The sequence below is a fragment of the Apaloderma vittatum genome, unplaced genomic scaffold, assembly GCF_000703405.1.
Source record: "Apaloderma vittatum isolate BGI_N311 unplaced genomic scaffold, ASM70340v1 scaffold4173, whole genome shotgun sequence".
Classification (NCBI taxonomy): Eukaryota; Metazoa; Chordata; class Aves; order Trogoniformes; family Trogonidae; genus Apaloderma; species Apaloderma vittatum.
Genome location: NW_009709648.1, coordinates 1 through 70512, shown reverse-complemented (window position 1 = coordinate 70512; position 70512 = coordinate 1). Strand labels below are relative to the sequence as shown.

Here is a 70512-nt window from a genome sequence, read left to right as displayed (position 1 = left end):
CCTGCATGTGCTGCATAATGGAACTTGGGATAATTTCCTCCATCAGCTTCCCTGGCACTGAAGTCAAACTGACAGGCCTGTAATTTCCCAGGTCATCCTTTCTTCCCTTCTTATAGATGGGTGTTATACTGGCTGACTTCCAATCAGCTAGGACCTCCCCAGTCATCCAGGACTGCTGATAAATGATGGAGAGCCATCTAGCGAGAATCCCTGCCAGTTCACCTAGTACTCCAGGGTGTATCCCGTCTGGCCCCATATATTTATGGACGTCGACACATAGTAGGAGGTCCTTGACCATCTCCTCGTGAATTGTGGGGTGGACATTTTCTCCCGGTCCCATTCTCTTGGCTTGGGGAACTGGGTTCCCTCAGTACAGATATTACTATTGCTGAAGACTGAGGCAAAGAAGACATTAATCACCTCAGCCTTATCCTTGCCTTTTGTTACTATATTTCCTTCTGGGTCTAGCGAGGGATGGAGGCTGTCTCTTCTTTCTTTTGTTATTAATGTATTTGTCAAAACTTTTCTTACAGTCCTTTATTTTCAAAGCCAGATTAATTTCCAGCTTGGCTGTGGACCTTCTCGTAATTGCCCTACATAACCTAACGTGATCTTTATACTCACTATGAGTGGCCTGCCCTCTTCCATAAATTCTCTTTTTTCCTCTGATCTTTAGCAATATGTAGCCAGAGTGGTCTTCTATGCCACTGGCTTGTCTTAAGGCACGTAGGGATGGCCTGCTCCTGTGCCTTCAAGATTTCCTCCCTAAGTAGTGTCCAGCCTTCCTGGACTCCTGTACCCTTCAAAACTGATTCCCAAGGGATTTTATTGAGTAACTCCCCAAACAGATCAAAGTCTGCCCTGCGGAAGTCCCAAGTGGCAGTTTTACTGTCACTCTTCCTAATGTTTCCAAGAATAGAGAACTTGATAATTTCATGATCACTGGTCCTTAGATGGCCTCCAGCTGCCACATCCTCCACTAGACCTTGTCTGTTCACAAACAGGAGGCCCAGCAGGGCAACTTCCCTCTTATTTCACATTTTGAACATTTTCATTTAAAAACTCAGCATTTACGAATGTAGTTGCAATAGTAATAATCCCGGAGTAGCAATGATAAAGAAGATCTGGGAAATAATGCTGTTGTGGACCATTGCATAGTACAATTTCATATTACAATTATCCAACTGTTGACATCAGTGAAATGTAGATACTTAGTTTAGCTGATGTCATAACACAGTTACAGGTGCTTAGTTTTCTGTTTCTATGATCTTGTATATCTGGGAAAAAACAGCACTGGAATTTTTGGCAAATGTGTTGTCACCTCTTCAACTACCAAATAAAAATGGGTTTGTTGTCATTATGCAGAGGCAGCTTGAGAATTAGAAAGATTCTCGTCAAGATGAGTCTTTGGAATGTATGCTTTACTACTTTTTTGGGTTTTTTACCTTTTCAGATGTGTGTAAAATGTATGCTGCTGGTTGCCAAAACTTCTGGCTGTGGGAGAGGAGGCCAGCTGTTTGTTCCTTTTTAATGGTACTTTATATCAGTTAACATTTTATGTTACATTTTACATTAACATCATCACAGTGGAACCATTTGTACATTTTTAAGAAGGCTGACTGCCACTGTCATAGGTACACAGTGCTACAAGTTAGAAGAGCCTGTTGCCATCAGTTTTGTAAGATCCACAAGGTGTTTTGTCCAGGGAGAGCAGGAAATTGTATTAGGGTGTGGTACACAGCAACACATGTCAGGAAAAGTTTTATATTTCTGCTGAATTGACACTTAAGCTAGTTTTTAAACTAATTTTCACAAGGAAAATCAAAAAGTAGCCCTGTAGTTACCAGGTGATATTTTGCTCCTGTAATATGCCAGTTTCAGAAATGGAGAGGAGTTTAAAAGAAGATGGACAGCAGCTGATGTGACTTTTAAATTAAAAAGAGTCCTTTTATTGCTCATATATTAGAGGTAGCATGGAATGAAATCATTTTCAAGTTACCATTGATCTTTGTAAGTGGTATGATAAGAGCAGCTCTATGTGCTACGGTGATACAATTGGAATACAATCCATTTTTCATCAGATAGATTTATGACTTTATTATACCACAGAGAATAAACATAATAGTATACAGCATATATATTTTTTTAAAAATAAAACATTGTGTAAAAAATTATGATCCAAAAGTGTGTAAATCACTTGAATGCTCATTTATTGCCTTCCAACTGAATAGCTTTTATAAAATTGTGTGACACGACAAATCAGATATGCTTTCCAGCAGTTGAATTACCTTCAGTATTTTTGTATTGTACCAATTCTATTTGGTGCTGTAACAAAAAAAATAAAAAAAATAAAAAAAATAAAAAAATAAAAAAAATAAAAAAGGCCATCTGTGCAAAATTGTTCTATTTTTAGGCTTTAAAGGAGTAAGTGGTTCATTCATTCACTATTACATAGCAGAGCTCATTACCCTTGAATGTTAACTTTACTTTTACAACAGTTTGTAGAAGCAGGTGAACATGAACTCTCAAAACTTGTCAGTAGGCACACAGCGCTATTGTCAGTTTTGTCAAATCTTGAGTTATTTTAAATCATGAAGTTATATTCATGATTTCATCAGGGTAGCCATTTGTCTTCAGTCTTTCCCCTCACATTTATTTTGACTTTTGCCCATTAATCAAACCAAACAAACAAAACCTTAGGACTGAAGGATTAAGAATTAGTAAGACTTAATTTCTGAGCAATCAACAGAACTGAACTTCTAGCAGAAAAGAAGCTACAGAGCTTGTAACCAAGCTTATAGTGCATAACTGGAAAGTGATTGTAAGCATGAAGTCTCTTCAGCAGTTGATTTTTATGCCTCTCTGGGCAGCCTGTGCCAGTGCTCTGTCACCCTCACAGTGAAGAAGTATTTCCTTATGTTTATGTTGAACCTCCTGTTTTTCAGTTTGTGACCATTGCCCCTTGTCCTGTCATTGGATTTCCCTGAGAAGAGTCCGGCCTCATCCTCCTGTCACTCACCCTTTAGATACTTATAAGCATTGAGGACATCCACCCTCAGCCTCCTCATCTTCAGGCTAAACAGCCCCAGCTCTCTCAGCCTTTCTTCATATGGGAGATGCCATCATCTTAGCCATGAGCTGGACTCTCTCCAGCAGTCCCTGTCCTTCTGGAACTGAGGGGCCCAGAACTGGACACAAGATTCCAGATGTGGCCTCACCAGGGCAGAGCAGAGGGGCAGGAGGACCTCTCTCGACCTACCAGCCAACCCCCCTTCTAATCCACCCCAGGATGCCGTTGGCCTTCTTGGCCACGAGGGCACACTGCTGGCTCATGGCCATCCTGCTGCCCACCAGAACCCCCAGGTCCCTTTCCCCTGCGCTGCTCTCCGGCGGGTCAGTCCCCAACCTGTGCTGTTACTTGGGGTTGTTCTTTCCCAGATGTAACACTCTACACTTGCTCTTACTGGATTTCCGTAAGTTTTAGATGGCACCACAGCCTCCTGTCCCTTCATTCCAGGTCATCGATAAATGTATTGAGTAGGGCAGGACCCAGTACCAGCTGGGAGACACCACCAGCCACAGACCCCCAGATAGACTCTGGCCCACTGACTACAACTCTGTGACCCCTGTCCTTCAGCTAGTTCCCAATCCATCTCACTGCCTGCTCATCCAATCCACAGTTCTTAAGCGTAGCTGTGACAGCACTGTGCGAGACGGCATCAAAAGGCTTGCTGAAGTCAAGGTAGAAAACATCCACTGCCCTCCCCTCATCCATCTGTCTAGCAATGCCATCATAAAAGGCAAAAGATTGGTCAGTTCAGTCATCTGGGTTTTGATTAGTCTTTTTTTGAAGGGCTTCAGTGAGGCCGGTACTAATAAGTGCTTATAGCATTGCATCTTGTCGAAGAACTGTTCAATATAAATTGTAATCGTTATCTGAGCAACTAATAAGATCCTTAACTTGCGGATAATGGGACCACCTGAAAAGTCCCTGAGTGAGGATGTTAGGATGAACCTTTCCAGTTGTTGAAATACTTCCCACTGTTGATACCTTTTAGCACAAGAATGGAGGAGTTTCAAATGTGGTATTAAACACTGCTGCCTCATTCCATTTATCCATATCAGAACTCAAGCGTGCAAGGGCTCATGTATTTTTTAACTGAGATGTGCTGCAAGAGTTGTCTTTCTTTCTTCTTTTGAAGAAAATCTTGGCTTATTCCTCTGGAATTTTCAGAAAGCAGCTGCACCTTACTTTCCTGTTATTCAAGAAAATTAGAAAAATCTTCACATCTCCATCCAGAATCACAGTGGTTGAATGTCTGGGAGTATTTCAAATTAGGGCTAATGTTAGAGAAATAAAATTAATAATTTTATCACTTTTACTTGGACCTAATACTTATCACAGTTCTCAAAGAATCAGATGTTTCTGTGTGAATGTAGCTTGCTGTACAAATGCATCACTGTAGTATCTAGTTAGAGAATTTAGTACCTCTGAAGATATTAGAATAATGTTACTAAAATCTTTGATAAAACAGTCATTTTCTACTCACTGCCCTCGACTAATTTGTAGGAATAAGTCATTAAACTGAGAAAGGAATGCAATTTCATTCCTATTCAGCCAGTGTTGTCTGATCACTGAGTTTTCAGGATCATTGTTTCTTATCACCTTGCAAGCTGGACAGCACAGAGTGTCTGAGACATACACTATTTTAGTAGGCACACAGTTTCTTTACTGCAGTAGGCTGAAAGGCACAAACTCAGCTCTCGAGAGAAGCAAAGACAAAATTTGTTAGCAAGAAGCAGTATTTATGGGTTACAAACAGGAGACCAGACTATGCAGCCGGGGTTGTTATTAGCTCACGTTCTCCTTCAGTCACTCTCTTATCACACAGGGAGAACAGACTTTCCCAGGTCTGTTTTGATCACACTCCCATTCACTCCCATGCACATCTTGTGTACAAGAAGCCTCTTATCTGTCCATTCTCACAGGCAAACTCCCAACATGAGCTCTACTCTGCTGGTCACGGTCTCTTTGTTATTAGCAAGCAAGAGTTATGTACTTGTTTAGAAAAGAGCTCACGGATGAAAGTCTTTAATTTTTGCAACGTAGCACTGCCGGCACAGCTAGCTGTAAAATGTAGGGTACCCACACTTTACTCCAGTGTGCAGTAATTATAATTGTGTCAATAGCTTAGGTGGTTAGTTAGCTGTAACCAGATCTTTCACTGCACTGCAAAATATCCCCATTAATTTCATAGGAAAATATGCAAGACAATGATTTTTTTAGCTGTTATTTATCACTATCATGTTTTGGCCAATACAGTTAAAAGATTTGTATGTTCCACTGCCAGTCTCCTGAAATAAGTTATCAAGGCAAAGCTTACCTCTTCTGGATTGAAGTATTTCATGTCTTTAAAATAGGTCTGGACATTAAAGGTAGGCAGTCATTAGTGGTAGGCAGTTAGAACTGACAGTTCTCATGTGGTTAAGCTGTTGAGTTAGAGTCTCACGTCTGAAGTGTAGCAAAGTCATAACCATTCTGTCTGATTTCAGTGGTATAGTGGCTTCACAGTTTGCTGCTTGCAAAATAATGTTTAACTTCATTCTTTTTGGTCTTGTTTTATTTTGATTAGAACTTAAGATACAGAACATGAATGAGGAAATAATATAGTCAAAGAGTGAAAAAATAAGTCATACATGCAAATATGAGGTGATTAAAAAACCCCATACATGCAAATATGAGGTGATAACAAAACGTACATTATTAGCAGTAGCAGCTTTACTTCCTGGCTTTCTTCTTTGCTATTGAGGTCACCATTGTCTGTTTATGCATTTGGGATAATGAAAGTAAGAAAATGGACATGCCAATGGAATAAGCTAATGGTCCCATAAATTGGAATGGAACTGCATAAACAGTACAGGCCTGGGACTATAATAATCTAATTCTTCTCCAGGAGTTTAGAAATGCTAAGAGGTACATTGTACTGTATTACTGTGATTATCAAAACTCTTACAGGAACGTGTTAGATGAGAAATAGCCAAAGTTTTGGTAAAACCTTGTGTTTCTATTCAAGATAAGGTTACCAGGACAGTGAGCTAATTGGTTATGTCAAGATCGGAGGCAGCTTGGGCCCTAGTGATCACACACTGGAGGAGTTCACAGTTCTGAAGGGTACGGGTCAGGCAAAGAGTAAAGTCAGGACCCTGATTTTTAGGAAAGCAAACTTCCAGCTCTTCAAGGAATCAATCAGTAGGACCCCCTGGGAAACATCCTCAGGGACAAGGGAGTAGAACAGAGCTAGCAAATCTTTAAGGACACTCTCCTTAGAGCGCAAGAGATCTCCATCCCCAGGTGTAAGAAATTGGGCAATAAAGGGAAGAGAGCAGCCTGGCTGAGTCGAGACCTGCTGGTCACACTAAGAGGCAAGAAGGAACTGCAAAGACAGTGGGAGCAGGGACAGGTATCCTGGGAAGACTATAGGGACACTGCCCAGGTGTGTAGGGATGAGGTCAGGAAGACTAAGGAGCTGAACTTGGCAAGGGATGCAAAGAATAACAGGAAGGCCATCTACAGGTATGTCAGCCAGAAAAGAAGTGTCAAAGAAAGTGTAACCCACGTGATGACCAAGACAGGCAAGCTTGGTAACAAGCAAGTAACAATAGACAAGGAGAAGGCTGAGGTTCTCGACTTTTTGCCTCAGTCTTCACTGGCAACCTCTCTCCTTGCACCTCTCAAGTAGATGAACTGCGAGGTGCCACCCACTGGCAGTGAAGACAAGGTTTGTGACCATCTGAGGAAAATGAACAAGTTCCACAAGTCTGTGGAACCTATAGAGATGTGATCCAAAATCCTGAGGGAATTGGCTCATGTAGTTGCCAAGCCACTCATTCTCCAGAATATCTGAAAGTCCTGGCAGTCAGGTGAAGTCTCTGGTGACTGGAAGAAGGAAAACATTACACCCATTTTTAAAGAGGGTAGAAAAGATGATCCCAGGAACTACAAACCTCTGAGCCTCACCTCTGTGCCTGAGATCATGGAACAGATCCTCCTAGAACCTCTACTGAGTCACATGAAGGAGGTGATTTGAGACAGCCAGCATGGCTTCACCAGTGCAAATCCTGTGTCACCAACCTAGTGGCTTTCTATCATGGAGTGACTGCATCAGAGGACAAGGGAAGAGCTATGATGTCATCTCTCTGGAGAACATACTCTCTGGAGAACACACTTCTCTCCAAATTGGAGACGTATGGATGTGTTGGGTAGACCGTTCAATGGATAAAGAATTGGATGGATGGTCACATCAGAGGTTAGTGGTCAATAGCTTGAATTCCAGATGGAAATCAGTGACAAGTGGTGTCCTCAGGGCTCCATACTGGGACCACTGCTGTTCTCTATCTTTGTCAGTGACATAGACAGTGGGATTGAGCGCCCACTCATCAAGTTTGAAGATGACACCAAGCTGAAGGATGGGATGCCATCCAGAGGGACCTGGACAAGCTTAAGAACTAGGCCAGTGTGAACCTCATGATGTTCAACAAGGCCAAGTGCAAGCTCCTGCACCTGGATCGGGGCAACCTCTGGTATCAGTACAGGCTGGGGGATACTGTGATAGAGAGCAGCCCTGCAGAGAGGGACTTGAGGGCACTGGTGGATGAAAAGCTGGGATCCTCACCACAGGAAAGACACAGACCTGTTGGAGCAGATCCACAGGAGGGCACAAAAGTGCTTAAGGGGTTGGAGTACCTCTCCTATGAGGACAGGCTTAGATAGTTGGGATTGTTTAACCTGGATATGTTATGGTGGCCTCCCAGTACCTGAAGGGGCTACAGGAAAGCTGAGGAGGGACTGTTTGCAAGAGTATGTAGCAATAGGAAGAGGGTAATGGTTTCAACCTGAAAGAGGGCAGATTTAGGTTAGATATTGGGAAGAAGTTCTTCCTTGTGAGGGAGGTGAGACCCTGGCAGAGGTTGCCCAGAGCAGCTGTGGCAGCCCCTCCCTGGCAGTGCCCAAGGCCGGATTGGACGGGGCTTGGAGCAACCTGCTCTGCTGGGAGGGGTCCCTGGCCGGGGCACGGGGCTTGGGCCTTTAAAGGTCCCTTCCAACCAAAAGATTATATGGTTCTGTGATTTTTGCTTGAATATTTATGTGCTGGGTTTTGGTGGTTTTTTGTTTGTTTGTTTGTTTTTCAGTAGAAGTCACTAGAAAATAAGTTATTTTTGGTTTAAATGCTGTTTATTGAGACACGGTAGTGCTGAGGCATCAGCAATGAGCTGATAAAATTGTCTGTTGATCATGGGAAATTCTTTTGTTTCCTTTTTAGTACTTCAGCTTTCATGAAATAAACCAAAATGTTTATTTCATCATAGGAGAAAGTGTAACAATGAAAATAACTGTAAATTATACTGGTAAATGTCTTTTTCAAAAACTTCTTATTACAAAGTGTTTAGCAGGTCCTCTTTCACAGGGGTTTCCAAGTGATACACTGGATTTTATGCAAAATGCCCTGTACCTTTAACAGTCAAGCTTTTTAATGAACATACATGACAATAACATAGTAGTAGTATGTTAGTGCTTCTGTCTTCCAGAAGCAGTGGAAACCATTATTTCATTATTTTAAAAACAAACTCTCTGTGAACTGATTCTAAAAGCAGATCTCATGAATATGAGGTTCTTAAGCAAAAGTAACATGAGATTTAAAGATAATTTCACTTTATAGCTTAGCAGTTTAATCTAACCAATCTCACTGTCATTTTATGGCTGTTCCATGTGCTATATGAAATAAATTGAAACAGTGCTTGTTAGGAACTGAAAGGAGTTAGAAGATCATCCTCCAGCTTACTCATAGTAATCTTAAGCAATGGAAAATAATAGATGGAGGCAGCAACCCTCATTTTGACACTGCTTTTCAAAATAATGTTGTTATCAATATGACAGTGCTTACACTATCCAGTCCATTAGAGTACTTGGTTTGTAACTGTTTGTCCATTGATTCAGCCACTTAAAAAGGAGTGTCTCCCCATGGTTAGGTCATTCCTAAAAACTGTCATTAACTTATTAGAGAAGAGTACTTAGGAGTTCTCAAACTGAGACTGTCTCTCTGTGATGGGAGGACTTACCAAATGGTATTGACATGCTACTCCAGAAGAGCGTTCCAGTGTGGACACAGGTAACGTAACAGAACTTTGCTTAGTTTATAAAACAATCACAACACCTCACCTGTAAAAAGGAGGAGATATTTCCACGAAATCTTTTTCACTGTCATAATGGTATAGCAACAATACAAACTGCAAGCACTGATGCGCTCGCAAAGGCTCAAGATACTTCTTTTGTGGGACTACAGATTTCTTTCTTGAAAAATCAGTCAATTTCACAGAAGTCCATATGAACATAATTATTTGATTTCTTTGCTGCAGAGAAAGATGTGGGTTTTTTTCGCTGAGCTTTTGTATTACATTCCTTGCTTAATAGTGTGGTGGTTCTTTTCTCTTTAAGCCTGAACAGTTCCACAGATTCAAAGAAAGGTGAAATCATGTGTGGAAGAAAGATTAACTGAGGGATGTTAAATGCTAGGACACTATCTGATTTACATGCTTGTGTCACAAGCTGCTAGAGGTGATGAAGATGTTCTAGGAAATCTTAATGTGGTTTTTTTTCTCAAGAATTTTTGTTCTCTTTGACTTCTTCTACTGACCACTGTCAGAGATCTGGAGAGCTTCCAGCTGACCAGGAACAGCTATGCTAATATAGTTCCAATAGGCTAATTTCCGAAAGAAGGATTAAGCACCTGCTAGTTCAGTTCAGCACTGTCTCAGCATTGGTACCTGAGCACTTAAATCGTGAATTGCATGTCTTGCCTTACCATTAAGATTTAGTATATCAAAACCATACATATGGAGCATCAAACTAATTAACAGAAGTAAACAGGGAAAAAGCATTAAATGCTGAACTATGTCTGACTTCCCTGTTGTACTCCAAATCCTATATTCCTCATTTATCTAGGTAGTGTTGCACACAGGTGGGGTTGTATTTTTCCGTTGACTACATGATTTTAAGACAATTTATGCTCCCATCATATCTGCATAGTGACAGTTGACATTCTCTAGGTTGAAGTTTCAATTTCTTCAGAACAGGAGCTCATTTACTGAACTTAATAAAATATATCTGCAAGCGTATTTGTGCAAAAAAATGTGTTATTAGGACCAAAAAAAAGGATTTTCGCACATTTTATTCTTGTAATTGCATCTTTATGAATAAAATTAATTACATAGATGAAACACATTTTTCACATCACAATTATATGGTTTGTTTCTGGCTTTTAAAACTTCAGTAAATTCACTTTGTAATAAAGGAAGTCAATGTCTCATTGTCCTTGCACTGATATGAAATTATAAAATCTTAAGTACTAGCCTACATATTGAGAATAGTTTCAATCCTATTTGGCAGAATTCTTTTATTTAAAATGATCGGCTTCTAAACTGAGATTATAACCTTTTTTTTTCCCCTAGAGGTAAACAAATTCCTAAATATTTAATTTAATTATGTAATTCATGTACAGGAATAAATACCTATAATTGACGAAGTCTTTGTAATACTGAGTGTTGACGAAAGTCTTAAAAAGCAACAGCAATATTTTTGAAACCATATTTACCTACAGTATGCTGTAAGTAAACAGGATGAAAATATTTTTATTTGATCAAAAACAGTTTTACTACTAATTCAGTGTTTACTTTATTGGGATAAAAGGAATAAATAAAATGAACAGAGTTATGATTTGTACCTACAGGGAGGGCTACTGAAATGTATCCACGTAATCCGCTTGTCAGTGCTGGGACAAGTTACAAAAATAACTAGTCCTGAGAAGGCTGTAGCCCATTCGCACCTTGTAGTTTATTGGCTTGCACAGAGCTTCTCATGCCATAGACGAGTGTAAAACGTGGTTTGTAACTGGAGCAGGTTGGCACAGACTGACTGCAGTAGCCCGTTTGACAATGCACAGCTACAGTCTGTTGGGTGACTTCGAACGAGACACCTCAGCATGCCACAATAAAAGCCTTTGATGGTGTCCCAGAAGTCAAGGTGTATGAAGAAGGCACTGAGTTTCATAGTCCTGAGAACAGGTTTCGCAAGTTAAAAAGATACATGCCAATCTTTGTCCAGTTTAGAGCTGGGCCATCTCATCAGGAACTTGAGTGAGTGGCAGGCAGAGGCTCAGTTGTTTTTCATGGAGCTCCTGAAAAGGTCCTTTGATGATGGGAGGGTACTTGTTTCAGTGCACTTCCCACTGAACTCCGTAGTGCTCAGAAATCTCTTAATTTTGCATCAATTTTATAGAAGTATTTTACAGGCCACTCATGTATCCATAAGTTTCAAATGTTTATATTTTAGTGTTGGTTGTAGCTACTGAATTTAGTTTCTCCAGATAACACATCTGTAAAATGTGGCGACTTCATTTTTATAGACTAGGTACATGTTGAATGGTTTTCCTCATGTCTTCTAAGCATAAAACAAATATAATTCTTACTGAATCCAGTTAAATACAGGAAAATAAGCTGTTCAAAATGACTACTTATTGTGATGAAATTTTTTTAGAAGTTGTGTGATAGTTTTAGAAACAATTTATGTGGGGTTTTTTTCCTGACATTCAAAATGCTGTGCTTTTTCTGCACTTACATTCTTATGATCATCCTTGCATTCAGTAATTGTAGTTGATGCAGTTTTCATATTCCACATGTTATTTTTTAGTGCCGTATTGTAAAGAAACAAAAGGCACAAAGAGAAACCCATCATAAATAATATGTCTTGATGGCATTCTCAGAAAAAGTATACTTCTTTGTTTTGTGCTTGTTGAAGGTAACTTAAAAATAAAAAGAATCTCTGAACTTAATTTAGTGTGATTGTTTGCTTTTTTTTTTTCCCATACAGTGGGTTTTTTTAAATGTCAATTCAGACTTACAGACTCAATTCTGAAAGGTGTGGATGACACTGATCAACTTCATTGCTGTTGGACAGAATGAGACAGGTCATAGAAATTTAGGGTATATTGCATAATATCTGTAACAGAATAAAAAGCAAATTACTCAATAAAGGAGAAAATCCAATATGAAATGAAATTAATTCTTCTTCCACATCCTGAAAACAGTACAGCAGGCAGAACTAAATGACAAAGTACAGTCAGTGGGTGATGTGCAGAATGGACTTCCATCAGTGATTTCTTGTTAGTAATTGATATGAATAAGTAGTATTTAAGTTTGGGGGTTTATAATCCATATTCAAAGCTGATTACATTTTTAATAAACTTATTTACCTCCCAGAAGATGACACTTCATTGAAAATTAATCTTTCCATACACAAAAGTTAGGAAGAAAAAAATTAAAAAATGTATTCAAGATTACTAATTAAAAAAGCTTTCTTTTCTTTTTTTAAAAAAGATAATTGATTTCATATTTTTTTCACAGCTTGTAATACATTGAATGATTTGGTTTGTTTTCTAGTTTCTTTTCTTTCCTCTCCTTTCGTTCTGCTTTTCTCCACCCCTGTCCTCTTTTCTAATTTGTCTTGCCAAAACTAGTCAAGTTTGAAAATGTTAGAGAGCAATTGAAGAAAAACAGCCATACTTCATCTGTATAAAATGGAGAGGCAAGTGGCACTTTAGTAGGCAGGTTTGTTGTTTAGTTGGTGTCATGAAAATAGAAAGTAATATGATCAAAAGTATCTGACACTGAAATACCTGTAAAGAGCTCAGTCTCATCTAATCTCGTAGCTCTACAGAGATAGAACTAAATTTTAATTTGTGTTAAACCTTACATCCCTTATCTTCTCTAAGAACATAAATGGAATAACTAATATACTCCAAAATAAAATTCAAATAGTAGTGAGAATCACTTTGCACTTCAATAAACTGAAACTGGCATCAGTCTTATTCTTGACTCCATTTGCATTAAACCTAGATCTGCCTAGATCTAGTCAATACATTTTTTTTCTGACTGTAACTGTATAAAATATTAAGCATTTCATTTTTAAAAAAAATAGTTCTGAAATACTGAAAAGATTTTTTTTTGAAGGAAATTATGTAGAGCTTTTTTTTTCTTTTTTTTTTTGGTTTGTTTTCCTTTATGTGTCCACACAAACAGAAACAAAATCATTCTGGATATTCAGTTGTTCTTGTGATTTTTGCAGCTGAAATCCCTGTAATAACCATGGCAATCACACCTGATTTCAGATTCTAGATGAATGTTAAAGAGTGGATCAGCTCCTTGAAAGTGAACTGTTTTCTTTCAAGTATTCTAATGACAAAAACAAGAAATGCTTTCCCTGCACAACTGAATCTAACATTCTTTTGAGCATTTTCTGTGATGTCAGTGAGTCTTTAAGAAATTGTTACTATATGTTATGTATTCTAAAACAGCTGCTGGTTGCTAAAGGAGCAAAATGACACATTCACCTTTGAATATGGTAGTTGATTCAGTTTATGTTCTCTACTTTAGCTAATTAAGCACCAAGAACCCTATCTTGGGTTGGGTGATGTTGTTGGCTGACTATGTTGGTAAAAAGTACAGGATTGTTTGAGAATTGAGGCAGTACTTACCCTTACTGAGGACTGTACAGCCTGGCCTGAAAGAAATTATTTTAGCTCAAGCTTGACTGTATTTAAAAATGTCAATCCTGCGAATTCAGGCCTCATTTTGTGGGAGCAATCTATGAAGAAGAAGGACTACTGTTACATTAATTTGAAGGGGGTTTTTAAAAATATGTGGTGTATAAAATGGTTTTATCTTCAAGTCATGAAAAAATATGATTTTTTTTTGTTTGTTTGGTTTTTTTTAGCATAGAACAGTGCCTTAAAGACCTGCAGTCTGAAGTAAATGAAATATGTACTGATGAAATACTGCAAAGCACAACTGACTGTCTTCAGTGGCTAAACAACTGCAATTTTAGTTCTCTCAAATCCTCTTCTACACACCATGGAGAGCTGATAGAGTTCCTTAGGACCCTGGTAAAAATTGTTTCCTAAAGACTTTCGTATTTATAAAAGTTAGTTATGTGATGTTGGAGGGGAGGGGGGGGGTTAAGGTTAATTAATTTTCTTTTTTCAATATTCACTGTTGTGATGATACTTTAGGAATTTTATTGTAAGGCTTAGCATTGTTTTTATGTCTGCAGCAGAGGGTTATGTTTCCTTTTGATCGTGCCTGGAATAGACAAGCTTGGGTCAAAATCTTTTCACTGATGCTACCACATGTTCAGCACCATTTTATAAACACATGTTGATAAATAGTATCTGAAATTACTGTCTACTCTGAGGCTGTTACTGCTTGTCTGTCATTTGTGTCAGTGTGTATTTAACTCATGTAATACACATTATTGTCCTCTATGCATTCTTTACACGTTAACTTCCTATATGCTTTTTCTAATTAGAAAAGTGGGAGCTACATGCATTACCCTGCCCAGCTGTACAGCTAGATGTAACCAGAAGTCAAATTTCACTTCAGTGAAAAAATCGTCATTTTATATGATGTTTTTATCCAAAATTTTTATTAAAAGTTAAACTTAGAATTTATATGTGGATATGGAAGTGTGGAAAATTGAATTGGCTAGATGAGTGAAGGACGTACCTCAGTCAGTGACTGCCTGCAAGTATACATATAGAGTATGTATGTCTGTGTTTTATGATGTATGCATGTATGAGGGTCAAAACAAACAAACAGTATCCAGTGGATGTTTTATTTGTAGAACATGAACACCTTTAGACTAAGTTTGGCCATGGAAAACTGCTATGGAGAGGTGGACTATTTTCTCGTCTGGGACTATTCCCGGGGTAGAACTCAAGCTTCATCAAATCACCTCTTGCCTTTTAACTCTTAAAACTGGTTGTTGATCTTTCAGTCACCCTTGAATCCGGTGGATATTAATCTGTGTCATGTGAGGATGTCCTCTCTAGAAACACCAGGTCTTTAATGTTCACGTGGTGAAGAAGTGATTTTGTCCCCTTCTAACACAGGTGATCAATATGAATGTTGCTGTTAATAATCACCACGCTCAAGGGTGTCAGAGACTGCTACATGTCGTATTTGATGTACACAAAATGAGATAATTGGAGAAAAGGCTGTCTGATGAGGTCTTTTGTTATTCCTTTTAGTCCAGTTAGATCCTTACTTAGGTCCCTTCAGAAGAGAGCATGGCCGTGATGATTTGTGTCCATTCCCCGCTTTCCTCTTTCTCCGAGGTCTCTCCAGGCCATATGCCTGAACACCAGGTGGCGGCATTTGTTTGGGAAACACCAGAATGTCCCCATCTCTAGAATGGGTCCGATATATCTTACAGAAAATGTGCTTTCCAGCTCTTCAGCTTCCCAGGAGCACACTGACTGCAAGTGTAGAATCCAGTTAGGCCTTGAGAATGGCTCTGTGGCAGACTGCGAAACAGACAGCAAAGTGTGAGAAGGCTTAAAGTCTCAATTCTGCACAGCTGATCAGGAAAACATCTGCTGAGCTGAGGAATGGGACATCGCTGTCTCCAGGCTCATGGCTTCTCACATAGTCCATCCTGTTGTGTAGATGAGACTGCAGAGGAAAAATGTGTATGTATTAGCACAGACAGTCCATCTGCAAGAAGTTGTACTTACGGAAGATAACCTTTAGTGCCATACACAGATCTTCAGTAAACTATTTTCAATATTATTCAGCATTAATGCAGTTACTACAATCCAGCCTTTCTTAAATGTATCCCCATCCATTGAACTAATTACTCAGCTGACTTAATTTCTCACTGTCAAGCTTTTGACTAAGTACCATATAATACATCTTGAATAACAGTAGCCTTCCCTCTACTTCAGTAAAATACCCCTACTCATGGTTATTTATTTGGTTAGGGATTTTGTTTATCTTTTAAGCTGCTGCAACAATTAAAAATAATGCAAAGCACTGTATGTACTTTGGCTTAGATGCTTTGTTTAGGTTTATTGTTAGCATGGTATTTTCATGCATTTGTGAACTCTCGTAGAAATAGTGAGAGGCTCTTCACAAAGCCTGAAAATGTTAATTCTGTGAAATCTTGCCATTCTCTGTGCTGCTTTGTAATTCTAAATATTTAAGAGCCAAATATGCACATCAATACGCCTTCATTAAATTCTGTTCCTGCTAAACTAGTAACAAAATCTTTCTCTTATTCAAGTTGTTTATTGGTATGTTGTAGTGTGTAGTAGGTAGCAGTCCAGTTCACAGACTACAAGTGTTTTCCTGGATATTGTCGTCACTAACTTCCTTTGCTTGTAGAACTTTTCATGCTTCTCTGAGACCTTTCGATACTAATTTGGATGTTTTTCTCTTGAATAGTTTTGGCATCATCTTTTGAAGTATTTTCACAGATTAATTTTCAAATGGAAAAGTCTGTGTCAATATAGGCAATGTTCAAAGAGATTTGATGACACTGTGTTTTCAGAGCTTCAAAGTTCACTTCAGGGGCTCTTTTCCTGAGTAACACTAAGTCTAAGATGGCATCTGTAAGCTACCTAATTTTAATGCTTTAAGTTGCAAAAGGCTTGAAACAATACTTAGCTTCTTGCTGGCTTTCATGAATAAAAATGTTTCTACTTAACCTTAAAAAACAGCAGTAGGGATTTGCTTGGAAGACATTTTGGATTCATCATCCAAAGGCATCACTTACACTCACTCTGTCAGTTTCTCTTGCTTCATTCATTTCAAAATACAGTATTTGAGTGTGATTAATTAAAAAATAAAATAACTTCTAAACTCCAGAAGTCTACCTGTAGAGACTTGACTTTTCAACGCAGTGGTTAGTGTTTAAGGTTTCAGTTTGCATGCTGAGGCGCATTCTCTTTGGGGACACAAAACTTCAGTAGGTAATAAACGAAAATCAAATCAGTCTTATGTATATGCATATTGATATGCATGATTTAAGATTTTAACTAGTTATACATATTTCCGTCACATGCACATGCTTTACTGATAATTCCTTTAATTCAGTCTTCCACATGTGTTTCCTCCTTGTAAATAAAAAAAAAATATTATAGGAAGCATTCTGAAATAAAAATGTAAAAGGGAAGAAAAATAGCTAGTCTGTTATTTTTAAGATTTTCCTTTATGGGAGGCAGCCATGCTCTCTGCCTTTTGTTCAGAATTACCTACTGTGGTGCAAGTATCTTATTTTTCATTTTTCGTCATGGAGCACTCCAGAGTAAAGGGCAATAGGAAGGTTAAAGTCTTGTTTTCTCCTGTAAGGGTTCAACAGCTTTGAATCATCCAGAAAAAAAAGAGTTCTGATAATGAAAATTTTTGTGCATGAGGGAAAAAAACCCCACTCCACGGAATTTTTTGTTCTGAATTTTGTCTTTTTTCATTTATTTTTATAAATTATGTACTGATAAAAGCCTGCTACAGTGGAGAAATAAAACATTTTGTGTTGGAAATTATTATCTTGAGGCAATACATTCTCAGATTTGATTTCTCTTTCTTTCAAAAAGGGAAAAGAAAGAAAACTAGTCATTTCGTCAAATACTTCAGGTTAAATTGTTCAGTAGTCTGAAGGTGGAAGGTTGCCTACAGTTTCTTTACCAGCCTTGCTTTATGGGATGGAGTATGGCTGGGAGACCAGGTGAAGGACATAGAAAGGGCTATCGTTATGCCATTTGCCACAGTTCATTTCTCTGCTGGAGAGAAGGAATAGAAGCTGAGGGAACAAGTGAGAGGGGTTCTAAGTCTTGGTTCACCTAAGCTTGCCTGCTTGGTTCCTGAAGCCCAGAAAATCAAGAGTACAACCAGTTTCTATTTTCTTCTGGCTGTGATAGAAAAATCTGTAGTGAGCACGATTGCAGCTGGAGGACTGAGAGCAGGTCTTTACAGATAAAAACTTCAGAGCCAACCTGCAGCAGGATAAAAGGGTGAGGATATGGGAAATGGATGTGTAACAGACAAGTTTTTTTGCTGAGAAAGGAAGAAGATTTTGGTGGCCAGTGACCATGGAACTGCGAAGTTGTCTTCTGCTTACAAGTTGAACACAGCTTGTTCATGCAAATGATTGCCTTGTACATATTAAGGAAAGCCAGAAAGTGCTGTTTAAATTTGTGTCGTTCTGTAGAAAGCATTGAGCTGTGACAAGAGGAACTGCTATATGCTCTGTGGCCTCTTGAACTGGAAGCAGCTCTGAAGTCAGAGATCCTGGCCCTGGACCAAGAGGGAACTCTTCAGGCTCAGCTGAAGTAGGAACAGCACATGCGCCCGTGTGGTTTCACCCACCTGACTGACTGGCTTCCTTCTTCTCCAACCCATTTAGCTGAGATGTATTTTCGTTAATGTATCAGTCTGCATCATGGTTTGACAGGATACACAGCTTCTTATTCTTCTGCCCTGTGTGATCTAAGCCTGCTCAATTTTTAACAAGTTTTCAATTTTAGTTCTTTAAGGGGGTCCTGGGAAGATTATTTTATCCTTACAATGGCCTTTTTGATGGTTGCCTGCTGAGCTGTTTCATTCTATAAATTCCTGTCTTGGTTTTATGAGAAAAACCTGTCATTATCTGTGTAAATCTTGAGTAATTTTTCATATCATTTTCTTTGAAAGATGTGTGCGTGCACTGCAACAAACAGGCTGCCAAAGCTTAGCAAATGAGCTTTCTAAAGATTTCCCTTAAATTGTGCGTTAGAATTGATTGAGAAAAGAGGTTGAGAATGTAATAAAAGATGAGAAGTGAGTTATTTGGGCAGGTAGACAAGATGGATTAGCATGTAATTCCATGGGAAAACAGGCTTTGTTATTTCTTTTCTTTATATAGCAATTTGTTGGAGTTTCTTATTTGCTGTTAAGATAATTAACATTGGAAACAATTGGTACTCTAGCATGAAGCTGTTCGTTTTATGAGCCAGAACTAACAAAACATTTCTAAAATACTGTCTGATTTGCTTTTGTTAGCAAAGCTTGCTGAAGAACGAGCAAAATCAAGAAGAAATGATACTTCACTTCCTTTTGGATCTCTCTAGTCAGTGTGGTGTCTCATTTCCCTGTACTCCAAGTGGGACGTCTTTTGAATTAACATCCTCCCTTCATGCCATTGAGGATGATTCATCTATGGATGTGAAATCTCTCTGGGATGATGTGAGATTGCATCTTCGTCGATTCTTAGTGAATAGACTGCAAAGTCAAGAAGAAACAAATACTAATGCTTTACAACAGCAAATGGAGTTCAAAACGCAGTGCATACAGCAACTTTTATTCCTTTATCCTGAATCAGATGTTTTAACAAAGTATCAAAATATGCAGAATAAACTGGTCAGTGACCTTCTACAGAACTGTGTTTTGTCTAGTAGTGGTGAAACGAGTTTTGATAAGGTAGTTCATGGTTACCAAAGTTCTGTACCCACATTGTCCACAATGATAAAAGAGGATTTGTATATACTAACTGGAACTATTGATCTTTCATCATCATTGAAGTTTATTAATGAAACTTATCTGGATACCATCACTGAAGAAATGACAGTTCTTCTTGAAAGACTTTGTGAGCTGCAATTCAAAGAAAATGCTCTACATATAGTTAAGGCAAACAAGATTTCAAAGAAGCATAGAGGAACAGTTCATGCTGCGGGTTAGTAGCCTTATTTTATGTTCATTGTAGTTAGATATTATTTTAATTCTTTTTTTTTTCCAGTATATTTGATTATTTCCTATGAAGAGGGAGGCCTGAGATTATGAATTATAGCTTTATTTTTTAACTATATTACTGCAGTAGACTTAGAATCTGTGGTGTAGCTGTGATGAAAAAGGTTCTAAAGGATGTAACTTATGTTTATATATATAGAAACCCCTTTAGGATTCACTGGGTAACGTTGTTATGTCATAGTCATTTTTTTTCAGTCTAACATTCCAACTGCCAAAATATACTGTAGAATAAGAACTATCCAATCCAGATTTAAAAACATGCAAGCTCTTCAGTCTTCTACCCGCACTATTTTCTAATAGTCAGAAGTTTAAAGGATGTTATAGGACAGTCTGTACAGTAATGTGAACATGAAATAGACACAGATTCATACATCAGAGCTGAATCAAAATTTTACTAGGCAGATTGTAATTCTTAAAAAGGTACATAAAAAGTCATTTAAGTTTTACATTTTCTAGTCTTGTGAAAATATGGTAAGTGAAAATATGGTAAGCGCGAGTTGATGCTACCTGGGCATTTGGTGTAAGGAACTTACGTTGTAAGGTGTATGTGGTATTTCTGTATTTTCTTTTTACAGTTGGTGACTCTGACATTCTAATTTCCAAACGGAGGAATCAGAGCTTTAGAAAAAAGATCATGCAGAGTGGAAACTTTTGTATCATAATTGCATGATTGCATGTAATTGCCTTTTCAGTGCAGAATTTTGAGCACTCCTTTGTGCAAGAGCTGTTTGTTTAAAACATAGCTTTCCATAAAGGTGAAGTAGTTTGCAGACAGAAAATATTAAAAGTTTAGAATAATGGAGAGTACAGAAACAGAACATAGATCTCTGAGTTGTGCAACATGCACAAAAGATGAGGTTATGATTTGCCAGACCTATGCAAATGAAAATTATACTCTTGTGAGTTTTAAATTCAATATACATGTTAATGTAAGTCAACTGGAAATTCCACTGGAATACATGCTGGAATAATTTTTCAACAGAAGCTGAAATACAGAGGAATATGTGGAACATAGGAAAGATGAAGTAAGGGAAAAGGTGTGCAGAGAAATAATGTGAAAGGATGAGAAGTTCAATTTAAAGTTGATATATTAGTGGAATGGAATGTTGGTGGGAAACTAGGAGAAATAATGTCAAGAGTATGCTGAATTATGAAATAAATGACAGAAATGTATCTCTGAGTTACGTAAGGAGATGGGTGTCAGTGAAAGGATTCACTGACAGAAAATGACTGGTACAGAACTGGAAGTTTGTAACTTAATCTTTTTTTCAATCTCAAAACATTTGACAAAGATGGGGAGGTTCAGTTATCTCCATTTTATATCTAACACATGGAGATTAAAATGACCATAAGGGTGGCTCTTTAAAAACCCCACACATTAACTGCTTCTATACCACAAGAAGGAACAGAACAATCCTTCAGACTATGAAGATAGTAATTCCTTTGCTTAAATTTTGTTTGCCAGTATATGTAGCTTTCTGTGATTTTGGGCCAGTACATCTATCAGGACAGATTTCCAGTGCACAGTTCTATTGTATATTCAAAAGAAACAGGAATATAGAAATATGCAAATTAAATATTGAGACCTGATTGCAACTTTTAAAATGTTTGCTGCAATTAATTAAAAAAAAAGTAGAAATTTCTGTATATTATAAATCCCACAGAACTTTTTATTTTGATTCAAAATGTTTCAAAGGTCAGATTTGCAGGCTGAGTAACTGTCCCTTTAGCACCCACAAAATGTGTTTGGGAGTGGTGTTTGTTAATATCACTTAATCCTCAAAATTAGTTTCTTCACACTAGCTGTGATACTCATGTCTTCATCTTATTTTACTTCAAGAAGCTGCTGTGAGAAGCAAACATTGATGCATCTGCACTCTCTCTTACTAGTTTTCTGCAGAATCAGACAGTTCCAGATGATCTGTGGTTATAGACTGCAGGCAGCCAAACAATAAAGGGACAATAGTGAAGTCAGCAGGCAAGAGCAAAATTGGGAGTCAGAGTTGGGAAGTCACATGGGAGGTCTTTATTAATTTTGTGGACATGTCATAACCTATTATTTGGGATTATTAACCAAGTCAAGCAAAATTTATACATATGTTATTGCCAAAACCAATTATTATTGAATAGTTTATTGCATACGAGCTTATATGTGAAGTGTTTTCTAGAAAGAGAATTCTCTTTTCTAAATGTTTGAATATACTATTTATACCATTAAGTCACAAAAAGGCACTTTTCCTTCGGAATTAGGGTGTTCACAAGGCAGTTTGTGCTGAAATGGCTATTCAGGAAAAAATTCTTCAGAATAACTATTTTGGGAGGTTTATAATGGTAGACAAGTTTTTAATGTCAAATGGCTTTTTGTGCTTGAAACTCTTATTAAATTCTGATACCTTTGGTGCCCTGCCACAACTGAGAGTGGAAGCTTGTATTTAAACACAGGTTAAATAAAAGACAGCTTTAATAGCTTGCCTTAACAGTGATACCCAGTTTGCTGACTGTTAAAAAAAATATAAAGCATGCTGCAGTGTGGAGGGAAGGGGAGAATGGAAGGAGATATTTTTTCTTAGTTTACTTAGTACGCCTTCAGGGAAATGGGGTTGTCAGTTTGCTGTTGGGTTGGGTTTTTTCATAACAACTGCTGTAGTCCGTCCTACTATATAGGAGAAGAAAATAACGGAAAATAGTGAAACAATGCTAGAACTTCAGAAAACTTTATATAGATGGCCTACTTCTGTCCAGAAAATAAAAGCGGTCTATAACAAGCTTTAAGAGAGTTATAAATCTTTAAAATATTTCATATATCTATTTGTGAAGTAAATAATTAACATTTTTGTTTTCATGCTGTATTGGAACAGTTGTTTGTCAAATAGTGTAATGGGATTGTATCCATTTATCAGGATTGAAAATGAGCATGGTTTTAGAGAGAAGCTGGCAAAATAGTATGTGAAGAGACAAATTCTCTGGAACTTGGCATCTTTGATTGCCAGCTCTAGTGGAGGCAGGTGGTTTTATGTTATAACTTGATCCAGGCAGCTGCTTTTCAGCTTCTCTCTTGAGATTTTTTGCTTCAATTTCCAATGTGATATTTCTCAGAAATTATTTGCAATACGTCTATTAAATGTGGATTGTACTTTTACCTTTGGAGCCTTTTTCGTTTTAATTTACAAAAACAGTTAAGCTAGTTTAATCAGGCATTACTAACCTATCTTAATCCCTGATCTCTCTTAGATGAAGAAACAGCTACTCTTGTAATAGATAAGACATGAGCCAAAGAAACTTAAACCCCATGAAATTATACATATTTTATGTATTAGTGGAAAGCTTTCTTTGGTTTTATTTATATACATATACACAGATATATAAATGCCTATATATATACAGACTGTGTATATGTCTGTATATATATATATATACAGAGAGAATGTAAATACACCTGTAGACTAATTAGTCAATTTTTAAATTTCCCATAGTTAAGACCAACCAGAGGTTAGAGCTTTGAAGGGTGGGTTTTTTGTGACATATTCAAATTCATTGGCTTAATATTTTAATTTAGACACATACTTGCTAGTGACCCTAGGCTTTCAAACCTAATGACATTTGTGAATAAAAAATATTTTTAGTATATTTATATAATTAATAATTTTTTTAAAATCTTAGATTAAATTTGTTTTTTTAAATATGAGGCAGTGCGTAGTGCATGAAGATCAGAAGTTCCAGCCCAACACATTCTATGATTCTATGATTTTATGATTCTATGATTTTGTGATTCTAAGATTATCCTAAAGAAAACATTTCTGCAAAGTGAAGGTAAACTGAAGTGATGCAGGTTTGACTAAGTGCCTTTTCAGCTAAAAAGTAATTAAATAACCTTCACTGATATATTTTAATATTCATCTTTTCCACTTTTTTCCCCAGTGTACCATCCTCTTACTTATGTGTCCAGCAAGCTTCTATTCTGTTTTCTTTCTCCAGAATATGACCAACTTCCATTCTGTTCTAAAGATATATTCAAATGCAAAGTGTGATTTAAGTTATATTTTTAATTTATTATCTTTAAACATTTCTGAGTTCCTACAGAATATATAGTGTTTCTATAGTGTTCATGGAACACCTAATGTGAATATGGCATGTATCTAAACTTGAATAGAAGGGCTAAATATTGTTTAAAGGAGCTGAATTTGTGCAGTGCAGTTGAGAGCAGGAAGAGAAACAGGCTTTGGAGTAGCTTGTTGAAATGAAGGTGACTTTCAGACGTTAAATAAAAGTACTTGATAAGGCAAAAGTATTTTGAGGTCACGTGTACTTACCTATTCCCAGCAATTTTCTGTCCACCTAAGTTGAAATACAAGTTTTGAGTTTTGGACGTTTGACTTAAATTTGATTTCTCTTCTGCATTCATGTGCACATGGCTTTATTGCCCCTAGTTTATCATTTCCTCCCTTTGAAATAAAGAACCTTAGTTTCAGACTTGCTTTTATCCTTCCATTTAATTTAAATTCATTCAGTTTTGTGATCTCTTGAGCCACGATTATTGCCTACAACCAATCTTCTATGATCTTCGTTTTATCTATCAAAAATATGCCTAAAATAGCATTGATACCTGCTGGTTTAGTGACTGCATTTAGTTATTCATGTCTGGGAATAATTAGGACTCAATAACTTTAGTGTAATTTATTCTCCCATTTCTATGTGGAAATTAAAGAATTCCAGACTTGGTTTCATGTAATTAATATTTATATTTTTGCACCTTTTTTGAGATTTATGTCCAGATTACAGTCTGTAGCAGGTAATTTACAATATTTATGTTGTTGTGATGATTTTTTTTCCTTCGGGTTTTCTTATCTGTAATCCATTGTTAGATCTCTCTTTTTAGAAGTATTAGGAAGAATGGGGAAGGTATCTCAGTCACTTGGCTTACTGCTGTTCTAGAAACTCCTGTAGTATCTCTCTGAAGTGCCGGTGAGGTATGCTGATATAGAGTAGCCTGTGCGGATTACAGATTATAATATCCACTATCACATCCCATGCATAAAGACAAGCACATTTTTGTTGCTAAGGGACAAACATCTTAGAAATGTACAACGTTAAAAATTAGTTATGGAGGCTTATTTAAATTTGAGGTGGCTTTTTTTTTTGTTAATTTAAGCTTTAAAACATTTCACAACCTATCACAATGACTTTTAGATCTTATAAAAACAAAAATAACGACAACAGAAACTGGAACTTCACCTTCCTTGCATATCCTCTTTCTGTTTTAATTTCTCCAGCGGGCCCACAATAACCCGCTCATCCCTCCTGATGGACATGCTGGGTTTGTTTCTGCTTCTGTACAGCAGCGAGAGCTGAGGTGCTTCCAGTGTATTTCTGTCTGCCTGGCAAAGTCTTCTGTTTCTGCTCTCCGTCACTCCACAGAGAGGCTGGTAACAGAGCTCTTACAGGAATGGGGCTTTAGGGACATGGTTAAAGCAAGACAAGGAGCAGTTGCTGGAGTGAACAGTACCTGCGCACAGTAAGGCTCTGCAGCTCATGACTCCTTGAGCTGCACTGGCCTGGTGATGCATGTCGCAGTCTTCGCCATATGTTATATGGGTGGAGTGGAAAATCGTAGTTTCCATCTGTGAAAGGTGGGGAGGTAACACGTATCGAGTAAAACCGTATCACTTCTCCCTTATGCATGTATATATCCTTCACAGAGGACACAAGGACATTGGCAAAAACAACACTGGAGCTACATATGGATCGAGTAAAAATGCAGATGTCGTCAATAGATTTTTTTACTTTATAAATAGCAGAGATTTCTAATTGAGTATAATGGGCCAATCAATACTGAGATATTCAGTAGGTTTAATTGTGACTTATTTAAAATAATGGAGCAGACGGTGTTGGTGGGAATTTATAATAGGAAGTTAAAATGGAAAACCAGTGGACATACAGATATGAGGCAGATTTCTGCAGTTGTCTTTCTTGCTTGGGAAACCTATAAAATCTTGACAGCCAAAACAAGATCCTATTACTCAGGGGAAACAAAATAAATGTCTTTGCATTTAATATAGGAAATAATGTGTTTCATAGCCTCTTTGTCACATTTTATTTATTTCTTATCCTTGCAAGTATTGTATTTGATTTCTACTGCACAATTATATTAAATGGAAATATGAGTCGTACTGGGGAGAAAATAAAACCATCTGTTTGAACACATAGAGTTGAAGTTTTAATAAACAAGAGGTACTCTTTTAAAGGCCATATGATCGTAATACCCTAGGACCACAAATGTGTTTCTAGTGGGAGAATGACATTTTCATAAAGATTGCAAAAGCATTAAGCTTGTTACTTTTTAAGCTTATAGTAGGGGGTAAGATAACAGTATCTAAGTTACTGAAATGTCAGTTGAACTGACAGAATTTCAAAGCTGATGGCATGCCTGAATACCTTCCTTCTTTTAAGAGCAGTTGCTTGATATTACTTCTTAAGCCCAGAATTTGAAGACAGGCAGTGAAATCTCGTTATTGACTCTTTCTCATGTTGAAAAGATGCCTATTTCCAGAATATTATTATGTCCTTTATTTAGTAAGATAAGTAAACACTAATTTTACTTTTCAATTTATTTATATATTTTAAACACAAAATTATTGGTGCTCTTTTGTGTTACGTTTTTTTTAGTCTGTTGTGTCCTAATGAAGTTCTTCCACTCCATCTTTTTCAACAGAATTCAAACCTGTTTTCTGCATTTTGAAGTTCCATTCTTGGTTTGTGGGTTCTTTTTGCTTTCAAACTGTTCAGAATTAGCAAGCACCAACTAATTATTTTCCTTTTTGTTCTCTCAGCACACCTGCATGGTCTTCCTCAGCGTGAAGAGAGCATTTAACTCCCTATGCCCTCTAATTATTGCATTCCTCTCCCAAGTTTAAGAGATTAAAGTGATTTACTCTCCAGTCTCATACTTTGTGAGTGGTCAGAGGTCAGTCTGAAATTTACACTGTAGTATTCTGTTTAAAAATAAAAAGTGACAAAATTGGAGAGAGAATTGCTAAGCTAAGCTATCATTTACTTCAGAATATAGGCCTGTGTAAAGAAAAGTGTGTAAAAGTTCTGGCAAATAAGATGAGACCTCAAAAATGTCTTTTAAAGAAGCTCCTGAAATACTGATTGAAAAGAACTTTGGTACAAGAATCTTTTCAATATATGCATCTACCATCATATAGTCACAAGTTATTTAGATTGCCCTGGCTGTAATTTTGGTCAAGACAGAGAATGTCTTCTATCGCAAAATCTGTATTCAGAGAGCAAATTTGACTTTAAAAGGGCAAAATGTTTTTCATCACTATTGTTCGTTTTGCAAAAAAACTATATGTGTTTAAATTGGGGGTGTGTCACACCCGTAAGATGGATGTTACATGCTGAGTTGCAACCTGAATCTCCTTTTCACTGTGCCATAGGCTTAGAAATTTTAAAAACCCCTCCATCTTCAATCAAGATGATCTGCTGTATCAACTGAGTTTTTTGAAAAACAAAGCTTTCAGTTATTTTACAATACTTTCCACTAAATTTGCTGAATATAGCAAGGCAGTGGATGTATTCCTATCTGACTGAGATAGAAAAGAAGTGGTTATAACAAAGTCCAAATTCTTAGAAATTTAGTAGTTAGTGCTCTTGAGATTGCAGATGGTCTGGAATTGGATCAGTTACTGGTCTCAGACTTTCGAGAAGAGTTTCCTTCTCCTCAGCAGCTTCATGCACTGATCATCATCTGGCTAAGATCAAATCTTTGTATTTAAATGCGTATCAGGTTACTGATATGCTGTTCATATACTAGAAAAGTCCAGCAACTTCAGTAACACAAAAATAAGGTGTTCTGCTACATGCAGTGCTATCAGCTCATATATAAAGACGTATTTTAAGAGTAGTCTGAGTTCAGTGAGTAGGAACCTGTGTGTGTACATTCATGCTGACGTAGGACTAATGACTAATCCTTCATTGTACTCATTTGTCTACAAAATGTTTGTTAAAAGGTTATGAATTTCGATACTAATTTCTCTAGACGTTTTTAAATTGCAGTGTCTGCCCTTTTTTCTGTACGCCTAGATTTGTTCCTGATTTTTATTTTTCTTGTAAAAGTAATCAAGAGAACTTCGTGGTGACTTTGCCTAACTAGGGTTTTAAAATATAAAAAGGTAGGAAGCAGAAATGTGAGTACTGACTCTAGCTTTATGAGTATTTTTTTGAGTGTCTTCTCTTGTTAGAACAAAAGCTGTCACTATCTGCCTCTGCTATATCTTGAAAATTCCAAGGAGTAAGAGAAGCAAAAGTGACAGAGGCACTTTAATCTATTATTTAAGGAAATACATAAAATTGTGCGTAGACTACACAAAGGGATGATGAACACTTAATAGAAATTCCTGATTGGTTGAAAGTTCCTAACGATCTAATTTCAATAGAGTAGTTCTGATGTAGTGAACCAATCTCTGAGACATCCAGGCATTCCACTGTGAATGTAAATACAGAGGATAGAAATGAAGCTAGATTACATTTTTGTATTTGCAGACGTTAGAGAAATTAAAATCGGATTAAGACAAATATGTTAATTACTGTGTTACCAAATACAAATTACAATTATCTTTCATCAGCTAAGTTTTTTAAATGGTTTATAGGGAAACATCTGCATGTCCTATCGAAGTTAGAATTCGTGAGAAAGTTTGACAAATGTGACAGTACTAAATTTCTATTTTGGCAAAGACCAAAGAGGAAGATCGACTTCTTAGAGTTTTCCAAGGACTCCTCTGTTTCAGAATAGCTGCTATCTGCGGTTTGCTACAGTCTCCCTCAGTTTTTATGCTTTCGTCAGAGACGCTCCTTTGGTGTTTTCTGTGCATGTATTGGAAGAGTTCAGGGGATGCTATGACTCTCTCAGCCCACAGCATAGGCAAGACAATCTAAAAGGTGTATGTTTAACCAGTGTCTGTCATTGGTAAAGCCAGAATATGGATTCAGTTCTGCTGAGAAATATTATGAAGAGTAGCATTTTGTTTAGGAGTCCCAAAGAGAACTGTTTGCTTATAGTCACTTCAGAAGGAATTGTCGCCTACAGATTAGCACCTAAAAAGACCCCATAAATGCTATAAACAACTGCAAATATAGTAGATCTACAAGTTTTACAACTATTTTAAGTAAAAGAAAGTTTAAACAATATCAGCTATTTCATTATGGTAATACTTACCAGGTATGATTGGGCACTGACTGCTAAATTCCTTAAATGGACCCATCATTAATTAGTTTTAATTCAGAGACTGATTAATTTGTTTACATTTGAATTCTTTAAAATGTATAGCAGAAATTGCAATGTATGATCAGAATATCTTGCAATTTATTAGAGTATGCATGTGGGTCTGAAAATAAAGGAGCATGTTGAGTCTCTGGTTTCAGAGCAAGCCGCAGTAGGTGTCTGTGTATAAAGCAGTTTTATTAAACATTATTACAGGGCACTTCATCCTCAGAGCACTTGAGAAAGTCTCTGTAATTCGTTCAACAGTTACAAAGTAGCTGTGTGCTGTCACAGAGTCAGATTGGTGAGATGATTTGCTCAAAATTACTACATAAATTTGGTGTCAGAGCATGATCAGATGTTCTTGCTTTCCGACTGGTGTTTTTCCGGCCCTGGTCTTTGATCAGTTGGCCGGTGAACATGATTTGAAGTAAAGATTTCATTCTGACAGACCTGTACACTCAGTATTGACAAAGGACTTAAGCATTTAGTAGCAAACATCTAGCAACCTGATAGGGAACCAGCCTTCATGATGAGGTGAAAACTGCTCTCGTTTAACTGGGAAGATATTATGGAACAGATTTGATTAAAATTTCATGTATAGTGAATCTCTTTCAAAACACTAATGTAGTCTTCACTGAGGTTGTTTAATAGCTGGCAGTGACATATCTCTTTCTATGACAGACACACTGTCTTGATTAAATATATGCAAATTTATACATGCTTTTCATGTTTATACATAAGTTGAGATCCCTTACTTCACTACATGTTTTTGACACATGCACAGTATGGATGTATAGCATAAGCACTTACAAAAGTCACAAGCTAATGGTGATGTCTAATAAGAAAATGTTTGCTGTCCTTAGATCTCTGACCGTTTATTTTATTTTTTTTAAGGGACAAAAATAAGCCAAACACGTAGTTTGTTTGTGTGAGCTGCTTTATCAGATTCTCCTGATGCTGCTGGGTTTCACTGGAACTAACAGGGAGCTGCAAAGCAAGACAGGTGTTTAAAAAAACTTAAACACTCGGATAACAGTTTGCATCCACACAGTTTCCTTTGCTGCACTGATAGTTCTTTATAGGTCTGTCAGTTTCAATCAGCGGAGAGCACGTGTGATCAGTATATCTGATAAACTTGTCAATGCCTTTTTAAAGCAGGATTCCCCAACCTATTCTATTCAACTCTCCTCCCCCCTTTCCTTTTTCATCATTTCAAGTAGAATCTTGATAAGACAGAGATATGTCACAGGCAGCTGTGTATAGCTAGCTCAGGCTACAACTAATTTGTGCAGGAAAAAATTAAATCAGGAGGTAAATTATTTCATGATTGCTCATTCCCAGCAGAGTTGGGCATCATTCTGAGGAAAATATCAAATAATTGGTTTCAGGCCATGTCAGACACATGCAATTCCCTTCACTAATGGCTATGTGAGGTAGCACTAGGCCTCAGGGGTCACCGAAGAACTGAAAATAGCTTAGTGCCAGGCACAGCAATAGAGAGACAGAGCACATAGGAAATGAAGTGGCAATAAGTGCAATCTATAGGGGAAATGTGCTTCGCTTGGAGTTTAATATATTGGCTTAGAATCTGGCAGTAAGCCACGCAACAATTGTTTACCTTTTTGTCAGCATCTGCATCTGTTCTGTTTTGTAAACGGCACTTAACTTTCAGTCAGTAAATGCTGGAATCAATAACAACTGTTAAGGGATTTCCTTTTTTTTTTCATATTCCGTAACAAATGCATGCTATAAACAATGTTTACCTTAGATTAACAAGGAACAGACATTAACAGGGTCAAAGGGATTTGGTTGGGAACATTTAATATCTTCTTGGGTTTGCAGTAATTGTATCTGTGTGATTTGAATGTATCTTGTAACCTATCCAAATTAAACTGTTAAAAAAATGCTAGCATGCGGTAATGAAGATGATTTTTATTAATTATCTTAAGTACCGTGTATAGAAAAGTGCTGGCACTGTTTGTAATAATTTAGTTCTGTGTAATATTGTGTATTACATCTGCTATGCAGAAATATTAAGTTGCCTCTTACAGTATGAGGAAATTAGTGATTATATCCAGCAATACTAATTATTTAAACCTAGCAGTTACATTAAAAAATATACACCAAAATGCAGTTTGAGAAAAGCATAAGCAGATGTCCACAAAAAAGGAATATATCATTACTAAACACAAGGGAGAGAATACTACAGTTTATATACAAGCTCTGTTTAGGAGATAGTGTGCAGATGAGCGCTGTCATAAATGCAAGATTGTTATAATAGTTATAGCATCACTTAAAAGTTAATATCACTGAGAGCTGAGGAACACATTATTGTTAATGGAATTTATGTATGTAACTCCCTGTGCACTGCTTTAAAAATTTACCCCATGAAATATCCCTAAACACGGTGACTGTCAGCAGATGAGTTTTTATTGCTTTGTTAGGCTATTGCTTTTCAGATTTTAAGAAAATGTTAGTTCCATTTTTGAAAAGGCTCTATTTTTTGTATGCAGGTTGCAGTTAGATTTTAAGTTCAATATTACCCCTTTTCTTCTCCCGTTTTCTTCCTCACATAGCTTTATTGCGTGGAATCCCTGACACCACTTTCTTGTGTACCTTTGTAGAACAATATTTCAGATCTATCTTATTAAGCCTTATAAATGGGGGCAAGGGAATGATATTTAATGTATTGGGAAGGTGTTTTACAGTAAAATTGATTAAAAGGGTTTTAAGCCCTTGGTTTTTTTTTGCTGAGGGAGAATTCCCCACTGTAATCACTGAAGAAGACAGTCATCAGGTTGCCTTCCAAGGATTCCATCATGAGTCTCAGAAGCAGTTTAGCTGTGTGGCTCTGTACACTGAGTCGTAAGGCTAATTAATCTGAGGACAATGCTGTCGGAGTGTAGCTCTTCTTGAACATCCACAGCCAGGTCACCTTTAATGCAGGGATTTCTGCACCACACTTTACTGTGTCACAGCCCTGGATGGGTTGATATGATCGGGATAATCCATTCGTTTTTCTGAGATGTTGTGAATGCCATTTTGTTTAAAATGTGTAAGGTACCATGCTCGTTAGAAAAAAAAAAAAAACAAATAAAAAGTCAGAAAAGTCATGTTAAAGTTATGAGATTCATTCATATGCATGCTTTCTAATGCCTTTTGAGATTTAAATGCTTCCAGGCTATAACCAAGGAAATTGGGAACACTTTATTTAGTGATTTCAAGAGCTACAGCTTTGAGGAAAGGGCCACTTTTGAAACTGGATGTAAAATCACAAGTTAGCAGGTGTACACAGGTCATTTAGACCTAGCACAGCCTTTTTTCTCATAATGCTTCATTTCTATAAAGATGAGGGCAAATCTTTTTTAAATGGTAAGATAAGGGCAGATACCTTGCTACTGGATATAAGCATTAAGGAGAAGATCAGGTACTGTGATCAAGTGCTTTACTGAATGTCTTTCACTCTGTGTTGCTGGAAAAATGCTTAACTTAGTAGCTGGCTTACAATTCATATGGGCACTTCTCAGCTTCATTGCTGTAAAGTGAAATTCTCTAATACCAACTTTTTTTATTCCTAAGAGCTCCCAAGTGGTCACATTATTTTGCAGAAAATACCTCTATATACAAGTACACGTCAGAGAAGGCTGAGATTCAGTGTTTGAGACATACCACATCCACACTGAATTTAACCTTGATGTTTGAATGACACGCTGATTTTTTGTTGGAATTAATGTTGAGTAGAGATAGCTCTACAATGTATTTATCTTGTTAGAGGGTGAGGTATTAATTTAACTGTTAGTATTGTGAAGTAGTCCCTGACTTCATTAGTAATCCCTTTTTAAAGTATTCACAGTTTCTCTAGACTATATCCTATGTATGCATATTTTTTAGTTGTTGATGTAGAAAAAAGTGTAAAAGGCTTAGGGAAGGGCAACAAGTTGATAAAAAGTATAGAACAGCTTCCATACAAGGAGAAATAAGCAAGCTACAATTCTTGAGTCTGAAAATAAAATTAAGACGATAGGATACAATGTCTATAAAATGAAGGGAGGCACTGGAAAAATAAAGAAGTATTGATAGTTGACTGACTCTTAAAACTATCTGGCATCAGGAGGAGCTTGAAGATGAAATATTCAGGCACACGAAATTGTATATTTGTTAACCCAGAGTGTAGGTAAAGTTTTGTTTGAACTTCTTTCCAAAAAACATTATGGATGATAGAAAAGGTGAAGGGGTAACGAGAGAAACTGTTGAAATGGAAACCCACTAGACTATTCTTGTGTGCTGCATCTGTCTGTGGAAGCTGCCCAACTGCAAGAGCCAGGTAAGCTCTGAGGAATAATAGTGTGTATGGTTCTCTTGTTCTATTTTTATTTAGTTTTCCTCTTTCAGTCACTGACAAGCTGAGGATGCTAGGATAAAGTCTCTGTAGCTGAACTCAGTGTAGCTACTCTTAGGGTATTACGTTCTTATTTTTGTGATACATAGAGATGCTAATTTCTTAGCCACTCCTGTTTTAGGTGCTTATAATTTTTCAAACTAGATATATTTTGCACTAACATTTTTTATAATTAGTCTACGTGAAAAACATTATATTATTCTCTGTTCTGAGGATTTCACATTAAAAGTTTCAGTAAAGTTACTGCGTGCTTGTTTGGAGCATCATTTTTTTCATATTCTAGGAAAAGTGTTGAGTCATGCATTTTTATTACTTGTTGGTAGAAGGAGTGGTTTTCTAACTAATTAAATTAAAATTGTTTTCAGCCTAGCATTTCAAGCCTAAGATAAAAGAATAAAGATTTAAGGCAGCATGCTTCTCTGCCATTTAAAAGTCCTGAAGCCTTAGAGTGCTATCAGAAGTCCAGATATAAAGCTATCTGAACTTTCTGTGTTTAGCTTCATCTGCACAAAACAAATGCCATTTTTGCTGTTTTCTAGTTATTGTTTTTGTGTGTCACTAAACTGTATTGTAGAAAATGGTAATGGGAGTGCTTACATTTTTGTAGGATGTGTTTGTAGTGCATGCTCATCTTGAATTATCAACATCTAAATCTAAATATTTACTGTTAACCAAGAGCCATCGTTTGTGCAATGAAACAGCAAAACCCTGTGTATGTTACTGATTCTTGACTGTTTCAGCAGAAGTTTGTTTCTAAGTTTTACCTATGCTCTTTCTGTCTAGATTCTGTCATAATTTTTCTGCGTAGCTCCTCCAATTCCAGGAGAGTTTTCCAGTCTGAGAAACTAGGGAGAAAAGCAAGAAACTGTGGGATGACCATTGCAAGAATTTCGGGTTTTACATGATTCAGGAAGTTAGCATAGGGGATGAGGATTTTCTGTTCTAAATTATACAACAGCTTAGTAAATTTGTTTAGGTTTAGAACATATGAAAATGCAACTGAAGAGTTTTTCCTCATGGATGATAGAACAGTTTTGTCTTAAATTTACCTAAGAACCTGAATTGACTGTATGTTAAAGCATGCATGGCCTATGGAATTTGTGCTGAGGTGTTAAAACACCTTTGCCAGAATTTTGAGAACTGGATTAGTATTTACGTTGCATGATAACCAACGATGGGACAGAAGTTTAGATTTTTTGAAAGGCTGTATAAAAAAAAGTAGATCAAACTTGGTTTGTGTTTTATTATTGATGTATGTTTATCATGAATTAACACTACCTTAATCTGGGCTGTGTGGAACCTGGACTATTCTGCTTGTTTCGTGTATTTTTAAATTTCTTAATACAAGGCTTGTTTTTAATGTATTTTTTCCTCAAAGAATAGCTTTAATTAGTTATTGTTGTGACACTGATGCCTTCACTTAGGGCTTCTCAGGTATGTAATATTTGCAGTGAACATACTTCGTTCTTAGACTTGCTAGCATTTGAGGTTTTCCTGCTGCTTTGGAAAGGACTATGCATTTACCTTTTTTTTTTTTAATGTTGTGGTGCTTGGATGAGATCTGAACAGAAACTTGAGATCTGGTGAAGTCTGTCTCTAGCCCTAATTTAACAGAGCAGTCAGAGTGCTTATTCCTACCTCCTGAAGACTACTAGTGTGCTCCTGCCCAGATACAACCATCCAGATTGTCTCTGGTAAAACGGACTGCTTCATTCTTCAGCAAGTGTGGTATGTCCTTCAGATCTTAGGAAAATGTCTTCAGTTTCAATCTATTCTGCTAAAGTGAAAGGCCAAACTGGAAAACAAATGCTCCCAGTTTCTCTGATGCTATATGACTGCATCAGCTGCCTTGGCACCAGTGCATTCTGGCACACATTGTGCAATTTGGTAGACTTCCGATATTAGCTTTGTTTGTTTGGGCCTTCTTTTTCTATAAGCCAAGCTCTCCAAGAGTCACCTGGTTTGGGATGGCAGACTTCTGCTAGCTGTCATTAGGTGATTGGGGTAGTAAATCGGAGGAAATGAAGTACCCTTGATAACCCCTTTGCCTTTGTGTGATAGGAAGTCAAGAGTGCAGATTATCTAAATATTAAGATATTAAGATATTAAAAGGATTAAAAGTTTGAGCTTATTCCTTTGCATCCTTCCAGTTTCGTATAGTGAACCATCAATGTTTATTTACTTGTTACACATAAATTCAATACAGGTTCAAACTAATTCAAATAAATTTGTTGTCTTTTCCACCTCCTCTTCCCTTTACCCCAAGAAAGGACCACAGTTTAGATAGAAGAAGCCTGAAGTACTTTGTCTTCTTTCCTCTTAGGAAAATAATTATGCTGTCCTTCATGAAGCAGAAAGACAGTTTTCCAGAAATTACCCATTATTCTGTGATTTTAGTCTGAAAACTGAAGCTTCCTAAGGGCCATGCAACAAAGCCCTGAGTACACTGGGCCTTAATGTCTCTCACCATCCTCTTCTGTTGTCTCTACCACAGCCTGCCCAAAGACTCATTTCAGATGGAATCTTGGTCTTCGGTTCTCACCTGAAGTACATCACAGGTCTCCTGATGTCCAAGAGACCTGTGGCTGGTCATGGACCACATCGATTCAGATTTTCTGGCTTGAGCTTGAGTCTGCTTTATGACCATGGACCTACCTAATTATTGCTGAACTGTGCCTGACTCTTGGCTCCCATCACCAGACCTGATCCCGACTCCAAGCTGTGAATTAACTTCCTGGCTTAACTTCAGATTTGCATCATCATTATCAACTTGGCTGATGATCTGGACTGTTGTTTGAAACCTGACTGTCGTTTCTGGGTCTGACTTGCTTACCTTGCTTAGGGAGTGCAGCACAGGTCCCTAGCTGCTGAGGAACCTGTCCTGATGGCCATATCATCATGCTCTGTCCCTCAGGGAGCAGCCAGCCTTTGGTGGTCCCTGACATTGTACTTGGTTTGGATCTTTTTTTGTTGGGCTAAAGATAGTTCATAGTACTGGCTTAGGATTTTTCTGCTGGCAGATACAGCCTCCAGAGCAGTTCAGAAATCATCAGTATAGGGAGTAGTTTTGTCCAGCACTATTTTTCTGCTTCTTTTTCTGCACAGGAGGAAGCCTGAGGCTATGTTCAGATGCTCAGAACCTTTTCTTACTCCTCTGTGTTTATTTAGGTCCTGACCTCACCTCTATTTAGAGCAATATTTGCAAAATTGGCTCATTAGAACATTGACAATGGCTGTATGATCCACTTTGGCTCCCTGTGGTGTCTCTACCGGCCTCTCTGTCCCTTTTCAGAAGTTCTTCTCACATGGTAGTGCTTTAACAGACATCACCATGCTCTGTTGTTAGGAGACACCGCAGAGGTGCTGTTGATGTATGCCTGCAGCTGAAGTTTCTGGTGCAGCTATTTCCTTGTGCGAAGACCATATGAATGCAGAAAAAGGAAGTTTAGAAGACTGATAGCAGCAAACTGCAGTTGATTCAGGAAGTTTGTTTGTATTGTGTAACTTGTGACATGCTTCCTTCCACTCTGAAGTTAGACTGAAATGCGATTGCTAACAAATTTGTGGGTGGCTGAGATCACCTTCATGTGCTTCAAGTCACTCTGTGCAGGGTCTTCTGTGATTGTGTAGGGTGCCCTCAGCAGCTTTACATCTTGCTGGGTAAATGAGTTATGTTAGTTCTCTGGCCTAGCATCATAAGTCATGATTCATTCACTATTTTTTTCATATTAATTGTACACCAGTCTGCATCATGAACCTCCAGACAAGTTCATAACACCAAGATTTGGTTGAACATGTATCACAGTGTATCATCTGTCCACATGGAGGCCTCTACTCTTCATGGCAATCTTCTACAAGACTTACAAACCTGTTTGCACATTTTCTGTATGCCATCGTTTTGGCTGATTAACTGTTGGCTGTTAGAGAGTTCTTGCATGTTTCTGTCCTGTGGTTGTTCAATCAGCTCAGTGTCTGAAGAGACATACTTTTTCATTCCCCTCTGCTAAAAAATGGGCTGTGATATGCTTATTCATCAGCCTGGTCAGTGGTCTTCAAGGTTGAAGTCAGTATTTTGAAACAGTCAGATGTCTGTGATGTATATAAGGTCTTCCAATCAAGCTTTGAGTACTCAGGTGCGTGCATACTATTTGGTCCTTAGGCAGTAAATAAATGAGTTGTAATTTCGGTGAGGCAATAAAACCGTGGACATGGAAGATACTCTGTGAAAGGACATCCACTTTTGGTGGTTCCTCCCATCCAGCTCTTTCAAGCTGCTGCGGATGAACCAAGCTGAGTTGAGGTTCAAGCTAACTTCTTCCTAAAGTTAGACTGTCCAGTAATGTGCTCTTGTGATATAAGCCCATGAGAAATAGCAGCAGTCTTAAATGAGAATTAGTCTGTGTCTGTGTTTCTGCATAGCTTGTGCTTCAGCAGCTGTAGAGCCTGCAAACTATAGTAAGACCCACAGTTTTTGTGTGAGTAAAATGAGATGCAACAGTGCCTTGCAGTGATAGCTTTGGATAGTACAGGTGAGTTGTTCAAAAATTGCTGCCCTGAGTCGAGAGCCTCAAAACCTGTGAGCTGCGCAGAATAACACGTAACTTTACATGAGCTGTGTGGGCCAGCAACTGAGAGGTGTTACTGGACCTTTCAAACACGCACTGCATTATTACCATCAATTTTGGGCCACAGCCTGTTTAAATGATACATTGGCATGATTTGTGCTGATTGCTAGTGTGAGAGCACATGCCTTTACCCATCTATAGTGTTGTGACAAAAAGCTTTTGTAGACAATGCAGGGATCTTTATCACCTCCAGATATTTGGTATACTTACACATTAAATGTAAGTTGCATTACATTTTCTTTATCATACCAAAACGTAACAGGGGACAAAAAGAAATTTAAGAATGAGTTACCCTGTAGTATATGGAGCTGTCCATAAATTCGATCGATATATGTATTTGGTTGGTTGGTTGGTTCGTCCATTTTTCTTCTTCCAGAGTCTTGGGATCTGGCTTTTGCCTTGCCTCCCATCTTAAAAATTCTCCGCCTGATGTCTATAGTGCAAGATGATTGTTTAGCCTTCTTCCTCTCTTCTGGGAGAATATTATTTGTTACATGGTGGCCCGATTTTCCTTTCTGTTTTCTAATGCCTTTATCTTGACCATCCCACAGAGGTTTGCACATCACTTTATGTTGAATTGGATCACCAAGTTCTCACTGCTTGCAGGTTTCTGATGAATTTGAGAACTGATTCAAGCAATTTCAACTTCATGCTTGAGGCCTTCAGGAGTGCACTTAACATTGTTGTTTCATCTCCTTTCCTCTCATTTGTGAGGGTTGACTGCTTATCAGATGGCAGCGCCTATGTTCGTGCCTTTTTATCAGAGACAGAATTTCCTCTATGCTTACCTCCATGTTTTTCTTAATTTTGTACCAAAGTTTTGTCAGCCACGAAATTAAATGCGTATTCTTCACTACCTTCAGGTGTCTAGAAGTTTGTCTGTACTTTGCAACCTAGAAATCTGAAGGGCTTTTCTAGATGTTGGTAGAACTTATGTAGTATTAAATAGTGAGCCTTTGCTCTGATGGTTATGTAAGTGTTTATTTACATATACTGTAATGTGCTTTGTCCTACATTAAAGCATTCTCTCAGCTTCTTAACAGCATGAAAAAAGAGGGATCTTTGAACTCAGTATCTTGAGCTTCCAGCTGAAATATACTTTGAATGGTCATGGAAAGTAAAAATTAAAGTTCTTACTTTTTTCTGAGTTTGATAATATATTCTAAAATTAAAATTACTGTATCATAACTTTGGCTTTCAGTCTAATGAGAACAATGTCACTTGGGGCAATCAAACAATTAGAAGGTTTCTTTGTTCCGCAAGAGAGGGAGCAGGAGCATCACAAAGGTTTCAAATTATAGGAGACAGAACTGACATTCCATTGATTTTTATGATGTGATTTGTGGTTCTTACATCTTGGATATGTTATTTCTGGCTGTCAGCAGACTTGGGCAGTCATTTTATGTCAGTTAAACTCCGTTTATATTATCTAATTTTCAGGTAAAGAAGAAAAATTCTCTGAATAGCGGAATGTCTTTCTTTTTTAAGTTTAAGACTTAAAATTGGAAATCCAGTGATACAGATATTATTTACTTTTTATTCAGAGAGGAGAGGCACTAACAGAAGCAATTATTCATAAGACTTTCTTTTGCCTTTCTTAGAAATGCAAGGGACTAGCAAGAATACATCTGTTTGGAATTTTGAGGAAATTCAGATGTGAATGCAAAACTAGCAGTTCAATCTCTAAGGCTGCTAAACTGGAATAGCAAATTAGGGAATTTGTATTCAGAGCTCAGATCTGCTACTTAGATCTATGTCTATTTAAAAGTGATTTGTGAGTACCTAAAAAAAATATCTAGGAACTTTGAGGAAAAAGGGAGGTACTGAGTACTTCAAAATTGCATAGGTAAGAGAGATTTGACACATAAAAGTACATTTCAATCAATTTCTATTTGTTTTCGTCTTCAGAGCTTCCCTTTCAAACTACTCTGGCTCTCACTCTGACACTTTCTACATAAACTGTTCTGCTGATGTTACATCTGCAACAGAACTGCATAGGAACATGGTATCAGCTCACCGCAGTTTACATAGAATTGGAAATTTGTTACATTTAAAGATGTTATAAAATTAAAGTACTTAAAGCCATGTGGTTTGGTAATACTGAATTGGAAACAGCTCACAGTCTTTTATAATCTGACTCAAATCCATGCTCACATCAGAGTTCCCTGGTTGATGTGACATGATTATATGTTATGATTACAAGTGTTAACCTTTCAAAATAAAATGTTCTTTTTCTTCTTTTAAATACCAAATGCTTACAGGTATAATACTTGCTGATATTTGTTCACTGACAGTCTCACTTGTTTTCAAACCCCACATATTTAAAGTTGTGGAGTGTTAGATTGATGTTTCTTTTCACTCAAATGTCATATTCATCAACTGTATTGTGCTAGCAGATTGTTAAACAGACAAGGTGACTTGCAGAGTGACAGTGTAGTGATGTGATGTCCCAAACCATTAAAATACAGTAATGACGTGGGTTTTTCCCTTTTGTTCAATCAGTTTTTGCAACAGAGTTTTGTCTGTAAAACACAGGTGAGAAGGTTTCTGAGTAGATCTGTTGCTTGGCAAAAATCCTGGTTAAGGAATAACAAAATATCTGAAATTCAGTTGTAACTTCCCAGATAGCTGAGAAATACCAAAGACTTAGGATAAACTAATGTAAGAGTATTTTATAATAAGAAAAATATACATTATGCTCTGACAAAGTTTAAAATATTTGATATATTATGCTTTCTTACATAGTCAGTTTTGCAAAATCATTTTTTTAAGCTATAGTAAATGGTATTTTATGATTTTACTTGAACAGCCTCCCAAGAATACCATAAAAAAGGAAGAAACTTCTGCTTAACGTTGTATCAACTCAAATGTCTTTCTCAACTTATCAAACTCTTTTTATTACTGGAAGAAAAAATCGAAGAGCTGTCTGCAGAAATTCTATTGGTGCCCTCATTTACGGAGAGGAGTAAGAATGTTCAAGGTAATGAATGCTTTTCCTTATTTATTGATTCTGCTTTGTGCAAAAGGATAATATAGAGGATTTTCAACATTAATTACCTAATTCATGTCATCATATTTTATAAACATATGTATTACCATATCCACTGAAAATCTTTTATGAAATATGCAGATTTGCATTTGAGCACAATGACTTGTGGAAGAGAACTGGTATTTGTGCATAAAGATGTAATGTATAGTAGTTATTGATGGAGAATCCTAGCTAATAACTATCGAACACTGTAATGTAGTATCTCCTGTTGAATTATGAAGTCCTGTATTTCATGTATGGCAAAACAATATCAGGAGTCTGAATTCTTTGAAACTTTGACTGATCCTGAAGTTGTCCTTGAAAGCTGCCTTTTTTAGGAGAGAAAAACACTGACTTGAACATCATTTTAAATCATTGTAGTATACATACAACTAAATGTTTTAGTATATAGTCCTTTTTTAATCTATAACTTCCACCAACACTTATTAATATGTCATATGTTTACTATCATGCATATCCTACTGGCTTCAGTGTTTTTTTTATAGAAGTAGACTTTTCATCTGAACGTAAACTGCTTCACAGCCAAGGATCATGTTTGCATTTGCTTTTAGATTGCAAGCTCACTCTCTTTTCCATCTAATTGCATTCATGTCATAAGAGGACAACCTGAAACCCTAAAAATTCAGGTGAATAACACCTTCCAGGGCACAGTATGCTCGTAAATGTTCTGCTGCTTCTGCCAGTAGAGAGACTCCAGGTCACCAGAGAGCAAGTGGTTTCAAGAGCTTCGATTATATTGCAGGAAAGGATCACACCAGAAATGAGGCCAGGCTGCTTAGGGACAGAGGGTAGGTGGAGTCCAATATTTGATATCTCTGTAGCCGAGCTGCAGGCTGAGAAGAAAGGTGTTTTGGGAATGTGGTCTTAGAATACAAAATTGATTAAAAATAAAAAGCTAAGATTATATAGGAAGAGTTCTGATGCACACATTTTGTTAATGGACTGTTCATCTAAAATATTGACACTCTGAAATAAAGAAATAGAGGTTAACCTATGTGGTTTTAGAATGTACATCAGAGCTCAAATAAAATCTGCATTCAAGTTTCATTTTTACTGTTGGTGTCATCGTATTTCTGCCTCCTTTAATCTCTCTGTTTTACTAAATCTTAAGAAATGTCAAGCTATTATACACTGTGTTTTACATTTGATGGCCTTGACCCCACAAAATCTTAGAATCATAGAATCCTAGAATGGCCTAGGCTGGAAGGGACCTTAGAGATCATTTAATCCAACCTCCCTGTCATGGGCAGGGACGCCTCTCAACTAGATCAGGCAACACATGGGGACTGAACCGGGATCGAACCATTGACCTTGGTGTTATGAGCACCACGCTCTAACCGACTGAGCTAACCAGCCCCCAAAGAGGTGTTACAGTACATTTCTCATAGAGTAATATGGAGGATAGGGTATAAACTCACTAAGGATAATTTCAATTTGTATATTATGTGATAAAGTAAAAGAAAAATTGAAGAAATCTTGAATGTGAAATTTATTTGACATATTTGACTAATTACACTCTAAGACATGTGATCTCAAATAATTCAGAGAACTTAATGATTTCAACATTAACAAAAAATATTTTTCTTTCCAGGAAGTCTGTTTAGGACTTTATCCTGCAGGCATTTCTCCAAGCTTAATTACATTCAGAACTATTCCTCAAAAGTGTGTTAAGCCTTCTTCATTGAGAAATATTCTTTTAGAGTACTCATATCTATAGGAGGTTGGTTCATAAATGGTAACTCCACTTAATCAAGTCTGAATGGGAAATATTACTAGATTTTTTTTTTTGTAGGAGACAGTCTTCTGGGTAGAAGGCCTCTTCTGAAGAAAACATAAACTTACTTTTGCCCTGAAACACAGGGGAAGGTAAATCTTTTAGGCGAAGTTGGTGAAGTCATCAGATGTACCTTTGGATTTTAGTGTTGCTGTTCTGATCAGGTGATTTTATCCACAAAACTTTATTCAATGATATATCAGTTTCTGGATAATATGTGAAGAAAAGACATGGCCAGAGGAATGAAAAAAAAAATTACTAGAAGAAGGGTTTATTGGTATTATTTTCACTTCATATTGTCAGAAATCTCAGTTGCAGTGATAAAATAAAAGATGATTTGATATGGGAGAATGAGAGCTATGTTCCCAGTAGTTCCATGTTCTGTTAAGTACCAAAAGGGATTTAAGATTTTCCCTGTTAATGTCCTATATTGGGCTAATTTTTTTTTCACTGATGAAGGCTGAGTTTTGATAAGAAGGATTGATTAGAATACTGTATTTTAATGAGAACAAATACTATGTGACTGGAAAATATAATGGCCATCTTCTGTACTTCTGTAGAAGTGTACTTACATCTTGCTAGAAAAAAAAACAACACTTAATTTGACATAGTCTAGAGTGCAGATCTGTCCAAAGCTGCTTTAAATTAACTCAGGTACCAGTATCAGTTTTACAACCCAGCACAGCCTGCAAAACCAGTGAATTAGCCCAGGTTGAACCACGCTGCTGTTGCTAGACAGTTACTCGTACTATTTCTCACTGGTTTAAAGCCAGGTTGGGTGTATCCAAACTACCCTGCAGGCACTGCGGTGTAGACGTATCTGAAGAGTCAGTCCTCTGCAAGTAGTAACTGCTGGTAAAATAAGGAAAAGTGGCCAATTCGTAAAAGGTAGGCTAATATCCAAGTGAGCTAAAGTTTCCCGAGGCATCACATAGATTGGAACCTCGCACTTGCTTCCTTTTCTTTTTGGATGCTTTTAGTATTCACAGGAGCCTTTTCATTTATGTAACTCATGCAGAGATGCAACAAAAATAATGTTTTTTCATGTGCTTGTGTCAGGTGTTGCGTTTATGTGTATAGCTGTTTCAATGGCAGCTTTAGTTGATTTTTGTTCAGCATATCCCGTAGTACTTCAGTCTTGATATATAGAACAAGTTCCATCAGAAACAAAGTAGTTCTTTGGATGGTTCCTCTTTTTACATTTTTTTTTGTCCCAAAGATGGCATCTGAGTTTTATCTAAACCAGACGGTTTCTTGGCCCTCATTTTTCCCTAAACCCAGCGATGACAAAGAGCAATGGCTGCATAAATTGGATGTAAGAAGAACACTTAGGGTTTATCACAGAAGAATCAAAGATTTCATATCTTCTGACAGATTGTTTGTACTCTTAGGGGGTCTTAAGAGGGGTCAAATGGCTTCTAAGAGTTCCTTAGCTAGATGGTTAAGGGATTGTATTAGGGAGGCGTATGTAGTTAAGGGTAAAGAGGCTCCCAGGGTTTGTAAAGCTCATTACACTAGGACTATAGCTGCTTCTTGGGCGGAGAGGTCGAAGGCTTCCACATTGGAAATTTGCAAGGTGGCCACCTGGGCTTCTCTTCATACTTTTTCATTGCATTATCGCTTGGATGTAGTCTCTTCTGCGGATTCTGCTTTTGGTAGGAGGTTGCTTGTGAACCAAAAAAAGAACAGTGAAGAAAAGAAAGACATGTAGTTCACAGTTCTAGCTGGCAACAAGACAAGTTTCTTTGCAGTGTGCACAATGGAATCCTATGAAGACCAATTTAGGCGGTTGAAAATAGATGTTAGAGGGAAGTACTGCCTACCAGTGTTCTCTGATGGTAACCCCATGGCAGACAATAGCACCAAAGGAAACAGTGAACCAGAGTGAACTCTGTAGGGAGATGGATGTAGAGAGTTTTTTTAGGTGATGCGGATAGTTCTCTGAGTTCAATTTGAGAGTTTTGTATCCGGCATCTTCTGGAATATATTCAGAATCATCATTTCCCCAAAGTGTTTGCGCAGATTGGAAAAAATTTTATGAATTCCATTTTCCACTCTTAACTTCTTTTCGCTATTCTCCATCCTATTCTTCCTGATTTCATTTTTTTTCCTTTCCATTACCAGACCTAATTTAATGTGTGTTCCTCAATGAGAAGAACGTACATGCCAAGTTTTGTGCTTGATTTCCAATTATATTTGTCTTAGCTAAGTACAATGAAGAAAAACATTTTATCTTCTACCAGTACAACATTCAAGTTTTTACTTAAGTAAAACGAGAACATCGTGAAAAGTTCTCAGACAAATAAGTGATGATGTGGTGATTTTGTTCCATCCCTGAACTTTGGCATCTGGACAAGACTGCTAGTCTGCCTTCCTGAGGAGAGGTATCAGTATTTTTCTTGCATTTGCAGAACATTTATTTTTAGTGTTGCATAACCTCACTTAGTTCCACTACAAAGGTTTCAGAAAATGGAAGAAGCAACCACCTTTCATTTCTTCTTGACTACACATTTAACCCTTTCTTCTTTAGGTATCTTGTCATGCCTACTGTGATAAGATAGTCTAATTCTCTAGTTACATTCAGTTGGAATTGCTGAGATGTCCTGACATACCTAGTACATGCAGTATCACAGGAGTCGTTCTCTTTGAAGGAATCTGGAACATTCAGCTGCAGTCAAGGGTTAAGCAGGAGATTTTGGTTTAGAATCTTGCCAAATTGCATTCTCTTCCCATCTTTAAGGTAGATTTCTCTTCTCTCTGGCTTTTCAGAAACCTCTTCTTGAGACTTCTGAAAAATCAGACACATCTAACATACTTTCATCTGTCTCTCACTTTTTTTCTCATTCCATTGAGAAAGGTGAACTTTGGACAGATCAGATAATGAGTACCAAGAAAAGCTTTCTCCAGTCGAGCTCTTTGAAAACACTGTGGGCAAAGTTGTCAAGCCCTTAGGTTTACAAGCTTTGCCTCAGGGGACTGGGAAGATTTGCAAAGGTCTTTTCGTTCACAGCCTAAGAGGAGATCCTTTGTAACCGTTTCTAGAAAGTATAATGAAAGGAGCATCGAATCAAATTCATGAGGTGCATCCTCTTAATGAAGTTTTAAAGATTCAAGAAAGAAAGCTGTGATTTTTGCCTTGATCTCAAAGCAAAATGTTGAAGTAGCTTCTTTAAGGAATATATAGCTTTGGCAGGTAATCCAAAGTGAAAATGGAATTTACACTAGTTTGATTTCAGATGTATGTTTTATTTATTTGTGTTATTAGTTTGCTCACTATAATACAACAAATAAAAAGTCCATTATAGAAGGTAGAACACAGGAGGTTTTTTCATCTACGACTAGTCTAATATTTTGTTTCTCATGCTTATTTATATTTGTGGGGGAGTGGTATCTGCCATTTCTGCAAGACATATTATTTCCAGCACGGTTTGAATAAAAGTTTTGGCTAAGCTGTCTGAATCTAGCTAGTAAGCTACTTTGGTGGTACTGTTACTCATCTGTTACTCACCTGTTACTCAGTTAGTGAGCTGTCATACAGAAGGTTTCCTTGATGCTTTGCGGATGTATTTGAGTGCAAATGATGTCACAATGCGCTTATGACCCTGAATGCTATGAAGAACATAGGAAAGCTGTGGAACTCTGTAGGAAAAAAGAAATAATATAATAGAACTTAGTTTAAGGAAGAAAAGGAAACATTAACAATGCGAGAGGTCTCACTGTCATCATCATTACAAAACCAGAAAAATACTAAATTGGAGAAACAATGAAATACGTTGAAGACAAAGGGAACATAGGCAAAAAGGTTTGCTTTAAAGAGAAGAATAACCCCAGAGAAAATTTTAATACATGTGAGGAAAGTTGGCTGAAGAGTTTCAGTTTTAAGTGGAGCACTTGATATAATCTTGGTTTGAATATTCACTATCAAAATGATTTGAGCTGCCTGGATGGTAAACTGAAGCAAGTACTCAAAGTATGAACAATTTGTTAAGGTGGTAGTATGTAAGTTTCAAAAAAGCTATAGCAAGAATTTGTGATTAATCCAGTGTTCCCTAGTATTCAAGAACAGAGGAGTTATAGCATATGCTCTGGAAAGGGATCATATGTGAAAAACTGAGAAGTATTCCTTCAGCCTCCATCATCTTCTTTCAGGAAATTCACTTTTTTTTCAGCTCTCTTCCTGCAAATTCTCTAGGCAGCTGCATCAGAAGGAGTGCTGCATTTCTGTCTGTCTATGCAAATGGTGTCTGAGGTTTGGAATTTGGGAGTAGAGAGGAGTCAAAGAGTTTTTGTGGAAAGCTGGCTGTCTAGGTAAGGATGCTTCCTCCGTCCACTTGCCTGCCTTCTTGTCTGCAACGGCAAACTAATTTGGGCTGAGTAGCTTCACTCCAGCAGCTATACCAGTCTCTTGAATAAAGCTGCACTTTTATTTCCCAGGGGAGTTTGCTGATTAGGGCAAGACAGTCAGAAGACAAGTGAAGAGGTAGCAGGACAGGGATAATTTGATATATGTCCCCGTGGAAACAATGCTTGAGAGGAAGGTTGTATTAGCATCTGAAGTGCAGAGGCTTTGGCAGGGCTGTGGCTAGCATGCAGTGATCAAGAAGTGTGAAGGGGGCACTTGCTAGCTGGAGGTTAAATTGAAGAAGATTAAGGCCAACTTTACCTAGATGAGGTTTGGTAAAAGCAAAAATTTGGGAAACCAAAGGAACTCAGTAAAAGATAGGAGGCTTGACCTTTGGGTCTTCTTTGGGAAGACCAGAGAAGGCTTAATATGTGTGTGAGCCTGCATGCACGTAGATGTAGGAATAGATATAGGAATACAGAGCAAGAGTGCACAGAGTTAGTTGGAAAAGGAGGTGGGGAGATCTAGTAGAACCTGTTGATTTAAAAATGAAAGAACCTTTAAAATTACTGATGGTGGCAGACACATCACATGGCTCTTTGCCTCTGGTCCTGAAAACACAGATCTACCATGAGATAGATGCCTACTTCTCTCAGCTGTGAGTTCTTAACAAATAACGCTGCAATTCCTTGAATATACAAGGATTTCAGCTTAAATGTTAAGAAAATCTTTGAAGTCTTGATATTAAAAAATATAAATAGCTCATCTAAATAGTGACAATAATTGTCCCTGTTCGGTCCCCATGTGTTGCCTGATCTAGTTGAGAGGCGTCCCTGCCCATGGCAGGGAGATTGGATTAAATGATCTCTAAGGTCCCTTCCAGCCTAGTCCATTCTATGATCTAGGACTGTAAATATGTAGATAGTAAGTTGTCCTCATAGTTAGATCAGATATCAGAAGAATTTCAAGGAAAAACAAGGCAAATTTGAGGTAGAAAGCACAGAACAGAAAGGAAGGGAAATATCAAGTAAAGTGTTAGGGCTTTTTTTCTTCATTCTGAAGTATTTTCTGAAAAAATCTGTAGGAAACTTCATCATGAAATAAATGAAGACATACTGAGAAAAAGCAGTAAGTTTTTACTGCTGTCTGTAACATATGTTGAATAATCAGGGAGCTGGCCTGGTTATTCTCTTCTGCTTTTACATTCTTCCATTTTATTTTTCGTTTTTACCAGCTTAAATCTGTTGTTCCCGAATGTTTTCAGGAAAAAAACCACAAAAACCTTGAAGCTTCAGAATGCTGTATAGGTGTATGAAAAGTGCAGTGTTCATCTTCAGAGAGTGAATTGTTTAGGAGAAAGATAAAATCCACTTTGGGCAAATGAAATCCTATGTGTATGCACACACTAGATATAAAGAGAAAATCTCTGTAAACCTTAGCTGTGTTTACTAGCAATATCTTCAGATGACCTAAGAGCTAGCATACAGTTATTACAACTTCTTGGGTTTAATTTTACATGGGATACAGTAAATTAGAAATATCTGCACCAGTGTTGTTTACCAGCTTTATGTAAGAAGATGGATTTTAAAAATACCATGTTGTTCAGTTTTATTCTCACATTCCTTTTGAATAATGGACTGACAGAATTGCACAATGGTTGGGGTTGGAAGGGACCTTTGGGAGTCATCTGTTCCAACAACCCCTCCTCAAGCAGGTCCATGTACAGCCAGTTGTCCAGCATCATGTCCGGATGGCTTTTGAGTATCTCCAAGGATGGAGACTCCATGACTTCCCTGTGCAACCTGTGCCAGTGCTCGGTCACCCTTGCAGTGAAAAAGAGCATTAACTCTTCTTCTGCCTCTTCTTCTGTCACTGGGCACCACTGAGATAAGCCTGGCTCTGTCCTCCCTTCATATATTAATGAGATCCCCTCACCTAGAGCCTTCTCTTCTATAGGCTAAGCAGTCCCAGCTCTTTCAGCCTTTCCTCATAGGAGAGATGCTTCAGTCCCTTCAGCCTCATCATGGCCCTTTGTTAGACACTCTCCAGTATGTCAGTGTCTCTCTTGTGCTAAGTAGTCCAGAAGTGGACGTAACAGTCCAGGTGTGACCTCACCACTGCTGAGTAGAGGGGAAGGATCACCTCCCTTGACCTGCTGTCGATGCTTTCCCTGCTGCAGGCCAGGATGCCACTCACCTCCTTTGCAGCAAGGACATGTTGATGGCCCATGTTCAACTTTGTGTCCACACGGACCCCAAGGTTCTCTTATGCAAAAATGATTTTAAGCTGGATGGGCCCCAGCATATATTGGTGTCTGAAGCTTTTTTCTCCCCAGGTGCAGAACTTTGCACTTCTCCTTGTTGAACTTAAGGAGGCTTGTGTGCCTGTTGAGGTCCCTCTGGATGGCAGCATGACCCGCTGGCGTATCAGCCACTCCTCCTTGTCTGGTGTCAGCTGCAAACTTGCTGAGGATACATTCTGCGTTATCATCCAGGTGATTAATGAACATTGCTAAACGTGACTGGATCTAGTAGTGACCCCTGAAATAGGTCACTAGGAGTAACTGATAGTAACTAGGCCTTCAACTAGACTTTGTGCCACTGATCACCACACTGTGTGCCTGGTTATTGAACCATTTTTCAACCCAACTTAATATCTGTTTACCCAGCACGTCTATCAAGAGCTTGCCTACAGCTTGTCCCATAACATATGGGAAACAATGTCAAAGGCCTTGCTGAAGTCAAGATAGACAACATCCACTACCCTCCCCCCATCTTCCGAGGCAGTCATTTATTCATAGAAGTTTATCAAGTTGGTTCAGCATGACTTCCCCTTGGTGAAGCCCTGCTGAGTACTCCTTGTGAATTTTTTGTCTTTTAATGTGCCTGGAAATGGTTTCAAGGATTAGCTGCTCCATCACCTTCCCAGGGATTGAGGTGAAGTTGACTGGGCTGTGATTCCCTGAGTCCTCATTCTTGCTTTTCTTGAAGACAAGAGTGACAGCTGCTTTCCTGCAGTCTTTGGACTCTTCCCCCATTTTCCATGACTGATGAATGGTTGTAGTGTAGCCTTGCAACGAGATCTGCCAGCTCACTCAGCACTTGTGGATGCATCCCTTGAGGATCCATGGACTTACATATGTCTAGTTTGCTTGAGTGTTCCCTGTCCTTATTCCCTTCCACGAAGGGTACATCCTTCTTGCTTCAGCCTTTTCCCTGGTCTCTGGGACCTGGAATTCATGATGGCTGGTTTTGCTAGTGAGAACTTAGGCAAGGAAGCATTCAATACCTCAGTCTTTTCCATGTCCTGTGTAACTAGGTCCTCCACCTCACTGAGCAATGAGCCCACATTTTCCCTAGTCTTCCTTGGTCTCCTGTGTACTCGCAGAAGCCCTTCTTGTTGTCTTTGACATCCTTGGCTAGATTTACTTGCATTTGGGCTTTAGCTTTCCTAGCTTCATACCTGGATGTTCTTCCCAGGTGACCCATCCTTGCTTCCACCCTCTGTATTCTTCATTTTGTGTTTGAGTTTGACTAGGAGAAGCTTGTTCATCCATGCAAGCCTCCTGGCATCTTTTCTCCTGCTGGAGCTTGGAGGAGCTCATCCTTGAATATCAATCAACTTTCTTGGGCCCCATTTCCATTGAGGGCCTTATCCCATGAGACTGTTTCAAGCAGAACTTTGAAGAAGCCAAAGTTTGCTCTTCTGAAGTCCTGGGTTATGAGCTTGCTTTTCACCCTCCTCCCTGCCCTTGGGATCCTGATCATCTCATAGTCACTGCAGCCAAGGCTGCTCTTGACCTTCAAATTCCCCACCAGCTCCTCCTTGTTGATGAGAACAAGGTCCAGCACAGCACCTCTGTTCAATGGCTCTTCTGTCACTTGGAGGAGGAAGTTATTATCAGTGCACTCCAGGAACCTCCTGGAGTGAAACCTCTTTGCTTGAAACACCGTTGAAAGTGATGTCTACCCCAGATATGGATTTGTCCTTGTCAAAACAGGGGCAATATTTCCATTTCTCTGAGATTTATGAGTAAGTTTTGTACCAGCCCTTCATAAGGAGCTTCGCTTGTTCTTGTTCCTGTCACCATCTTGCTTATAATAACTGTACTAATTAACTGTCTTTTTATTCTTATCATATTGGCATTTCCAAATAAGTAAAAACTATAAAAATACATTAGTGTGCAATTCATATAATTTATTGAACAAAGAATTGAAATTAATTTCCACACACCTGTTCTAACATTATCTCTTCTCCCTAGGAATAGGTGACTGCACAATCAGTATAAAAATGAATTAATGACAAAAGAAACTATATTTTACACATTATGTGTGCGTTTGTATAAAATATGAATACAATGGGATGTGGATTTCATCGTGTTATATAAAAGGAGCTGTGTATAACCTGAACATGACTTTATCATAACATTAGTATTCCCCTACATCTTGTTGAGGGTTTTTTTATGCTTCGTATTGATATATCAGAAGGTGTTGTAGGCTGCTGACTTTTCTACAGAATTAATCTTAACTTTGATCCCTTTTATCACACTGTGCAGGAGTTCTGAAGAGAGCTAGTGGGGAGCTTTTAATAGGAGAAACTAGAGCAAATGAAATCAGTGTGCTTCCTGAACAGTTACTTCAGGTAGAAGAGGTAAGTATGAAAAGAGTCTTACACTTTGTAGGGGATTTTCTTTTGTCTGTGTCTCCAGCGTAGTCTGTTACCATCTTCATTATAAACACCTATTGCCATAGTTTCATTATTTAGCTGCTATAATTAATTAATTTTAGGTACAAAGTCTCAGTTAAGATAAAATAAATTCTTAAGGCACTCATAGAGAAATTGTTGTTTAAGATTTAATAAAAGAATGGATTTAACTTCAGAAGTAGAAGATGCCTTATAACAAAACACTAAAAAAATGCTAAAATATGATAGCTTTCTTCAGTATTAAACATATTCTTGAATACAGCAGAACCTTAAAAAAAACTATCAAGTTCTTAGTATTTGATCATAATGAAGCTTCTGTAGCAATAAGTACTCATTCAATGTCCAGTTTCTTTGATACCAACAAACTACCATGTACTAACCATCACTTTGTAGAACATGTACAAGTTTTAGTCTGGCTTCCATTCACTTTTAAACAGATTTTTATTGTTGAGTTTGCGGGGCTTAAATGCTTTTAAGAAGCCTGATATTTCACAACAGTGGAATTTCATTTCCTAAAGGCTCCATTTTAATGCTGAAATGACTTTTTAAAATGTGCTTTAAATCAGTTTATAAAACTAATGTTTCTATATCTTGTAGATTGCAAAGAACAGTATTTTGAGAAGATTGAGCTTTACTTGACTCAAGATAAAAAAAAGAAAAAAAAGGGAGTGCAAAAATGGGTGTCAGTGGGGGCTTTCTCTGTGCTCACTGGAGTTAAGTGTTAGAGGTGGGGAGAGGGAAAGAACGAGGAGGCAACTTCTAAACTGGAGTAAGCTGGAAGGGCTTTGGGGCCCTTCATTGCCTTCCAATTTAGTGTTATAGCTGCAACTTGTTAGGCATCCTTATTTTCTTCTACTCTGCCCTCATGGTGAGGATCTTTACGTCTTAACGTCATTAAAATATTTCTCTTGCAGTGGTGCAGTTCTCAATTGGCCACTTCTGGCGAGGTTTAAATCTGCTGTATGTCATACAAGCAATGTAAAGCAAGATTAGTGGAAAAGTAGTGACATCCTGCCGTGTCTTCTTCTCTCAACTGTTATGCTTCAGATGATAACTTTAGAAATCTCTGTTTTGGAAGACAGGGAGCTGGTGAAACTGTAGCAAAGGCCAGCCTTGGCTGAAAACTAGAAATCTCTATTTAAACACTTTAGTCTTTGCTAAATTCAGTTCTAGAGAAATGCAATGCAGTGTGGCTGTGTTAAAACCAGGTTCTCTAAATGTTTCCATTGATATTCATGGTTAGTAGCTTCCAGGTTTTACCTCATGGCGAAAATTATTAAAGGGTATCAATTCCTGGATTACTTGTTAAACTGTTGAAAATGGTTGTAAATGTATTTGACTTTGTTATATAGATTCCATTAAAGATTATAAATAATGTAAAGAAGGAGCATGACTTTAAAAAACAGTTTTGGTTTATTAATTCTTAATTATTTCTTTAAAAATTGTTGACAAATTTAATATTGTTATGCATGTTCATTTTTGTTAATTGTATATACCACTTTTAATGTGATTTCAAGGCTAGCAGACTACATTTTAGGTTAATAAAATTAATTTTAAAAGGTGATATTGCCCTTTAATTTAATTATGGATGTTTGTATAACTTTCAGACAGTAACAACACTTTAATGAATTTGGGTTGATTTAGTATAAATATGTATTTCAGCCTGTTTTGTTGAATTTTGGCTGGAGAAACGCGTTTAAAGACCTGTCTTCTTCTGTGGCTCATTGTATAACAATAGCAATTGAGGATTTTTCAACAAAAATTCTTCAACATGAGCAGAAGGAAGAGTTTTCAGCTGCAGGCTACGCAATGAGTCTTGTAAACAACCAGCAAATGAAGGAGTCCTGCAGAGCAGTCCAACAGGAGGAGCAACCAAAACGAATTGCTAAGGCAGGTATCAAAAGATCTGAAGTTTGAGGGTAGACAGAATGCCAAGGCTGTTTGCGTCTACACTTTGAAGTACTTACAGTACCATTAATATTCTATATCTTATATAAATGGAATTAAGAAGAAAGTGAGAGGCATTACAATATGAGGCTGAACAGAGCTTTATACAATAGCCCATAGTCTGTGCTTGAAAGAATTAACTTTCAAACTTTGCTGGCGTTATTTTTTTCATCCAAAAACTTCTAAAACATTCTGCTTAGTATCTGCTCAGTTACCAAGTGTTTCGATGGGAAAATGCTGAAAGCTTTGAAGCATAGATATAAAGGGATTTCCTGTATTCATATCCTTAGACATGCCATTTAACTAATTAGCATAACCAATAATATGGCCAAATTAGAGTTCTTTGATTTGGCTGAAAGGTCACTTATGGTGATTAATTAAATAGTTTTTCTAAGGAAATATATGTTTGAAAGGTTTTTTTTGTTTAGTAAGCTTTGCAACTGTTCTAGCAAATTTCAAATGCTACAAATGACTCTGCTTAAAATAACACATAAGCTTTGGTGAGATTATTTTAGGAAGATTGATATATGAATTTATGAGGAGATGACAAGTTTGTTTTCAAATTCAGAATTAAGAAATGTGTTTGTATATTTTTCAAAATAAATTAGTTTAGAAAATTATCTTTGTTTAGCAGGAATTAGCCTTGTGTTTTGAATGTACATCTAATGAAACCATAAATAAGATGAAGGCATTACTAGCATAAGATGTCTTTATTTTTTCCCCAATATATATTACACAGTTTTAAAGCAAGAAGGAATGAAATAATAATTCATTTACTGTAGATAAATGTTTCTCCACTGTGTAACAGAATGAAATGTTGGTGAAACCGATTTAATATTTTTATGTTTTAGACCAATTTCATTATTCAAGAGTCTGACCCTAGTGAGTATAAATTAAACAGTGGTGTCAGAGTACGAATAACCTGATGCCACGTTTATTTCTCTCAGTTTTGTTCTGACATCATGGAAGAACTTGACACATTGCTTCCATTGGCTCTGGCATGCAGAGATGATTCTCTTCAGGAAATTAGAGCAAACTTTGTAGAGGCCTGCAGCAAAGTGGCAACAGCTGTCCTGGCAAGACTGGAGGAGAAAAGCAAAGACGTTCCCTCCAAGGCTCCCCTGCAAGACTTGTATGCTGCCCTTTCCACAGCCATATACGTCTTTCAGCATTTTACAATGTATAGCAATTTAATGAGAGAAACGAGCAAAAAGTGAGTCCCTTTTACTTATAATGATTTAATTCAGGCATAAATAATACAGAACTTCATTCCATTTTGGTGATACAGCATGGTTGTAGTTTTCCAAATTGCATCATATTTTTTAGTGTATGCACTGCATGTACTATTTATGGAAAGACCTGAATCAAAGCTATTGGTAACCTAAAGGAGCCATTACAAACCAAATTATTTATATACAAGATCTGCATTTGATTTGCAGATCAATATTTTTTCTTTATTAAGCTTGAGTAAATAATCCAGTGAATGTACTCTGCTCTCGTACGAACAGAGCACTAAGGTCTTAATTTCCTTTTCTGACCTTTGCAATAGATGAATTTTCATAAAATCTGATTTAGCACATAGCGGACAGTATAAATATACACTCCTGCACTTTTTACTTACATTGTCTGTATTCAGAAATGTGAACAAATACATCCAATGTAGCTTTAGAATATATTTTTCATTGCATGCAGAATAAAAATTAGAGAAGGTGGAAAGTAGTAGTGTAAAGGCTAAGACTGCATTTGGCTGGGCGGACAATATAACTACACTTGCTCTGCTTTCAGGAGGTTTTGACTTAAATTACTAGGAATCTCTTTGTTAGCCCATGTGTTTCTGTACATGTATTATTTGCAAGTAGAAGCTCGGCCTTTTGGGAAGGACACCTTTACTAGCACAATTTTCAGGGACTGTGTGGTTCGTAACGAGTTGTTAAGCTACCTTCCCTCTGATGTTTTACTCCCTCCTGCATGAAGTGCATCTTTGTCAATGGCAAGGCTGAGCCAAAATCCTGCTTCAGCAATTCTACTCGGGTATTATGAAAGAATTTTAGTTTAAATACCTACAGAAATAAACTCTGGACTCTCTGTGTTTTCTTTATCACACTCAATGCTGATGCAGTTATGCTTCAACTTAGAGCCTCCCAATAACTGAATGACAAATGTATTTTTATGTCAGAAAATAGGGTGAAGTGCAGCTATATTTAAAGAAGTCATGAAACGAAGACCAGATATTTTTCAAAAGTGAATGCTAGGTTCAGACTCAGGGACCGAGAGGAAATGAATGATTGATACCTAATAACCAAGACCATTTGCAGTACTGGGGATTGTTACCTCCTACTGCATAGCCTTTCAGTCTTTGCCTCTTTGATCACTCTCTGAACAGGCCCCTGTTCCAACTGACTGTCCAACAATATCAGGAATTCATCAGCGTTCTCCAGTTTCAAGTTACGAACTACTGCGTCAGAGTTTGTGCTACAAGCATTTTACAGGATGCTGAGAGCCACCACTGGGATGACTACAAAGCTTTTTATGAGGTGTGAGGTTAAGTTTACTGTACCTCCCTTTACAAAATGTGTTTTACTGTCTGCCAGCTCTCTGACTAATTAGAAGCATAAGATCAGCATTATTTTTACATAAAGATTATTGGAATTTACTGGTTTGAGATGTCTATTATTGCAGGCAAATGTCTCTGTAGAAATGATGTAGGAAAGCATAGTCATTTAAAGATGAGACAAATCATTACTGTGGAGTGTTTGTGTCATTTGCTTAATAAAATGTTGTGTGTCAACTTCAAGGTATTTAGTAGAACTCAGTAAAAAAGACACCACTAGTTTAACCCTCCTTCTTACAGGAAGTGTGACATACAAAAATGAAAGACAGCTGTTATTCTCCTGGAAATTTTCAATCTGATTCTTCAGTTTTTATTTTCAGTTGGTTCCCCTTTCTAACATTTGTGAGCTAAGGATGTAACAAAGAAAAATGGTCAATATAGTTACCTTCAGCATTTAACAGTATATTTCTACAATATCTGGTGCCATTTCACCTGCATTTTGAAGTCACAGATTGGCTCTTCAGATATAATCCTAATGATTCTGTGAAAAAAACTCAGAGGATAAAGTGAATTATGACAGTTAATCGAGGCTTTTTTCTTCATCCTAGTTAGATACAGACGTAGACAGAAATATATTGTTAGGATTTATTTTCACTTAATTTCATAATGAAGTGAAATTATTATTAGTTTTTTATCGGTAATAACTGAGATCAAAGTCCTGCCCTTTCTTCTATCATCTGCCATGTGAGAGAATTAGGGTGGTTTTGTTAAGCATTTTCTGCAATTCTTGCATGAGAGAAAGATGTAATATAAAGAGCAGGTGAGTCAGTGACAAAAATCTGTACTGGACAAGTGATTCAGACCTTAACATGAGTAATCTGTCAAGACGCCCATCCCTCAAAGACAAGTAAATAAGCATTTCACTTTTATTTGAATGTGAGCCCTGATGTCCTGGGTTGATAAGAAAGTAAGAAATGCAGTGTTTTTTTGCCAACTGATAAATCATTATGTGAATTTCACTGTCTGTAGTCCACGTGGTGCTATATCCTGTTTATTGCTGACTCAGGAACTGTTCACCATGGAGGAAACCTATCTGTCACAAGAAGAGTATGGATTAGCTAATCAGTTTTATCACTGCTGATCAGAACTGATGTGTATAGGCGTAAAGGAAGGGGTGAATAAAACTGGTATCTCAGTTGTCTATGCTTGCAGGACTTGAGGTGGGAAGTATATAATTTTATGTCATCGCTCTACTAATCATCTAAGGATGGACCGTAGTCTGCTTGGGGTGCCTTCAGGAGGTGTGATGTTGAGCGTCTGCTACTTCCGTTGAGCTCTCTTAAGTCATCCCAGATCGAAGAGGTTGGCTTAAGACCCATTGCCTGTTACAGAGGCATCTGAAACTTGTAGCAGTAAGAGATGAATCCCTCAGAGGTCTAAGCTCTGCAGGAATTGTGAAGCTGTGTCTCTGTCCCGGTTTGAGCTAAACAAAACCAATTCTGTTCAGTGATTTTTACTTTCCAGCTCAGTCTTTTCTAAGAGCCTGCACTTTCTGAAGTTGGCAGATTGATTGTGCAGTGTGTGCTGCTAGTAGAAACACCTGATTTTTGCAGTTACTGCCTGGGACGGGGATGCAGACAGGCTCTTGCTGATACTTATTCTTGCAGTGCCCAAGGTCACTGCTTGTTCCTGTGTGCCACGCTGGGGGTGCCAGGTAGTGAGAGGGGTCACAAGGAAGTAAAAGTTTGCACCTCCAGGGGGTAATAGACAGGACAGGTGACCAACGAGAGTATTCCATCCCATATACATCATATTCGGGATAAATTGAGTGATCACAAGAGTTTAGGCCTCTTTCCTCAATGGCCAGCATCCAAGTCTCCTGCTTTTGATCCAGATCCAGAGTTCCCAAATCCAGCTCCCATATCCAGCTCCCGCCACCGTTGAGCTTGGGGCTGCCCTAGTGCCTCCTGCTCTGCAGCATCAGTGGGGATTGATATCATGAGGGGTTCGAGTTTGATATCAGACTTATATATAGTTGTATATAGTTCTTTATTCTTATAATTTCACTATTATTTCCATTATTGTTTCATTTCAGTTTTCTCTTCTAACCTCTAAGTCTCTGCCTCATTCTCTTTTCCTTCCCATTTTGGGGCGGGAAGAGGGGGTTAGAGAGTGTCTGTCCACATTTTATTGGCTGGCCCAGCTCTAAGCCACAACAGATTTATTGGCGCCATGTTGGGTGCCAAAAATAAAGAACAAGTATATATAAGTCTGATATTGAACCCAACTCCCTCAATATTGATATTGCTTCATAACAAACTAAATGGCAGTCCTACATTTCAGGGATCACATGAAGTTACTTGCTTCTTTTTCCCCAATAATGTAGGGTATTCAAGCGGTTCTAGAAATAATATGTGATAGCTTTCCTTTCCATTCCCCACTAATGACACATTGGCTAATAAAACTGTCTTAATAGATGTGTAAGTCATCCAGAAAGAAGATGAAACCACTGAAAGACATAGGAGGAAGGGGCAGGGAACAATGCCTGTGTTTGATTACACAGAGATGCAGTTTATCTGTTTGTTTATATGGTAGTAACATCTGAGGAGGACAAGATTGATAGCAAATGGTTATTACATCCTATAAAAGAATTTTCTATGTTGTTAAAATAAGAAAATTTTAAAATATTTTTGGACTTACATAACCAATTTCAGTACCTGCTCACCCGTGCTCCCTCTGATGTGCGCCTAATCCAACAACAATAACCAGAATTAAAAGGAAAGCCAAAAAACCCAGTTAAGATTAGAGAATAAATACGGAAGCTATAATCACTGTGAGATCACAGCAAGTTCTGAATACCTTTTGGGAAACTGAAGCAGGGGTTTTGTGAAACACAAGGAGAGAAGTTGTGAATTTATGGTTGTGATATGAGCTGTGGCCCTGCAGTGCGGTTCCTGTTCGACACTCAGGGTTGGAGGTGCCAGGGAGCAAAACTCCCTGGGTTGGAGATCTTGCTGGTGGAGCACCCTGAGCACCCACCCTGCTCCTCGGCCAGCTCCCCAGTGGAGAATTTAGTGGCTCAGACATCTGCTGTAGCTTTGGCAACTTACGTTTTCTAATAGTCAAAGAATAAAGAATTGTCTGTTCAAAGATAATATTGAGTGGCTTATGTAATAAAGCCCAGCTGCTTGCTTCCTGATATATAAGCTAAATAAAAGCTCACATCTGTTTGTATTCTACAAAGGCTGCAAAAAATAGCAGATGTTTACCAGTAGAATTGTCTAGAAATGGCAACAAATAGGAAAACAGGTCAGAAAATGAGGATGAATCTCATTTAAATCTTCGGTGAAACTTACTTCTGCAGTGGAGATACAGTGTTGGAAAACGGGTGTTGTCATTATTATTATTCAATTTACTGCTTTAGATTAAATAAAGCAGAGAAAATGAAGCAATTTTTGTTTACAGTTACATAGCAGAAAGTAAAGTTCACCAGCATTCAATTACTTTAAAAAATAAATACCCTGTGTTAGAAAGTCCATTTAAAATTGTATTTCTGGTTGTTAAGTCTGCATGGTGTTTACAAGTGTTTTAAATTATTTTTGTAAATTAAAAATATGACCAAAGTAGTTTATCTTTCATTAGGCATTCAAACTAATTAATTTATGACCAGTAAGTTTATTCTGTAACATTTTAAGTGTTTTTGCAAAGGAAGGGAAATATTATTAAAGTGTCTGTAAGACAGAGTTAGAGGTGTATATCTGAATAAGTTCCACTGAACCTCAAGAGTAGTCAGGGTAACACATCTAAGAAATCCTGACTTATAGGTATGTATTTACTTTCAAGTGATGCAGGGTTTGAGGTTATGTTACGACTTGAGTTCTGAAGTAAACTTGTACTTTCTTAGGATGATGCTTAATTAATCATGCAATAATATTGCAATTTTATTTAGTGTAAGAAAAATAAGAAATTACTTTAATATGAACATTGTTTTATTATATCCAGTTTTGGTCAATATAAGACAATCCTACCTGTGTGGAAACTTTGTCAAGTGCTTGATTGTTCAAAATACCAGAGTGAATGTTTTTAGTTTCCTTGTTGAAATGTGCTTTAAAAAGTTACAAGATGTCCATGGTTATGTACAAAGAAAATTGACATATAGTTTTCCTTCAGAACTTACCTCTGTTACATTTTTCTTTTCTACGTCAGTGAAATTTGGAAAATTTGACATCTTAATGATTTGGTTTTCTTTTTTTTTTTTTTCTAAATGAGATTTTAGAGATGCCTGGGCCAGTCATAAGTTTAATGGCTAGAGCAGTGGTCAGAAGTTTCATAATTTTTTTTCTTTGTCGTAATTTACCATACAGCTCATATGTCATAGCAGAGAAATACAGAATAATGACAACTTCCAGTAATCTCCTAATGTGGTATGTTTAAAAAGAAGGCAGTTTATTTTTGCTTATTAATATTAGAGAATGCCTATCCAACTCTTAAAGTGTTCTAAAAATCATAGGGTTGTCTTGTATTTCTGATAATGCTGAAATATCAACAAATTCTTGTCGTGGGTTAGGGCTGGGCTGGCTTCTAACACGGACAGACGCTCTCTAACCCCTTCTTCCCCCCCCAAAATGGGAAGGAAAAAGGAATGAGGCAGAGAGACTTTCGGGTCAGAGAAGAAAAAAAACTACAACAGCTTTAATGAAACAATAATAATAGAAAATAATAGTGGAATGATAAAAGTAAAGAACTATATACAACTATAGATAATAGCCCGATATCAACCCCGACTCCCTCCCCTGATATCAATCACCACTGATGCTGTAGAGCAGGAGGCACTGGGGCAGCCCCAGGCTCAGCGGCGGCGGGAGCTGGATTCGGGAACTCAGGATCTGGATCAAAAGCAGGAGGTCAGATGGAGTCATCCCTGGACACCGGCCATTGCAGAAGAGGCAGAAACTCTCGTGATCACTCAATTTGTACTAAATATGACATATATGGGAGGGAATACTCTCGCTGATCACCTGTCCTGTCTCTTACCCCCCGGAGGTGCAACCTTTTACTTCTTTGTGACCCCCCTTTACTAACCGGCACCCCCAGCGTGGCACACAAGAGCCAGAAGTGGCCTTGGCCACTACAGGGGCAAGTATAAACAAGAGCCTGTCTGCATCCCAGTCCCAGGCAGTGACTGCAAACACCAGGTGTTATCACTGCTGGTAGCACACACTGTCTGCAAAAACATGCTGCTGACTTCAGAAAGTGCAGCCTCTAAAAAGAGACCAAACTGGAAAGTAAAAATCACTAAACAGGACTGGGTTTTAGCTCAAACCCAGGACAATTCTTTAAATAGTTCTCAACTCCATTTGAATGTGGGCATTGAAGATTCAAGTCTTTCTTCAGATACTTCATCATAATGCTATTTTCTTAACAGTTATTAGTTGAAACATTTAAATGTGAGTTGACTATGTACTTCTCAGAGACATTATGGATTCACTACTGTTATTTTGACAGCTCTGTATTTGTGTCTTACTGGAGTGGTTCTGTATATGCAATAAAATATTAGTATTTCTATGATTCCTTCATAGAAATTGTTTTGTTTCAAAAAGTTATCATTGTAAGATGAACAAAATTCTGGACATCTCTTGCTATTAATTTTCCCAGCTGTTTGGTGTTTTTTCTGTTATTATATATCCACTATACATAACCAGAATTTCATAATCACAGTTATATGTGACAATTACAAATCTGGGGGAATACGTACGCTGAAGTAATTTAAATAATTATTTTCTTTTGAGGACAAAGAAACTTTTATGTTAAATTTGTCTAACTATTCTAGTGAGTGCAGAATACTTTGTATGTTTTAAAAACAGACTTGTAATGCTACGGGGTTTGAAAATAAGTTAATTAATATAAGAGGCCAAATGCTGTGGTTTGGTTTTGTGGCAGAACTCTAGATTTGTAAATGAAACGAAACATGTGTTTCCTTCCTCATAAAGATGTTTCACATCTTGTCAAGGACCGTATTTTGGTTATCATCTGCTTGAAACTCTTCAGTTATTTCCTTTCAGAGTGTATTAATTAAGCATGCAGGAACTAAATTGACATTTTGGAGGTGTGTTTATGTTATTTAATGTGCGATGGTTTTGCTAGGGGGAAAGATGCTCATTCTCAGTCCAGATGTGGCATTACTTCTGCTGTGGTCTTCATCATGATCTATGGACTATTCTCCCACCAAAGACAGCCCAGGAGATCCTTACAGATGTTCTAGAGCAATTTTTGGCTGTGCTGTCCTCCAGATATTGTCAGGCCTGCCCCAGTTACAAGAGAACACCACAGATCAGGTAATGTTTATATAATTAATGCACGATTTTAATGGATAAAATAATTAAATCTTAGTTTTCTCTTACGCCCTGCTTTCATTCAAAATTACATATTAAGGAACAAGGAAGAGGGGACAGACACAGTTTATGTATTCTTATGTCAATTTTAATTCAATATATGTTGTATATTTAAGTACATGCGCAGAATCAAAGTCGTCTTTTGAACTCTTGGTGTAATTGTTCCATAAACTACTTGATTGGTTTGAAAGCCTCATGGTGGACATTGCATTGAGGAGTGATGACACAACGAAAAATTTCGGCAGAATTGGCAGCATCAAGATTAGAAATCAAGCCATTCATTCATGAAGAAAACTCAATGTGTTCCAACAGAATTCAGGTTTTCTTAGGGCTTTTAAAATGAGAGAGCTACAAGGTCACCCCAGAAGATTTGCCAGAATCAACCCAGTGGTGCAGAAGGAGAAAGAAGAAAGATGCTATTCCTTCTCCTGCATTTTAAGAAATATACGCCTGAAAGTTCTTGTTGGGATTCTTAACATTTTGCCAGAGGGGATAAATTCTTTAAGAAATTGTCTATCTGATGTCTCCAGGTAGAAGCTTACCGTAACACTGGTGTTCCTCTTTCTATCCAATGTCTTGTTTGATGACCTTAAAGGTCTTTTCCAACATAAACAATTCTACGATTCTCTGGTGGCCACTCAAGTTAAAAACTTAGGAGTGTGTTATTTGTAGCAGGTGGGAGACGCTCAGCATGGATATGTTCTGTGTGAGCTAAGAGTTATATGCTCTCATCATCAGTTTCATTATGAAAACGTGCAGAGTCATGGAATCTTAAGTAACCTGCACAAATTCATATTCTTGAAATAAGTGGGAAAACACTTATTTTATTCTAGGTATCAAAATACTTATTTTGTGTGTTCTATTCCTGAAGTGGTTTACCATGGTTGGGCCCGTCTGTATATCTTTAGGTACAGAGAGATTTCCTGAAAAATTCCTGGAAAAGAAAATACCCTGAAATATGAAGAATATGATTTGATACACACTTTCTTCATAATATGGTAATTTGGGAGGGTGTCTTTTCTCCCAACGGTCCTGGAAATATTAGAGATCAGTATATGCAGTATGGAAAAATGTCTGTTCATGTGCGTTTGCCTTGATTTTCCAAACAATAACTTAATACTCGAAAATACAGATGATAACATATGCATCCATTGGCTTTTAGACATTTACATACTTTTTTTTCAGTCAATCTTCATGCCTGCCATGTATTTTGTGTTATCCACCTGTTTCCTGTCTGTTGCATGTTAGCTTAGTGTTGGGAGGTTATGTTGTTGCAGTTTGAGTTCTTGCTGTGATTTAGGCCAATGACGCCCTGGTGCTCTGCCAGCCAATGTCAACAGAGAATCGATCACTGATCACAGCATAATATGTTCCTTGGCAGTTAAAGTTTTGCAAATTGAAGATTTAGTCCACTGGTCATTACTTTTCTACCACAGCAGTATTTCAAAATAGTATGTACATTCTAATTGTACTTTATCATAAGGAAAACTGAATTTAATTTTATTTAGTTATAATTTAGAAGGTAAGATGTCCTTGTCTAGTGACATTGTCCTTTGGAAGAGGAAATTTCATTTTTTTAAGTCTTTTGATAAGTTTTGGTAACTACTTTTTGGTGAAAGCACTGAATTTCTACAATGTAATGAGTTCAGAATTCCTAAACTATTGACAGAAGATTAAATTTGAATTCTATGCTATGATATAGATGTTTTATGTTGTTATAGGAAACCTCTATCTGACTGAAATTTACCACTATCCTGATGTCCTAAGTAATGTTATTTTCACTTTCTTTTTCCACTACAGTATTGATATTGCAGCAATATTGATGTCCACTGAAGATCTGCTCTGGTCAGTTTGCAGCTCTGTACAAGAGTTCCTGAATCCACATGAGGACAGAAATCTAAAGATCTATAAAATACATAGCCACTGTAACAGCCTGCTCTCTGTAGTGGCTATTTTGACTTCACCACTGAAGAATTTATATGAGTGAGTATGAAAGAATCATTCAGTTTGAGACAAAATTGGTTCTTGATCTTACCTGGATAGATTTAAAAGGTGAATAATTGTGTTGAAATACAAAGGCAATGCAAAGTGTTGCACATTTTGATAACCTTTGACTATTTCTGTTTGGTCTTGAACTTACCTTTATGGTCTTACCTAAAACCAAATTATATTTGCTGGAATTTCATTAGCTTTGGATCAAACTCCTATACTGCACATTTTTGTCTGATGATGACATAGACCATGATGAATGTCTGGTTTGATTTCCTCTGTAACAAAAACAGTAGAATTTAATTGGTAATTGCTGTCCCAAACTTGCAATTCACTGTTCATCTAGGACAGATTTTATTAGAAACACATTCTTATTGGTCTAAACCCATTTACCTCTATGGTACCAAGGACTTTAGTGACGTTTTCAAAGACTCAGTCACTCATACAATTGAAAAAATGTCATTTTCTTAGTAGTTCAGATTTATCTACCTTCAGCTTCCAGGTTCTTCTGTCATCCCATAATAATTCTAGAAGTACTGTAATTTGAAGATAATTTACTGAAATTATCATCTGGTTATATAACCAGTATGCTTCAACAAATAATAAATATAGTTTAAAAGAAAAGGAGTATAGAATGCCCATCTTTATAAAATTATGTCTTGACAAGCCACAGCTGTAAACCAAAGGACTTATTACTTGCACTGATATTGAGTCTGAGCCTTTCATTGCTTTTTCCTGCTAAAAATTCTGCTGTAAATTTGGTGTAAGAGGCAGTACAAAGTGAGATCACAAGTTTAAAAAACAAAACAAAACAAAACACAAAACACAAAAAGCCAAAGCCTGTTCACCTATGGTTTATTTTGTTGTTCTAAACAAGAATATTTGTCTTGGTCTGGGCTAAGCAGACCCAATTCTGCTCAGTGATTTTATTTTATAGCCCAGGTGACAGCGTGTGTGTGCAGGCAGTGCTGCTGCTGGCAGGGGTGATGCTGGTGGTGACAGTCACTGCCAAGGCTGGGGTGCCCAAAGGCTCTGGCTGGTGCCTGCTCCTGGGGTGACTGAGGCCACCCTGGGTCTCATGTAACATCTTGGGGTGCCAGGGAGGGAAAAGGTCACGAGGAAGTGAAAGGTGGCACCTGCAGGGAGGAGTGGGCAGGACAGGTGACTCTGTCTAATCTTCTGCCTTCAGTTACAGACCCTTGCTGGGTCAACTGTATTGGAGGCAGGACTGGACACTGTGATAGCTGTGACTGCTTCTGCTGTCAATTTTCACATTTCACCTTTCCTTTATGAAAGGCCTTAGAATGACAAACAAACAAATGTATAGTACATCCTGTACTTTTTAGCTACCCTAGTCTCCTCCGTAAATATGGTTTTTTTAGAGATTTATCTATACCTGGAATGATTAAAAAAAAAAACAACTAACTTCGGAACTCACCGAGTTTCTGAACAAAGTGCCAATGGAAAGAGCGAGGCAGCATATTTTGTGTTTTATGGAAAATGCTACAGAATAACAACTTGGTCAGAAATGCTACAGAATAACAAGTATATAGGTTTCATATTTAGGCATATAAATTTCCGTATTCGAATTTGCTTTTCCTGAGATCAAAAATTTGACTTGTGCAGGATGTAGCAGCTCATTTAGTTTAGTACAAAGTATTCTGCAAATCATAACCCAAATCTGGCAGCTTTGTTTAAGAAGAATACAGAAAATGTCATATTTTGTTACATAGTTACAAAAATAATAACACCAAAAAACCATTGTTAGAGAGTTGATGCATATATTTTTTTGTAAGTAAGACGGGATATTCTTTATGAACAGTGCTCACAGAACTTTTATTTTCAAAACCTGTAAGACTCCATTATCAAAACAGTTCTTTTATACTGCATGATTAGTTACAGCCAGTATTTGTCAGGTAACCTAACCCAGTGTCCAGAACTCAAAGGAAAAGCAGATTTACCAAATTAAGTTCTCAAATTACTATGTCCAGTTGGAAACACCTTCATATACTGAATTTTGTGTTGATTTCCTAGGTCTGTAATTTACTGAGCTGTGACTAGTTCATCACATTAAGAATCTATCAATGACAATTTAGAAGCTATGCATGATTTTAAAGGAATATTAATCCTTCATCAGTTCTCTTTACAATTACAGTTGTATAATCAAAATTTCCATCTGTTAGCTTGGCTCTATATCTTTCAAAACTTTGGTAAAATTAACTGGAAGTGAAATATTTTTCTTTTAAATCTATCATGCTGTCTTTTGATACTAGAAGATTTCCCTGCAGGGGCTAGGTTTAAATTAATCTTCAGACTGCTCAGGAAAGTTTTATGTAATCATAAAAGTGGTGATGACAGAATATTGTTTTCCAGGAGTTGTCTAATAATAGGTCTGGCTCATTTCCAGCTTACTAGAGATGCTGTATTAAACATTGCTTCCAGGGAATTAAAATTATTCACGATTCTTTATTATGTTGTTGAAATGCAACGAAATAGTAGGGGTGCTGAAAAATTAATAATATCCTTAACTTCAAATAAAGTGTGTCTGGCTTATGCTTTCTCCCGCTTAATTTTGTGATCAAACACTGTGTATTCTGCTGTCATTTGAAGTTTCTTTTCTGTATGACAAGACTTCTTAGACCCTGTCCTAAATTCACCTGTGAATCTCGGGTCATCAGTTTTTAATACTCATATCTCTGGGCTTTGTGTTCATCCACCCTTCTCTGGCCTTCCTGAAGTAACTTTACTGTGACAGAAATGTTGGAAGGACTGCTGGACGTCATCTAATCCAACCTGCTGTTCAAAGGAGGACAATCACCAAGAGCAGTCAGACCTGACTGTGTTGGTTTGACTTGATGCTCTAATGACTGAAATTGGTGGTCTTAAGGGTCTCTTCCAATCTAGGCAGTTTGGTGATTCTGTGCTAGCTGACCCACGTAAACCTTCAGGAATACACAGTTGTCTTGTACTCAACACGCTAGTGACCGTAAGTCTTAACTTGGGGATGGGTAGGGTTGGTCCTCAGAGAACTTAGGTAATTATAATTCTGTGGCCAGAGCAAAGAAGTTGCAGTTGACCCCAGTGAACCTTGTCAGTTTCTGTTGGCCCCATCGTCCACGACTTGGCAGTCTGCTGTTCATCGTGTTAGCTGCTGTGCTCTCTTCTCCCCATCTGGTGTCACCTGCAAATGTCCTCATTGTCTGTGCTGCCTGTCTGCTTTTCTCCAGATTGTCAAGCAAGCTGTTGAGCAACAGCAGTCTCTAGAATGCGCTTCCCAAAACTACCAGGTGTTCTGTTGCCACTGACCCAAACCTCTGAAATAAGGGGATTTTCATCCCTCAGAGTTTCCAGTCATCACAGTCTGACTCGCTGGCAAGGTTGTTGTCAGGCACTCAGTTCAGGGTACTGGATTTTGTGCAGTGGATCTTACAGTTTCAGTCCTTGCGGTCTTTGTTGGAGAATCCAATACTGTTCTTAATTCATGATTTTTTACGTCATGAAATTATCCAGAAGCGGCAGGCTGGCAGTGTGCAGTAGAACAGTCCCTTTTATGACTTCAGAGTAGGACTGTCTTCTGCACCAGGCTGAGGGCTATTCAAGTTGGAACAGATCTGTTCTGATTTCCTCTATATTTAGTCCTTTGCACTGAGTAGAAGGTGACAATCTTTCTGTTAAGGAAGATACTCATAAAGAGTAAGGTGGATGCACCTTCATATAATTTCATACTATGAATTATGTCTTACTTTCTCAACAAAAAATCAGGTAAATTATCTGAATGCTGAGGGAACGATATAGGGATTCTGTTGGTAAAATTGCTGTCTATTGGGTAAAAGTATCTGACATTCCGGTTTTTAAACTCAAAATATATAGGTGTTAGACTTCGTGAAGTTGCTTTTTAGACATGTTTATTCCTTATACAGAGCTAAATCCTTCGAAGTCTACAAGGAAATACTGTTAGGATGCATCTTGCTGGCATCTCATTTTTTCACACCTGCACTGAGGCTTGCAAGATCAATTCTCACCTTGTCATACTCTGCTGAAGAATAAAACTGCTGTAACTTGGAATCTTGCTGTGCTATTAAATACTTTCACAGATGCTATCCACTGCTTTGAGACTATAGGCAGCTGCTTTAACATAACTTGTAGTCAAAACAAAATTCATAGTAGCTATTATTATACTTCTGTCAGAACAGTAGTTGAACTAAACTGTCTGGCACAGAGCTGGGATTTTCTGGCAAGAATTACATAGCCAGCGGTGGACACTGGGAAATGCTGGCACTGGAATCATTGTACTATCGTTACACACTTCAATTTTTATAGTATTTGAAGTTATTCTAATATTTAAAAAATCTTCAGAGCCCTCAGATTACTTCCTTCGCAGTTTAAAGATTGTGCAGAGGTTTTGTTACAAAGCCTCAGAGTTCAAAACTCTGTCCAGTGCTTATCCATAGGAGACAGATAAGAAGCCAGACTTAAGGTGCATTAGCCCAAAAGTCTCTCAAAAACTCCACAGACTATCAGTAGACCTGGTCTTTTTTTATCAGATTATTACCGACTGTATCTATGGTGCTTTCTTGTAGGAAGTTGACTCTGTGCTTTGTGATATTAAGAAAAATATTTCATATTATGAGATACAATAAGATTTGTTCTTTATTTTTTTCACACAGTTGAAATTACTGTTTTTAAAATAGTTATTTTATAGTTTAAGTTCTGCCTTCATCTGTATTTCAATCTCAGCTTTATTTTTAATCTTCAGGTTTTCTTGAATTCACAAAAACCCCAAATTAACTATGTGCTGATCATTCTGCTCAGATATTACTTACTTAAGAACCTTTTGAAGTCTGTAGTAAATTCTTCCTACTAATTTTGTTTGATTAGTAAAATTAATTTCCAAATAAATCACTCTGTCTTTTGGAGAAGTTGGAAAGCTATTTACCTCTTTCTTGTTGAACAAGTGTAATTCTACTCTTTCACCTGGGATCTTGCAGGCAGATAGGGCCTTACAGACATGTTGCTATACTTCTAAACTACTTATATGCAACTATGAAAAAGAGTTAGTAAGCAATTTTAAATAATTTAATGACAAAACACAAGTACTATTAAAGTCACAGTGACAAAGCCTATAAGAAAGAGATTTTACCTTTTACATTAGGAGTTCCTGAAGGTTGTATTCCAGTGGTTTTCCATTTTGTCTCTGGTTTTAAGTGTTTAGACTCACTCTCACTGTTTCAGTGCTGTGGCAGTGGGGGGTTTTTAGGTCTCATAAAAAGATTCTTGTGTCCTGAGCAAGTCCTTATGTCTGTTCCTGAGGTATTTTTAAATATCCTTCTACTTTTACTGCAATGAAGGAGTACTGACTCAAAAGAGGGAAAGAAGTTGACTCACTTCAGAAAGCAAAGCAAATGTACTATAAATGAGTCTTGTACAAGAATAATTTTTAAAGGTAGTTACCCCTTTATATAACTTTAAAAATCCCAGCCATGATACATAACGAATCAATCTTCAAAGAATGAAAGTTATTAAGATGAAAAAATCACAGTAATTTGAAAAGTAGGGTGCAAAATAAGTGATAGTTGATTGTAGTTAATGGAGGATGGATGTAACAGATTGTATCCTCTCTGCTGGAGTTACTTTCAGTGTAAATGAGAGTAAAAGCGGAAGAGGCCAAGGGGCATCCACTCCAATCACACATCATTTCATCCTAGTGGTTGCTACAGAACTGCATAAATGCTAATACATTTATTATTAAATAACAACTAAAGGCAAATGTTAAATTCTATAATCCTATTCTTATAATTATATATATT

The 70512-nt window shown here is 37.4% G+C and overlaps 1 protein-coding gene and 1 non-coding gene across 2 annotated transcripts; one reads left to right on the top strand and one right to left on the bottom strand.

The window, feature by feature from the left end:
• Positions 1-13825: 13825 nt before the first annotated feature.
• On the top strand, positions 13826-64703 carry KIAA0825 (KIAA0825 ortholog; the record flags this gene model as incomplete). Its single annotated transcript, XM_009866996.1, has 10 exons — positions 13826-13994; positions 18925-19594; positions 40767-40922; positions 41716-41721; positions 51678-51772; positions 53489-53716; positions 54721-54986; positions 56157-56307; positions 62469-62659; positions 64517-64703. Coding segments are annotated over 10 exons (2119 nt in total), but the record flags the coding sequence as incomplete, so codon positions are not given.
• TRNAM-CAU lies at positions 42289-42363 on the bottom strand. Its single transcript has one exon. It is a non-coding gene; the product is annotated as a tRNA-Met (tRNA).
• Positions 64704-70512: the final 5809 nt, after the last annotated feature.